The following is a 65,602-nucleotide window of genomic DNA, read 5'->3' on the forward strand; positions in this document are numbered from 1 at the left end:
TCTTTTTTTCCACAGATCAATTTAAAACTTCAAATTCAAAACTCTGCACCAAAGCTCATTTGCTTTACTGTTGGCATGTTTCAGATGCATTCGCTTAAATATCCTTCAAATGATTGTAACAACCTTCTCTTGCCTTGACGTAATATTCAAATCAGCAGAAATCAAATTATTTGACATATCCCTGTATAAACTGAAAGCTTTCCTGTACTGCCTTTCTACAAATGTGGGTTTGAATCTTACATTGTTGCATGCTATTTTGAAGAACACCTCTAAATGATGAAGGAAATGATGTAGAGAAAGAATTGGACATGATCCATGTCTATGTGACAAAACCATTGTATTATATCAAATTAAACTAGTTCCTTTTGGAACGCAAGGGTGTTTTAGAACACACAATGTTTCCTTCTCTGTTGTTTTCTCTGTCGTTTGCTGTGGGATGTTGTTTAGGATGTGCGTTTCTGATATAGGGGAGACCGGGGCTAGTTGTCACATGTACATATCTCTCAAAGTAGGATTATTTCTGTTTCTGTATACACAAAAAGAGACCCAAGATAGTTTACTGAACACCATAGAGGGGGCATGTTGTCACACTGTATGGAGTAAGTTGTCACAATGAAACCTACAATTAAACAGACACTTATGGCCTATTATTCAACAAAATTTTCAAGTATAACAACTAAACATTGTAATAATAAATTGTATACAATTGTGTATTAAAACATGCATTAAACATGACCACTTTCCCTGATATTATGAAAAATATTCTTGCCCTTAAAACATTAAACCTTTCAGACAAAATCTTAATTATAACCTTTATTACTGTGGTTTTACTATGGAAATTAGTTTATTCAAGAAATATTACAAAAAAATTATTCACAGGAATTATTTGATTTTTGGACTCTTTTTGATCTAGGTGTTTAAAACTAACATACAAAATCACGGGCAGGGAAAACAAACATTAGTGTATTTGGACTTTTTGATAACTTGTGACAAATTGCCCCTGTATGCAGGTTCTAGTGGAGTTTAAACTCCATCAGACACTTTATGATGACCAGAATAGATGAAAACCTTCACAGTCATTAATGCTTTGGTTTAACTTTTTTTTGTTGTTAAAAAAAGTGTTATGGGTAAAAATGTTAAAAAACGAAATAATGACCAAAATCATACCAATGAAGAAAAAAAAACGTCCAAATCAGTGAGCTTTCTGAGATCTGGCTAGGTAATCTAGTCAACACATGCAGACATCTGGTTAATTTGTCTCTGTTTTAAGTCACATTCTGGGCATTCTTGAGCAGTAAAGGGTTCATTTGCACACACAGATGGGGGAGAGGGGTTTTCAGCATTCCCTATCACAAAGGTGCCAAATCAAAGTGACTTCTGTTGCGGCCAGTGGGATATACACAGCTGGGGGTCCATTCACATTGAGCTCCAGTGGAGCGTAACTGTTGTCTGTTATTTACACAGGCAATTACGAGACAACATGACTGTGAACTTGATGGGAGAAGGTCAGACCACTGTTCCCATGAATGGCCCAACTATTTACTGACAACTGTAAAATCTGAAGACTCTCCAATCATTTGTCTTTCCTTTAAGTGCTTCCTCGACACCGTAGAAACAATGGCCATCTTAAATTTGCATCCTGAATGCTATTACATTAACATTTGAATAAATGCAAAACGCTTAGGTTCTACACACTGCGTTAGATTTAACATTAGCCATTTGCTTACCTTCACACATCTGTTAAAACGAACTAAGGGTGCTTGACAAGGTATTAAATGGAATTTTTGCTATGAAGGCATGAACAAAACACAGCACAAGATTTTGATTTGCAGAGTTATTCATGTTTATTAATATTTCACATGCTGGTCTTCATAGAACTGTGCACTGTATAAGCATTATATACATTTGGTTCATGTTTTGAAACTATAGGGATTAAGATTTCGACTGATATTAGCAGTGCCATTCTCTGCAAGAAAACATGACTTAGTGTCTCAGTCTCAGGGAATAGTGTTGGCAAATTTTGCAACTAGAATTTATGATTTCAACATAAGGCATCAATTCCCCCTAAAACAAAATACCAATAAAGCAACAACAAAATGTAAACAAATGACAGTTTCACCAAGTAACAAATAGTTGTCATTGTGCTGTTCAAAGAATTTCCTGTAGCTTTTGAATTAAAATCTTTAAATAAATGTGCAAGGGCAAAGTTTGGTCATGAGAAGTCTTTGCATCCAGAGCCAAAAAAAATTTCACTTTTATTAGATATATCACAACGAGAGAATTCTGCTGTGACCATAAGTCTCTTTAAAATCTTAAAGGTTGGTTTCGGTGCAGCATCATGTGCGTTCGCTCCAGTGTTTTCAAATAAAGTACAATGGAAACCCATGGAAGGCCCATGTCCCTATTGCTTTTTGGGATATCTGTTAAAAACCTTCAGATGACGCAAATGTCCTTGTAAAGTCTCAGGTCTCATTCCGGATACTATATTGAGTTCTTTTGCATTTTGCCTTCTTTACTCTCTCTTGATGTTGCTTAGCAGTGCATCAGTCCCACTGTGAGCGGGCTGACTGGCCCGGCTCTTCCTGCTCTGATGGGTCTTCACATGCTTGGAGAGATGATCGCTCCGCATAAACCTCTTCCCACACTGCTGACAGCCGAAGCGTTTCTCCCCGGTGTGCGTGCGGAGATGCCTCTGCAGCTCATCTGAGCGTGTGAAGCTCTTCCCGCAGAAGAGCCAGTTGCAGATGAAGGGACGCTCACCAGCGTGCCAGCGCAGGTGCGCCTTCAGGTGAGAGGTTTTTTTGTAAACCTTGCCACAATCTGGAATGTGACAAATGTGCAGTCTTTTCTTCCCGAACTCTAGAGCAGCACCTCCGTTTCCCGAGGACTGGCAGTTGGGGCATTTGCACCTGCGACAGCGACGAGTGGAGCTCAACAGACCCTTTGAGGTACCCTGCAGAAGTGCAGCAATTTGAGGCTGGTGGCCCAAAACCAGCTGCCGTCCCAAAGAGAAGGGGTGACTGGAGGGTGCGCTGCTACTCTGAGGGAGACTCCACCACTGCTGGCCGTCCTCAACGTGCCCGCCGGGCAGGTGAGGTCTTCCTGAAGCGTTTTGAAGGAAGCCGGGAAAGTTCTGACCCACAGCGTTGTGCTGCGCGTAGTACGCCGCGTTCCCCTGCGTCTGGGAGGAGAGCATCTTTACTGGAGACAGCTCGAACGAGTAGGCGGACGGGGGCTCGGCCGGAGGTGTGAGGGGCAGCTCGTGGTGGTGATGGTGGTGATGATGGTGGTGATGGGCGTGCGAGCCCAGGGTGGGCTGCATGTGGCCGGGGAACTGCATTTTAGGCATGGTGAAGGTCATCTGGTGAGCGCTCAAGCTGGAGTTAGGGGCCACGTCATTGCTCCAGAGCTGAAACATGCTGGAAGCGGAGCCCACAGGACCCTCGTAAGGGAGCTGTGACCCCTCCTGCCAAGCCTGACTGCATGTGGTGGCCAAAAAAGAAAGGGTGTTAGGACCGCTCTCTGGAGAGGAGCTGGGAGTACGATCCTAGAGGGGAGAAAACAAATAATTGTAACTAAATCAACCTTCATACTTGCATTCAGAATCACTGTACAAATAAGAAAATAAGTTTAATTGCTGCCTTATTTGTATTTATTGTTATTTTGGATAATTATGAAATTTTAAAGAAACTTTATATAGTAAAGATTATAGTAATTGTATAATATGCAAATAATAAAAACTGAAAATAGAGTTTTTATTCTATTTAATAATGGAATAGTGCAGCAATTAAACTTATGTTAATACATTTTTAAAAAAGAAAAAAGAAAGAAAGAAAGAAAGAAAGAAAGAAAGAAAGAAAGAAAGAAAGAAAGAAAGAAAGAGAAAGAAAGGAACCAAAAATAAAGTTATGCAGGAAACAAAAATTCTAAGTTGGAGATGTGATTGTGCCAAAGTCTCTCCATGTTCTCGAAAAATGCACGATAAAATAAATTAAAGTGCAGTACCTGTAAGAAATTGTGCAGGAAATTGTCCGCTCTGGATAAGGTTAACGCAGCCATGTGTGCACTGGATCTTCAAAATATCCACACCTGCGTAAACGCGCGGCGCGCAGTGCGTAACCGAGCCAAAGTCAGAGGGCGAGGAGGCGCGTAAAGATCCTGCTCGGATTGACCCCGCTACACAGTCAGGTTACCGGTGCATGAGTTTAGATATAGTGCTCATCAATAATCCCTCGATTCTCTCTTGCTATTCCTGTCCTTTATCGGCTGTAAGAGTCGTTGGCCACTCCGCGCTCTTGCTGCTGGTTTACTGGGTCGCTTTTTAAAAAGCAGCGGCTTTCAAACCAAGACTCGTCCTTTTGAAGTGCGACTGAAGGGCCTGTCGCAATAAGTCCTGAGGATCATTTCAAAGGCGCTCGAATAGCATCTTCTCTTTATAGGGAAAAGATCCTCTCGACGGGGTCTCTTAAGTATGTATCAGGAGGGCCAGTGAATGGAGGAGAGATGCTGTGGGGGAATATTGGGGAGGGCAATCTCTGGGAGATTAGGAAGAGGGGTGTGTATTATAACCTTCATTTTATTCTAATTTAATTTTGCCAAATGTTAACCTGAGAGAGATCCTTTCCTTTTACACGTTGTTGGCGAGAAGAGTCTAAAATGAAAAAGTTTGTTTAGCATGTAACTGATATTTACAAGTTTAACACTCGTTCTTTTGTCATAAATTAAGAACGAAACGAACCCACTTGCTTGTTACAATCATTAAAACAACTTTAATAATGCCAACACAATTTTCCATTTATTTAACTTATCACATTAATTTCTATTTGAGTTTTCCCCCCCATCAAGTGCAACGAGCCATATATATATATATATATATATATATATATATATATATATATATATACACACACACACACATATATATATATATATATATATATATATATGCCTATATATAATTTTTTTTTAATTAAGGCATCAGTTAAAAATTAAATATTCTATTTTAGCTGACTGCAAAGTAGCCTACAGTTGATGTGCATCAAATGTGACATTTTTCTAACAATTTATTTGGAATTAATATCATGAAATAATGTTTGCATATAATGCTAAAATGTTTTTAGTGATTCAAAGTGACTAAAACTTTTATAAGTATTTTATGCAGATTAGTTCAACTGTATTTGATCTTTCGTTCTGGTGAGCACCACTAACTGTTAATCTGTCTTTAGGAGCTGTTCAAATATTAGTTGTCAACTGATCTTTCTGTGAAAATGGCGTATTAAGACGCCAAATTATGTTTGAAGACGATCGAATTGGGCTATTATTCTCGTCCCGTTAATAAAAGAGAATGAAGAAGCTACACCAGGACCAGGTAATCAGAAACCAACTTGTAAAAGTTTCAAACAAGACAAGTAAAATAAATGTCCATGCGCACTAGCTCGCACTCTTAAGTGATATTATAAATAAAGAGCCCTGCGTGACATTTTCACACTCCGGGTTCAAGTTAAGGGCGTCATCACATTTAAAGGGATTAAATGCAGAGCATCCAAAGTTCATCTAACACTTTGAGTCTTTCTCTAAAAGAATTTACATTGAAGTCGGAAAGCCATTTAACATCTTAATACATAGAAAATCCTCAATGCTTTGTGTTGCCTCTCACCTCTAGTCGCATAACAATCGACCATTGTCCCAGCAGATGCATATACCACAGCGATTGAGAAATGAGATGACACGTAGGAAACGTGCTAAACTTATACAAATGCGTCGACTTGTAATCAGTCCAAATGAAAAATTTGTTTGAATTTAGTTAATGTTATTCAATGAGAAATTAATGATATATAATTTCTCATATATATAATCTCATATACATATATATATATATGAGATTATATATACGAGAAATGATATATCATTAATTTCTATATAATGATATATATTATATATATATAAAGATAGATAGATAGATAGATAGATAGATAGATAGATAGATAGATAGATAGATAGATAGATCATTTGACTGACTGCTGACTGAGTTCATTAAAATAATAACAAATTAATAAATAACATGTATCCAACAACATCCTCTCTCCAAAATTAACCTGTGAAATTATTGCTCTGTGTAAAAATCACATTAGAGAGACTGAATTTTAAACACAACATAATAAGCAGCAGCACATCCCTGCACTGTATGGGGGGCAATTAAGGGGTGTAATACTAATAAAACAAAATAACAGTCAAAAAAAAGGGTGAAAAGGTAGAGGACGGAGGTATAACACATCAAATATTTGGTCGCTTTAGGTAGGGGAGGCTGCTTCCGTCTCCTTTTGCTTGCTTTATTACGGAGCAGAAGTTGTTAATTACCCAGATTCTTATTTCCTGTCCCCTAAATCCCCCCCTCCTTCCCCCCACCCACCCCCACTCCTCTCACTGCCTCCCAGATGAGTGTCTTTGAAGTGCAAAGTACGCTCTCCTCACTTTGAACTGTGCAAACAATGCTCCAGTGGTTGTGCTTACCTTCCCCATGTTACCTCATTTAAATAGACCTGGATACGGCTTATGCCATTTTCAAGGGAAAACTCATTTCCAAAGCAAGCACAGATCCCAGCCTTCATTAGGCAGATGTAGAGGTGGCAGGAGAACTGCTGTTAGGTGGCCTGAGCGCAGTCGCTTTACTGCAGCCTTTCAGACATTCATTTGGGCTCCTACATTTATATGGTTTAAACTGAAATTAAATGATTTTACATTATGGTTTGAATTGAATTTTTAAAAAAGACAAAATGGGATTTATATACCTTACTAATTTACTACTTTTATTATTTATAACAAACTTAATCTGAGATTACTTAATGAATTTATATATTATTTATTATTTGTATAATATTCTGAATATTGTAAAATTAACACACACACACACACACACACACACACACACACACATATATATATGCAGTACTGTGCAAAAGTCTTAAGCACGTTAGTCTTAAGCACGTTTATATCTTACGGAAATACCAGTTTACATCTCCAAACATTCCTTTTGCCATTAATTGTAATAATCCAATGAGATTTTTGTATGCAACAGCCGGTATGATCCACACGGAGATCTGATCTCACCATCATCGAGTCCATCTTTGATTACTGATCATACCGGCTGTTGCCAGACTCCTTGTGCATACAAAAATCTCACTGGATTATTACAATTAATGGTAAAATGAATGTTTGGAAATGTAAACTAATATTTCCTACCGACACTACAGCAAAAGATATAAATAACTGGCTTAAAAAACATTTTTTGAAGGTGAAAATAACGTGCCTAAGACTTTTGCACAGTAGTCTGTACATGTGGACAAAATGGATTGAATATAGTGATATAATGTTTATATCAGTTTTATAACTATTTAATAGCTAATATTTTCTCCCCACAACATTTATAATATTTTTAGTTTTAAATATTATTCTAAATAGTGGTCGTACATGGTAATAAATTGGCAAGACTAATTTTGTCCCTTTTAAGTGTCAATTTAAAAATAATTTCACATTCTAATTCTAATTTACCATAGAGAATATCTTTTTATGCATATAGCATTTGGATTTAATTTTAATTCTACAATCTAATTTTACAAATTTAGTATTGATCCAGACAGCAAGAGTTTTACTTTTCTCCATCACAAATGCAAAATCCATTCATTCAAAGATCAATGTCCTCATAAAATGACCCAAACAATGGCAGGCATGTTGTCAAGCTGTTTTTTAGCATGTCTGGAGGCCAGTTTAAGAGTCTCAGATCACTAAATTGTCCCAGCTGTCTTGACCATCTGCACTCCAAACAGCCAGCCGCAAGCTTTTGTACTGTTGGCCATCTCCAAAAGCCAGTTTACAGCCCCACATGGACTAAATGACTCAAACCCCCCAACTTGACAAATGTGGTATAATGGATGAGACAGAGTGCATGTAAAAACCTGCTGCCCCCTCCCATCTTTCCAGCTAAAACACTAATCAATGCAATCAGGAACAGCACTGTTCATAACGACCACAACAGAGTCAAGGAATGCTGATAGTTCAGGATGCTGAGCTTTAGGTCTGGCTTACTAATGCTGATGAATTTGCACAAATATTTGATTCATTTCCCATAAGCTGTCATTTAAGTCTCAAATAAGCATTTTTAACTGTAATGCCCAATAAAAATGAAAAAGATTCTTGAGGCATTGGAGGTTCCTGGCAGAATCACTATCCTCTTTTTAAGGCCTCTCAAATATCCTATATTTGTAGTCAAGGAACTTAAATAAGGGTTCTGAATATGATAATCAGATTAACCACAAAATGTGTCAGAAGCATTTTTCCCCCGATAGTGCATTACCAGCCGATCAGGGGATAACAATTTTGAATTTAAGTTTGTCTTTACATTTAAAAGTATAGTTTAATGTACTTAAAATTGAAAGATTGAGAAATCTTAAAATATGAAAGTATGAAATTCACATAAGCCACTGCGAATGAAAGAAATTGTCATAAATGCATGCATGCGCATGAAATCTTTTCAGCAATTGTCCATTTGCATTTATGTGAAATGGAATTCCGTCATTGGTGTGTGAAAATAAAAAAAAGAGGCAAAAATCTACTTGTCAGAGAAACTTTTATCATTACTAGGGGCACTTGAAGTTTGTTTGCATTTTGTTTTTCAGTACTCTTAACAACTTCAGAAGTCAGATCACAGGAGCCTGTGATCAAAGCAGTTTTCGGTTAGTTCAGGAAACACAGGAGCTATACCACATGCTTTGATATTCTACATCAATATTTCAATTCAACAATCGCTTGACATGCGCCTGCACTCCCTGAGACGAAAGGAAAGAGTGAAATGGAGGGGGTACTGGAACTGTATATAAAACGAGAGTGAAGACTTTACAGCAAGGAACAACTCCCTTCCTCAGCCTTGGTCTGCTTCGTCTGTCATTTAAATACACACTGACTGCTTAATCCCAGAGCAACAATGGATGGGAAACCAGAGCGATTCAGGTCTTTGACCCACACAAAGTCATGTGACAAGCTCTGAAAGTTGCCATCTGAAAGAAATTTGCTCAGTCTTCGAGCTTTGAAGACTACTTCAGAACTTTGAACTTTCACATATTGAAAAGACATCCTGTTTGAAGAGCAGACATTCAACCTCAAGCACTTTCATTGGAAGACAGACCTTTTCATATACACTACCGTTCAAAAGTCTGTGGTCAGTATGATTTGTTTTTGAAAGAAATTAATACTTTTGTTCAGGATGGATGCATTAAATAGATCAAACTTGAGAGTAGTCATTTACAGTGCTATAAAAGATTTGAGCACACATAAATTAATCCTGATGGTTTCCGCAAAAATATTAAGCAGCAAAACTGTTTTCAGCATGATAATAATAATAATATATGATAATTAATAACAAGAAGAAATGTTTTTTGTTTCTGTGACCCTGAAGACCGTAGAAATGATGCTGAAAATTCAGCTTTGCTATCTCAGGAATACATTTAAAATGTATCACAATAGAAAATGCCTGAACTTGTGTGATAAATTGACTTGTATTTCAGAATGTCTTACTGTGTATATTTCTCTTTCTGTTTGTTTATTTATAGCTTTAATTTTTTTGATCCGAAATCAATTTTTTTCAGTGTGGATTTTAGACTCATCATACTTTTATTACTTTACTCTGACACTTATTAAAATGCACTGAACTCACACACAGCAGATGTTGGTGTGTGCGTGTACCATACCTGAAATTTAAAATGAATGATTACTAATTTACAGAGTGAGGGGGAAATTGTTTATTTATGGATCATGTCATTTAAAACCCTTAAAGACTAAAGACTAATTCCCCAACATAGCTGTCAGTCTAAGGCAACATAATATAAATAATATACAAGCCCGGCTGAAAACAAAAGGAAAGAACAGGCGTATTATCAATCAAATACGGCTCATAACATGCAAATACACACTGAAAACAGAAGAAAATAAATAGTTAGAACACCTGACAATGTCGAGTTAATGTGGGTATTGTGCAGCACATGGACCCCAGCCAATTTCCTTAGAAGCTCAGAATTACAGTGAGACATGTAGAGAGTTTGTCAAGCTTTGACGGCTGTGTTCTAATTACACGTATGATGTACCTCCATTTGATTACATGGTAGAAAGCTTTACTCTGTGGAAATCACTAATATACTAACAGAATTCTTGTAGAATGTTATCTTAGCAATACATTATATTCCTGCCAAATCAGAAATAACTTATATTTAGTTAGAGACATTTCAAAGGGACTGATACATACATTTCTTTTATTTATAAGAAGATGAAGTGAAAAAAAAGAGAAAACTATCATGTTTAACCACAAAATCAAAACCATTTTTACCATTCCTGGTGCAAAACATTACGTTTGGTTAGATTGGTTCTACATTCTGAGCTGCGGCCTTGAATTTGTGTTGAGATGTGATCTTGATCTCTGTAAAATTCCCCTGAAGTTATCAAATTTTCATAAACAAGTATTGCTTTTTTGGAAAATTATATTTACCCATAATTTCTCCCCTCACAACTCCATATGGAACAATAGGGCTATAGTTATTAATTGGAAATCTCTGTTAAAAACTGATTGGTATAGTAAAGGCATTATTTTTATTCATGATTTATTAGATGATAATGGATATTTCTTATCTCATTATGATTTCATTAATAAATATAGAGTTAGAATTACAATTAAAGGTTATGATAAGGTATGCAATGCTATCCCACTGGATTGCTAAGAATAATCCAAAGTAGTTTTTTTGATCCTTTATCTAGACCTGCAGTATCCCTTCCCTGTTTAAAATTATGTAATGTAGACCTCTTAGACAGTAAGTGTAATAACAAACTTATTTACAAAGAACTCAAACGTATTATCACTGATGATTATCAGTGCTATTTTTTGGGAGATGTTGAAACCTCAGTGAAGGATAAAGCTTTTACCTGCTATATGGCATACCCAGTTGCTCCGAAGGTCAAGGAGACTCATTACAAAATTATGTTTAAGGTTTACCCAGTAAATGATATAATGCAGAAACGATTTCATTTCGAGGTGGAATCTTGTGGCTTTTGTTCTTCTGGTCCTGAAACACTCGATCACCTATTCTTTTACTGTCAGATTACTTCGAAATTTTGGTTTGATATACATAGCTGGCTGTCAGGAGAAATTGAGACAATTCCTCCTATAGCCCTACAAGATGTGCTCTTTTTTAAGTGTGATTTAAACTTACCCTTCATTGATGTTGTAAATTTTGTTTTATTGATGGGTAAATATCATATCCATACTTGTAAATGGAAAAAATGAAAGCCCTCCTTTAATATATTTCTATGTGATTTTACTCAAATGTTTCAGAGCTTCAAATACTTCAAAAAACTTAATAGAAAGTTTGAAACTTTATGTCTTTCTTTATCAAAATATTTACTTTTTTAGTATTTTCATTCCTTTCATGTATATTGGCTTTGTGCTTGCATGTCTTCACCCTTGCTCCTTCCTTTTTTTTCTTTTTTTTTTTAAAAATTCAAACTCTGTATTTACCTATATGGAAGTGTCTTACAGTGTTGTTTGTTCCCTGGGTTCCCTTTCGTAGTCACTCCGAGTTACGTCGGATGACGACGAATGGGGGTTTCGCCTAGAAAGCCAATCATCTTCGTGTATTATAAAACGAGCCAATGGCGATGAAATGCCATGGGTCTGCGGAATTTGCATAGCGTAACTCCGCCCCACCTCGTGGGTATAAAAGGAGGACGCTCAGCAACATGCAGATATGTTTTCGCTTCGGAGCCAAGAGCTTCTCTTCACTCAACAAGCCAATCCTGACTTCATCTTCTGTGACGAGCGAACTCTCCGGTGTTGGTGTGACGGCGGTACCCAGCGAGTTCACATTGCCTGCGATCTGAGCAGTGATCTGCCAGTCTGTGTGTTTCTCCCTGGTCGCCTCAGCATCGCTGAGTTTTTTCTCTAAAAGAGCTGCACGTGGCACGTCTTTTTAAAGATGTCTCGCCCGTGTTCTTCTGGGTGCGGTCGTTTCCTGTCTTCCTTTGATGGGCACAATCGCTGCTTTGCGTGTTTGGGCTTAGAGCACGCTAAAGCAGCGCTTGTGGATGACTCATGTTCCTTCTGTGGGAACATGGCCATCGCAACACTGAGGTCTAGACTCAATGATCTCATTCGGGAGAGAGTCCCCTCATCCACACCCCGATCTACATCCTCCACGAGAGGCTGTACTTCGGCTGGTGGACAGGGTGATCTGAGGGTTACGGTGTGGGACAATCCGACGATGCGTCCTCGGACCACTCCCCCCTCTACAGTGTTGCAACCCGCGAGTGCCGCGGTGATTCTACCGGGTTCATCCTTCGATGCCCCGCGTGTTTCATTCGGCGCTCCAGAGGAAGACTCGATGTCGATCGCGGCATCACAAGGCGGGCAAGAGTCATCGGGAAGTGACGATGCGGCTGCGTTGCCTCCTTCTGGAGCTCCAGCGTTGCCCGTATCAGATCCCGAGATGACGGCCATGCTCTCCCGGGCCGCCGCGAGCATCGGGCTTGAGTGGAACCCTCCGCCCTGCCCTGAGCGCTCGCGGTTGGATGATTGGTTTTTGGGTGCGGCTGCCGCCTCACGGCCACAGCCAACCCCAATGCCATTCTTCCCGGAGGTGCATGAGGAGTTGACGAAATCATGGAAGGCTCCCTTGACCTCCCGTGTACGTTCGTCAGCTTTCTCCGCTTTTCCTCCCCTCGATGGGGCAGCCGCCCATGGGTACACTGGGATTCCCCCGGTTGAACGCTCTGTTGCCATGCAACTATGTCCTCAGAGTGCTTCATCTCGTGGTAATCCTAAGCACCCGTCCAAGGCCTGTAGATTCTCGTCCACCTTAGTGGCGAGGTCTCACAGAGCTGCAGGACAGGCGGCTGCCGCTCTGCATGCGATGAGCACCTTGCAGGTCTACCAGGCCCAGCTGCTCAGAGATATGCACGAGGCGGGGACTGACCCAGGGCTCTTCAATGAGCTGCGTGCCGCCACTGACCTCGCTCTCCGAGTGACGAAAGTGGCCTCACGCTCCCTGGGTCAGGTGATGGCCACCTCTGTGGTCCAGGAGCGTCACTTATGGCTGAACCTGGCTGATATGCGGGACGCCGAGCGTACCCGTCTGCTCGACGCCCCCATATCCCAGGCCGGCCTCTTCGGCGGAGCGGTTGAGGACTTTGCCCAGCAGTTCTCAACCGCACAGAAGCAGTCTGAGGCGATTAAACATATTCTGCCCCGACGGCCTGCTGCTGCCAAAAAAAGACCACCCAGCCGTCGGTACAGACACCTCAGACTGCTCGCCGCCGAGGGCGCCCTCCTGTGGCTCCCTCCCCTCCCGCACGGCCCCAGCAGCAGCCTTCACCCGGGCCGCGTCGTGGAGGAGGCCGCAGGAAGGCGCCACAGCCCTCTCCAGCCCCGCGCCCCGCTAAACGCCAGGCTAAGCGGCGCTCCTGAGACGGGCTGCTCAGTGATGGTGTCGGTTTTTTCCCAGGAGGTGGTTGCAGGCCCCCTCCTTCCCCCGGCGGAATCTTTTGTTCTCCCGCTGCCCACCCACGGGTGGGCAGTACCCTATTATGGTCAAAGAAAGAATCAATACACCCATCACTGAGCACACAGAGCCGGTTGACAGTGCGCGACGCCCCCGGGCCTAGCCGCTCTCATCCCCCTCTGTCACAGAGTTCTCGGACCGCAGTGTGTGCCGCCTCCGGGCCTCGCCACTCCCGTCCCCCTCTGTCCCGGAGGGTGCGGGCGACAGTGTGTGCCGTCTCCGGACCTCACCACTCTCGTCCCCCTCTATCGCCAGACCCCTGGCAGAGCAGACCCCCGTGGAACGCTGGTCCTTCCCTGGTCTCCTCTGTCAGGACGCGGAGCATGACCGCGCCCCCGCTCCGGGCCGCTTTGCCACCCTCGCCTGGGCTGGTCACTCCGCTTCGCTGCCCCTCCGGGGGGACGCCTGTGGTTCGTATGACCCCGCTGGTTCAGTATCTGACAGCTTGGTTGGAGCTTCCCAGCCTTTCTCGCTGGGTCGCCAGAACTATCAGGCTCGGCTATGCGATTCAGTTCGCACGGTCTCCTCCCCGCTTCAGGGGAGTTCGCTTCACTATGGTCGGTGGCAATGCCCCTATCATGAGAGCGGAGGTTGCTACCCTGCTGGCGAAGGGTGCAATCGAGACTGTCCCTCCAGCCGAGATGAGGTCAGGGTTTTACAGCCCGTACTTCATTGTCCCCAAGAAATCCGGTGGGTTACGGCCGATCCTGGATCTGCGCGTCTTGAACCGCTCCCTTCACAGGCTGCCGTTCAAGATGCTCACGGCCAAACGCATTTTCGAATGTGTGCGGCCACGGGATTGGTTTGCAGCCATAGACCTGAAGGACGCCTACTTTCATGTCTCCATCTTACCTCGACACAGACCGTTCCTACGGTTTGCTTTCGAGGGGCAGGCATACCAGTACGCGGTTCTCCCCTTCGGGCTAGCCCTGTCTCCTCGCGTCTTCACGAAGATCGTCGAGGCTGCCCTTGTTCCCCTTCGGGAACACGGGGTTCGCATCCTGAACTATCTCGACGACTGGCTGATCCTAGCTCACTCTCGAGACCAGGTTTGCGAACACAGGGATCTTGTGCTTCGGCACCTAGCCCGTCTGGGCCTTCGGGTCAACTGGGAGAAGAGCAAACTCTGCCCCGTGCAGAGGATCTCTTTTCTCGGTATGGAGATCGACTCGGTCGCCATGTCCGCGCAGCTTACGAGCGAGCGCGCACACTCGCTGCTGACTTGCCTTCGACAGTTCGATGGCAAGAGTGCGGTCCCACTGAAATTGTTTCAGAGGCTCCTGGGGCATATGGCATCCGCAGCCGCAGCAACGCCGCTCGGATTGCTTCATATGAGACCGCTTCAGCTGTGGCTTCGCGATCGAGTCCCGAGGTGGGCATGGCATCACGGCACGTTCCGAGTCCCAGTGACTCCGACCTGCCGTCAGTCCTTCACTCCGTGGAGGAACCTCAGCTTTCTACGGGCCGGAGTTCCCCTAGAACGAGTTTCCAGGCATGTTGTTGTCTCCACAGATGCCTCTTCCACGGGTTGGGGCGCCATGTGCAACGGACATGCTGCCGCGGGCTCCTGGACAGGACCCCAGCGCCTTTTGCACGTCAATTGCCTCGAGTTGCTGGCAGTACGCCTTGCCCTGCACCGTTTCCTCACGTTGCTCAGGGGTCAACACGTACTAGTCCGTTCAGACAATACCGCGACTGTAGCGTACATCAACCGTCAGGGTGGTCTACGCTCCCGCCGTATGTCGCAACTCGCACGCCACCTCCTCTTATGGAGTCAGAAGCACCTGAGGTCCCTTCGTGCTATCTACATTCCGGGAGATCGGAACTTTGCAGCCGACGAGCTGTCACGGTTTCGGCCCATCTCCGGCGAATGGAGACTCCATCCCCAGTCGGTTCAGCTGATTTGGGACCAGTTCGGGGACGCACAGATAGATCTGTTTGCCTCTCACGACTCGACCCATTGCGCCCTGTTCTATTCCCTGACCGAGGGCTCTCTCGGCACGGATGCACTGGCGCACAGCTGGCCGCGGGGCCTACGCAAGTATGCGTTTCCCCCAGTGAGCCTTCTCGCACAGACCTTGTGCAAGATCAAGGAGGACGAGGAGCAGCTCATTCTGGTTGCGCCGTATTGGCCCACCCGGACCTGGTTCTCCGAACTGGTGCTCCTCGCGACAGCACCTCCTTGGCCAATTCCTCTGAGGAAGGATCTCCTTTCTCAGAGACGGGGCACCCTTTGGCACCCTCGACCCGATCTTTGGAGGCTCCACGTGTGGCTCCTGGACGGGACGAGGCAGGTTTGAGTACCCTGCCACCAGCGGTGGCGGCTACCATCACTTCCGCTAGAGCATCGTCCACGAGACATGTCTATGCGTTGAAGTGGAACCTCTTCGTCAACTGGTGCTCTTCTCGTCGAGAAGACCCCAGGAAATGCTCGATCTCTGTCGTGCTTTCCTTCCTGCAAGAGGGGTTGGAGCGAAGGCTGTCTCCCTCCACCCTGAAGGTGTATGTGTAGGGGACCTGCACGCATTCTCCGTTGACGAAGCGTGCCTGGAATTCGGGCCCGGTCACTCTCACGTGATCCTGAGACCCCGGCCTGGATATGTGCCCAAGGTTCCCACCACTCCCTTCCGGGACCAGGTGATGAACCTGCAAGCGCTGCCCCGGGAGGAGGCAGACCCAGCCTTGGCACTGCTCTGTCCAGTACGCGCTCTCCGCGCTTACGTAGACAGAACGCAGTGTTTCAGGACCTCAGACCAGCTCTTTGTCTGTTATGGTGGGAGACTGAAGGGAAAGGCTCTCTCAAAGCAGAGGTTGTCTCACTGGATAGTGGACGCCATTGCCGACCGTGCCCCCTTGGTGTGACAGCCCACTCCACCCGGGGTGTGGCTTCCTCTTGGGCTCTAGCGCATGGCGCCTCGCTGGCAGACATTTGTAGAGCTGCAGGCTGGGCGACACCCAACACATTCGCCAGATTCTATAATCTCCGAGTGGAGCCTGTGTCCTCTCGTGTACTCGCTTCAGTCAGCTAGTACTGGACCCGCTCAGGTGTCTTCGCTTGCTCGCCTTTCCACTCCACGGACTGGATACGTGCGATTATTCCTCAGGTGAGCCTTCCTCTCTGAAGCCCTGAGTTCCTCCAGCACTGTTGATGCTGGCGCCAGTGTCTATTGCCTGGGCGTCGGCTAGGTGCCTCCGTGTGCATGGTTCCTCCCTGAGTAACCCCCACATGTGTATTTCCACTGTAAGCCTCCTTGAGCATGTGTCTTTCCCTTGGCAAGCCATCTTGCCCTCCTGGAGTTGAAAGTTGCCACCCTTCGGGCTGGTCACTCCAGTGTTCCTCCATATGTAGCCCTCCGGCCATATGTGTATCTTAAGTCCTCCCTACGGGTAGGCATGCTGCGGCATATCTCCTCTGAGATATGCTTCCCAGTGTACCTTGGTATTCCTGTGCTAAGTAGGACTCCTTCGTCTGTGCCAGTATCACGACAGGGGGATCAGACTTTTCGCAGGGCACTGGAAGACAGCTGTGAAGGTGGCGTGATTTCACGGGGACCCCCATTCGTCGTCATCCGACGTAACTCGGAGTGACTACGAAAGGGAACGTCTCGGTTACATATGTAACCCTCGTTCCCTGAGTAGGGAACGGAGACGTTACGTCTCCCTGCCACTTCCGCTGTACCGCTGGGTAGACGCCTGAGTTCAGTCTCGGCTCCTCAGCGAAGACATATCTGCATGTTGCTGAGCGTCCTCCTTTTATACCCACGAGGTGGGGCGGAGTTACGCTATGCAAATTCCGCAGACCCATGGCATTTCATCGCCATTGGCTCGTTTTATAATACACGAAGATGATTGGCTTTCTAGGCGAAACCCCCATTCGTCGTCATCCGACGTAACGTCTCCGTTCCCTACTCAGGGAACGAGGGTTACATATGTAACCGAGACGTTTGTTCTGTAAAAATAATAATAATAAAAAAAAAAACATTCTGAGCTTGAGCTATGCAGATCACAATTGTCCTTACATTTCAAGAAAAGCTGTTGAAATGGGTATGACGGTTGCTTCTGACAGTGAGGACAGGATTCACATGGAAGGCACAATGATGAGTGATGACCTCAGCATTTTAAGTCAAGAATGTGTTTCTTTAAAAGGATGCAGGTGCTTCTACAGGCCCATCAATATGAAAGTGCATGTGCAAACCCAGTAGATCTTAAAAGTTACTTAAAAGTGCTTAACATTCAGTATATTATAATTATTAATATTATGTAATATTATATATTATTAATAATTCACCCAAAATATTTTTTTTGTCTTTCATCACCCTCATGTTATTCCCAGTGTATATGGTCTTATTATTGTCCAATGAAACACACACACATGTTGTGTTTTCACATTTTATGGGGACTTTCTATAGACAATAATTTTTATACTATACAAACTGTATATTCTATCCCATTACACTAACCCTACCTCTAAACCTACACATCACAGAAATCTTTCTGCATTTTAACATTTTCAAAAAACACCACTTTTCTGATTTATAAGCTGTTTTCCTCATCAGGACCAAAATATGACATTTTGTCCCCATAATGTAGGGTTTACCTGGACACACTCAAACAATCCTTATTGGAGTATAAGTTTCACTATTAAAGGGATAGTTCACTAAAACTTTTTAATTCTGTCATCATTTACTCACCCTCATGTTGTTCCAAACTCCTATGACTGTCTTTTTGCTGTGGAACATGCACAGAAAAAGGTTTTTCGCATAGAATGTTGGTAACCACACATTTGGATTTCGGTAAGTTTCGGTTCCGATTGACTTCATTGTACACTCAGAAAAAAAGGTACAAAAGCAGTAACTGGGGTGGTACCCTTCAAAGTATTAGTACCTTAAATATACCTTATTAGTACCTTAAATAGTAAAAAGTAAAACCTTTTTAAAGGGTACCATCCCAGTGACAGCTTTTGTGCAATTTTTTTCGGAGTAAAAAAACCATAATGGAAGTTAATGTGACACGAAACATTTTGGGGACTATCCCTTTAGTGTAACTGTATGAAAACAACGATGTAAGATTAAGGGTCTCATTACTTAAACCCCTCTGTGCCCTTCCTCCACCCTGTATCCCGGGCCATTTGCAGCCTCCTTATCCAATGCATTAGTGATGAGCGAGTGGCAGAGCCCCTGACACAAGCAGCAGCTCTGCTCACAGATGTAGATTTATTTGTGTTTGCACACCTCCATCAGCAGCTGTTTGGCCCCCACGGTTAGCACAGCCCCCGTAATGCACGGAGAGATGTCATCCGGTAGCGAGCCATGCCAGGCAACGGCGGCGTGCTGTTGTGTGCTGTTTTACCAGGGGCGCTTTGAAGATGCCACCTTTTGACAGAGAGCTGCTTTTATCTAATCCTCATGCCGTAATTTGCACCCCCGTAACTTTAATTTATGTCTACTGATCAAATACCTGCCTTTTGAAAATGAGAAACTTAAGTATTTTTTTTCTTCTTCTGTTTTTTTCCTTCTCTTCTCAATGCAAAAAGAATTTCTAATGTTGCAGGTTGAAGGGGCGCACATTATGATGGAGAAGAACAGTGGATCAACTTTTCTTTGATCTATAGCTTAATTGAGTGTGCAGACATTATAAGACCAAACCGACTGTGATGGATCAATGACAAATTCATTCCTGATACAACTTTATAAAGCTAACTTAAGAAAGAACGGTCATTTTCATATGCAGTACATGGCTCCCACATTTTTTTGTACAATTTCCAATCGATTGTGATTTTAGAAAAGCATTTTTAATATACCCTTGCAAAGAATTTCTAGCGGATTAAATATTTTTGAGCTAAACATATCAAGAAAAAATTTTACTTTTTGTTTTTACGTTATATTCCATTATTTTTTTAATTTTATTTTTTTCCATAATTAAAAAAAAAAAAACCCTGAATGAATTTAATTTATATTTTTTCCTTTTTTCATTAGTCAATTTTCAGAGGTATTTTTTAAACCTTTAATTTGACCTTCTAACCATATAATGCTGTATAATGGCATCCACCTATGTCATATAATTCAAGTGAATCAATTAAATACATTAAGTATGGCAATTAATTAAAAAAAAAACATCCAATACAATAGTAATGGACAAAATGTCAATAAATAAATGTTTAAACAAGTTGTTGTGTGCACATCCCACCTTCTGGCAGGTGCAGGACAAAAAGGACCACTGAATTGAAAAGATTATAATGTCCGCAACACTGCTACTTACTCCCATATTTTAATAAAAAAGGCAACGTTTCGACCCTACTGGGTCTTCTTCAGGCAATTGGCAAAACACATTTGATACAGAGTTATATAGGCCTTACAATCTGACCCACCACGTGATTTCAATTAGCTTGATTGGGTCTAAACAAGCTAACCTCACTCATTAATTAATTAAGAGAACACTTGCATGGAAAAAACAATCAACATACACAAGAATCAATTCCATATGCACATAACTTCCTAAAATGTAGTCAGAAACATGCAATTAACTACCAAGAAACAGTGCATACTCACATGTCATATATATATAAATCCACAACCAAATACATAGGCTACATAAATACGCATTATATTATGACATATACATGACACAAAGCCATTCATTATAAGAATAATGAATAAATGAATAAATAAATAAATGTTTTCATAAAAAAATGAAATTGTGAAGGAAAGTAAAAGCAGTAGATGGATAGATGGATGACAGAATGATAGAACGATTGACAGTGATTATCAGTGACATTTTTGCCATGAGCCCTGGTTAATTTAATAAAATGAATTTAATGATTTTGAAATATAACAAACTAAGAAATGAAAAACTTCTGAGTCACCATGGGGATGCTACACTATGCATTTGTGAGAAAGTCCTTTCAAGACGTCTCGGTCTACTGTACGTTACGTCTATTGAGTTCACTTCACCGGCTGACGACAATCGGGCACGTCAGAGGCAGTTTTTCTCCTTGTCTTCTAAGATCTTTCCTTCCTCTTTCCCCACAACAGAACAGACGGCTCTAGTTTGCAAAACAAATGAACAAACAGATAACAGGAATGGAGTGATGAAAGAGTAAACAACATGCTCGATGCCCCACAACCATAATACTCTCTAAGTAGGTTATCCGCCATAACCCACTTTGATCGTTGCGTATATGAACGACGAACTCCGACCGTCCACTAAATCCAGGTAAGTCGAAATAATAAATAAATAAGTTACCCTCATTCGTAGGCTATACCCCAAACACTTCATTATGAAGAAACATGATATTTAGTCAATCTATTGATGTTGCCTAACTAATTGTAAAGCAGGGACTCAAAGCAGATGCTGTATTTCAAAGCACTTGTGAGCAACTAGACAGGTTATGATTTATGCTAAGATGCGTGGCTTCAAAGCGCTGAATGAGGCTTCTAAACAAATTGAACAAGTCAAGCACTATTCACCCAGGACTGAGAGAGTACCGAGCGCATGTAGATCAGAGGCGAGCGCCTGCCGCTTGTAATATCCCTCAATGGAAGCACAAGTCCGCTGGGAAAAGCCAGCAGATAGTGGTTAACACTGGGCTGTGTGCACGGGCATGGGAATTCGGTGCCAACGCTGCTGTAACACCTGTGCTGAGCATCCAAACTTCACTCATGTCTGGAGCATGATCAGGCAGGTGGTGGGGGGGCTGGCAGACCCTCCCTGGAGACTTGACACCTTTTCTGCACAGTACCGTTATTTAGGTGCGAACAGATAGAAACACACGGTCTGTGTCAACAATCTGATGCAATATCAGTAAACATTGATAATTATTTATGAAGCGCCGGCTTACTGTATTGGGATAGCTGTTAAAAGGCTTGTGGAATATGCTCAGTGCACGTGTCCTCTGGATATGTCAGCTTGTGAGTAATGAGCCTTGAAAACTCAAGTTAGTTGGCAACGGGTTTTGACAAAGGTGGAAATGCAGACTCTTCTGCACAGGCCCCTAACAGAAAAAATGATGTGTGATATATCAGTACAAAATAACTAGACATAGACATCTAGTTTAATGTCTATAAACTAGACATAATATAATATAATTATAATATAATATAATAGACCAAAACAATTTATGTTTTGAATTTTTTTTGTTGACTTTTGTGGCACTTATGTGTACACACATAATGTGTACACTTATGTGTGTGTTTTTTTTTTTATGTACAATCAAAGAAACCACAGCAATGAAGGGGTTAACTGAATAATAAATAATAATTGTAATAAATTGTATGGATTAATTAATTTATTGTATTGTGAAAATGGAAACAAATTAATCATAGTAATTGCATAAATATTACTTGATTCCATTCCCTCAAAATACAAAATATTAAATAAAAAAATATTATTGATCAAAAATATATTACATTGATTTTACTGTAAAAACGTTACATTTGAGGTGTTCGGACACTTTTGACCAGGAGGAGTATGAGAGTGACCCCACCAGAGGGTTAATTATAAAAATATTATACATACATATTCAGGATAGCTGGACTAATATTTTCTAGTCATCATAAAACATAATGTGACAGGTTCATGCATCTCTCTCTCACTCAAAAAAAATAAAAAAAATAAAAGAATTAAAAAATTTTCCTTCTCCTTTCTCCCCATTTGATGCAACCTAAATTGGTGCCGAATAAACAAATTGCTAAATTTTTAATTAACTTCATAACATCTGCACTTCAGCTTTGAGAGAGCAGGGAGATTTCCTTTTAACCTATTCCAGCACATTTGCACACCAAGGTAAATCTTGATGCTGGCACTTTTACAGAGAGGAAGAAGAAAAAAATTAAAAATGGAAATGAAATCGTACTTGTGTGTGTAGATCAAAGACACAGAATTATTCAACTTTTTGCCATTGCTTGATCTACAAAAATAAAAGAAATGAAAGTGGGGAAACGCAGAGATGGATGGATCGGTCTAGGTTGGATGTCGTCTGTTTATTTATCATAGGTCTACTGCTTTTACTCTCCATCACACTTTTGTTGTAAATATCTGTCCGGTTGATTTTCATATACAAGTAGATAATCCAGATGACCAAGATAACATTTCAACATCAAAACCAAATCTGCATCCTTGTTCATGTGGATGGAAATCTATATTTGTCATTTGCTAAATTAAGCATTTAAAGACTAAAGATAAACCAATTTTGTTCATTTTCAGTATGTGGAAATATTCTGAAGTATTTTTTGCTGCAATATTCCTAGTTAAATTATAATATTTTGTGTTTTAGTATTACTACTTTAAACACTTTAAGTATTGTAATGTTGGATTTGGAATGTGTAGGTTTTAAATCGACTCTGCAATATTTCTATTAACCAAGATGTTTTTGATTCATAGAAAAACGCAATTCTCAGAGGAAACATATTTCAACTGTCTGTATTGCAAGTCATTGTCCAGCAGAGAGCAGTGCTGAGTCATTCCTGAACCAGTGAGTCTATGCAGCACGCGGTTCACATGGCAATATTCACAATCTTAGTCTCACATAATAAATGGACTGAGTTTGGTTTGCACAGACTTCATAAAACTGAACTGTAGAATGACAGATAGGCTACACTATATTTGCCTTCATGTAGCAGAATAAGCATGCCTGAAATGTGAGCGGTCATGCCACCAACCCCCCCTGCACACCTGCTCTGATGTGTATGGGTCCAGAACAGAACAGCTTCTTCAACAACTCTCTCTTTGATGAGACACACAATGCCAGCTCTGTATGCCAGTCATCACCTGTCTACCTGTGAGGAACAAGGACACTAATGGGATGCCTTGGACCTAAACAGCAGGACAATACAGGGAAGATGTCTGCTGAGCCTGTATGGTGGGTTGTGATTGAAATAAATTAATTCACACCTGATGAAGTGAGGTTGTCCTGTATAAATTTCTCCGCTAGGGGACAGTCTTAAAATCATTAAGTCTTCAATTATATGAATAATATTTCATGATAGTCTTTAGGCCTTTGTACACCATTCAAAAGTAGGTGAGTACAACGTAACCTACGTTGCACTACGTAACGCTGGGCTAGTTGTAACACACTTGTTTAAATACTTCCACACATGCCAGCATGACGAAACTTGGTATATTTACTAGTTGCCATATCAACACTATATAGAGAAAAAATTGCACCAAAATTCTGAAATCTTTGTAAGATATCACTGAACATTTATTTAACTATAGCAAAAGTACATTTCTTACTTAAGTTAATTTTTCATCTCTATTTTTTGTGTTTATTTCAAATTAGACAAATCTGATATTATTTTAATCTCCAATCTGTTGTTGAACGGTTGATATAGTTCTTTAATGCTTCGCTAACTAGCAGAAGACACTAGCAGGGTTTAGATCCCAGTTGTGAAGTTGGGGCATGTTGTAATACTGTTGAAATGTGCCCCTATTAGAAATATGCTATTATATTCTATACTTTTATGAATTCTATTGAGAAAACATGAGAAACATGTAAATAAAGAATGAAATAAAGAGTCAATGTTCAGAAATTATTAATTATTATTTTGTTTTGAACTATGCTGTATAGCTGTGTTTTCCGGTGTGTTGGTTGTCAAACTCAAAAATTTGTTTATTTTTAATTATTAAAAAATCCCATTATTTTATATGAAAAAGTTAATAATTGTATTTTATTAAGAACATATTTTGGTTTGACTTGTATAATTTTTTTATTAGATCAGATAGCATTTTAAGCTTTCATATGGTGATGTTACAATGTGCCCCTAACATGTTACAAAGTACCCCACCAATGGGGCATGTTGTCACATTTCACTTCCATTCTTTCGGGGTAAATCAAGAAAAAAGTATACACTGTATAAATAAAACAAAACCACATAATTTTACTAGACGTGGGAAATTAATGTGGGAAAAAATAAATACTCTAAACCCTAAGTAGATTTACACAAACTGAGAAAGTCAAAAAGCGTTACGTTGTGCCCCGCTCTCCCCTATGGGGTCAGCAAGCTTTTTAAAAAGAAATTAATACTTTTATTCAGCAAGGATGCATTCAATTGAACAAAATGTACAGTAAAGACTTTTACACTGCTAAAAAAAAAAATGCTGTTCTTGTAAACTTTCTACTAATTAAATATTCCTAAAATCACGTTTTAAAGGTACAATATGTAGGATTTTTGCAGTAAAATATCCAAAAACCACTAGGCAAATGTTATATATTTTGTTTAGTTGATTACTTACAATATCCCAAATGTTTCAAACTATTTGTAAATCGTGAGAAAATTGCGATTTTAACCAAGGAAACGGGGCGTGAGCAGGGGTGAGGAGTCGCCAGTCAATGGCGTCAAATCCACATTACCCTTGGTTTCCGCCAGGTTTGACCTCGCACTGCCATAGTAACCATGATGGCGACGGACGTTGACAACTGGGTTATGCCCGTTATGCCTCGGCAGAACGCTCACGCTGTTGTTGTTTTGTTCAAACATTATGGACCATGGCAAGCAGACTTTGAGACAAAAAGAGGACTAAAACGATCAACATCTTCATCAACATCCGCGACTAACTTTGACTTGACAGAGTGTTGCATGTACTTTATTAGACAGGTGAGCAAATGTACATAAAACAAATCAATGTTATTTAGTTCAACATGATGAAATGTTGGAATACGATCTGTATGTTATTCTAATGTTGATCTAGCTTAACGTACTTAGTCTCATACAGCCAACACACAAACTAACAACATTAAACACACTCAAATGCTGTTTAGTGTGATAGTGTAACTGTTACAGCAAGTGAAACAGCGCTGCATTACCTCAAGTGTAATTCGTCTAATAAACTGACCTGTGTGAGTATTAATTCAGCACTTGCGTGTAGTTCGGTAGAATGAAATGTCCTTATTCCTTTATATCCGTGAGACTCGCGTTGTGTGAGGCGCTGGTATACGTCTAGCAATCGCGCCCTGCTTCATACCACAGTCATGTTAAAAACATCAATGTATTCACTCATCTATAAAAGATCCATCAGCTTGACGATAAGATCCATAATTCAGCTTAATGTGGAATATACGTCATCAATATACGCCTTTGTTATTGTAATAGGTTAGCGACCCCTGGTGGCGAAAAATCCTGCATATTGTACCTTTAACAAAAACGCAGCACCACCAATTTCCATTGTGATAATAATTAGAAATGTTTTTTAAAGGGATAATTCAGTTCACCCAAAAGTGAAAATTACCAAATGGTTTACTCACCCTAAACACAATCATCAGCGTTATGTTAAAAAAAGTCCTGGCTGTTCAAAGTTTTATAATGGCAGTGAATGGACATAACAGCGATGCGTTTGTGTAAGAAAAATATCCATAAAACTTAAACTAAAATAACAAAAGGCTTCCGTCAGACGGGCGTACATTGATTTACGGCGAAAAAGTAACCCTTGACCTGACGCATGACGCATTGACGAACACGGAAGCCAGAGGATAGAGCAAAACAAAACACCAGTCGTTTGCCAACCGCCAATACAACCATAAGAAGAAGATGTCTAAACTGAGAAATTTTAATGAGAAATTTCAATATAAGAAACAGGAGCTTGAGTTTGTTGCCCAGCCTTATTTATTTTAACCGGGCGTGCCGTCCGGGGGCCGCGTCTCAGTGGGCGGTGTGGGCCCTGGGATCTGCGCGCGGGGGCGGATGGGTACGGCCGCCGCTCGGAGCCGGAGTGAACAGTGTTCCGGCCGGTCACTAACAGGGGCACCCGCCCCTGTCGGTGATTGGTTGGAGCACTTTGTTTTGGTTTTGAGTGGTGGTTGTGCGCATTTGTTTTTGTGTGCGGGTCTCGGGGCCTGCGCTGCCTGCGGAGGCGCGGTTTTTGGGCGGCGTGCTTGTGGGGCGGGCGGCTGGCGGATCGTTGGGAGGGATTGGACATTTGTTTTTGGGCCTGAAATCACTGATACAACCTTTAAGTTGTTTTGATTGATACTGTGAAGCAGCTTTGATACAATCTGTATTGTGAAAAGCGCTATATAAATATATTTGACTTGACTTGAACCGCGAGAAGCATCAAAGCTCAGGGCAGGCTAAGGTTACTCCTAACTTACATCGCGTTAGGGGTTAAGTTAGGCTACTCTTTTGTTAGGCCGTCTGCCAGAAGCTAGTAATTTAGTTTTAAATATGGATATTTTTCTTACAAAAACCCATCGCTTTGCTTCAAAAGGCCTTTATTAACCCCCTGGAGTCATATGGATTACTTTTATGATGGATGGATGGATGCACTTTTTTGGACTTCAAAGTCAGGACCTCCATTCACATTATGAAGCTTGGAAAAACAATGATATTTTTGATACTGTCTTGAGGGTGAGTAGGCTAAATCATGGGATAATTTTCAGTTTTGGGTTAACCATCCCTTTAAGCACCACATCATATTAGAATGATTTCTGAAGGATAATCGTGACTTATGAGACACTGAAGCAGGGCTTAAAAAATCGGTTCACTCCGAGCAGAATCCGTATTATAACTTTTATGTTTGTGGGGACGAAAACGCCGTGTGGACGGACGGCCAAAACGGAGAGAAAAAAATACGTTTTTAAACGAAACCGTATTAGTGTGGACAAGACCATCTAGTCTGTGTGTAACACTTCATTTTTTATAACTCAAGATTTTGGCCAAATGTATTTTAAACGACAGGAAAAACGCCTGATGAAAATGCTGAATTTACTGCCAGAGAAGCGGCCGTTAATAACTGACAAAACACAAATTTCTTACTGGTGAAAAACCTCGTAACTAATTTTGAGCTTGATTCTGGGAAAATGTTATCAATATAACGACACACGCAAGTGCCATGCCACAATACTAACTTGTTTATTTTTTCCCTGGTTCTAACACTAACCTGCAATTTTCGTGGATTTTGAAACACACTCCACGCTGGATATCACCTGGCTGCTATTTATTTTCAGAATATTATAACGGTTGGTGACAAAAACTCCCGAGATCCAATAATGCCAGCGACTTCTGAGCGCGGGTATTTCACTCACGTTGAATGCGTCAACATCACATTTTGCATAGACAGGCCTACTTAGGCTACTATTTGAATTCATGATTGACTGCCAAATAAAAATATTAAACAGTGCAATAAAATGAAAATTGAATGGTAAACTTGAAATCGATTTTTTTAACGTTATACTGTTAAAATTAGTTTCTGGTTAGTTCGTAGTTGGTTCGGAAAACTGCAACGAAGACTGGAGTAACGTTGAAGGGTTACTAAACCCCTGGTCAGAGCCTGACTCCACCCACTGGCAATATTTGAAAAATGCTGGAAAAGTGGGCAGAGCCCAGCGGAGGGGGGCGTGCACCTTAGATGCATCTCTTTGAATGGAACCTGCCTCACCGGCAACCGCTACGTCACGAACCACCGCAAACATCCAATAGGAAAATACAACTGCAGTAGCCACCGTTCAACCTGAAGAGGGCAGCACTCAGACGTTTTTATACCATATATTGTAGAATTAAAACATTTTAAAACCAAATGTAAAAAAATTTACTGGAATCAATGAACAGCATTTATGAAGCTCCATTCTAACAGATCATTAACTAAAAAAAGTTGTTTTAGTGTTTAGATACCCTTTAATGCTGAAAATTCAGCTTCTCCATGACAGTAACACAAATATAATAACATAGAAAACACTATGGTGAGTATGAGACTTCTTTCAAAAATACTCAGACACAAAAAAATAACAGACCAAACTTTTGAATGGCAGTTTAATGGTAGGCTACTTGCAAATTTTATACTATTTGATTTACACATTACACACACACACACACACACACACACACACACACACACACACACACGCACACACACACACACACACACACACACACACACACACACACACACACACACACACACACACACACACACACACACACACACACACACACACACACACACACAGTATGTATACATGTATATGTATACACTGTCCCCTGTTGCAACTGCCCCCAGGCTCCCCTATAACCCATATGTTTACAGTTTGAGAACAATTAAAGCGTTTATTTGGGAGGTGATTTTTGTAGGCCCAAAATGGAGTTCAATGGTCTAAACGGATTAATACTGTAAAACGACAATCAAATTATACTGAAATGAGAGGAATAGAAAATAAAGAGAAAAAAAGTAAAACCTAAAAAACAAAACAGAATTGCTATGTGCAATAAAAACTGTGTTTGACATAATAATGACAATGATAAGAGCAAGTGAAACAAGGTAGATTTATAGACTCACTTTCACACAACAGTCACTTCCTCCACCTATCATAATTAATATTTCATCTACATAGACCCCCTTGACCATTTGTTTAATTTATCATCACTAGTTATGCTCATTTAAAACTGGTGATGTTTGTTTTCTATGATGATATTTCAGTTTCATTCACCTCTTTTTAATCATCCATCGCCATGCTTTAAAAAAAGCATCGTATCCTCAGCAAAGCGGAAGGGGTGAGTCTCCAAGCACTTGGCTTTGTCTGCCTTTTGGCTCAGGCCATCAGATAACAGTCTGGACAATGGCCCTCCATTCTGCGGCACAGGTCTTAAATGACCAGGAAGTGGCCATGAGCGGTCCCGTTGGTCGTATCCCGTGGGTCCGCTCAGCCCTGACGGGGCCTGGATCAGAATGAATGGCAGGAGAGCATGTGGGAGGAAATAAGAGGCCGGTGGCCACCCAGCTGGAGCCATGACTGCCCTTTGATGCCGAAAACAGAAGGGTGAAGGTGAAGTGTGGGTGCAGGGAGAGCAGGAGGACCACTTATTGGGTCCTGTTGAGCATCTTGTATGTTTTGGCCCCATATAGGACACAGACAGGGAAACATGTTAATTCATAATCACATCTTCTGAATATGGCAGATCTTTCTTTGGGTCTCTTCCTCCCCAGTCTCAGCATTTTAACACAACTCATCACATCCTCGTTCTTACTGATTGTAGAAAGCCTTATCATTGCAATATCATGAATTAAATTTGCACTCAAAAAACAAGAATCAAGGCCCACCAAAATATGTACTTTATTTGGTCATCTGAATGAAACTGTGATTCAAGTATCACAAACAAATCACAGAAAAAATATTAATGCATAAGTTTATAAAACAAATTAATAAATTAATATTATTTTAAATTAATATGAATATTATCCATATAAATATATTTTAGGAATTGTATGTACTTAATTTAAATAAAGAAATCTAACTTTTGAATCTTATATTAAAACTTATATTTTTATATTTTAATAATAATAAAACATTTGTTATTTATATATATATATATATATATATATATATATATATGTATATATATGTATATATAAATAAATGATTATATGTGGAATCATAATGCAGTGATCATTAATTATAACACGGTGACATTCATATGATTAATTCAGGGTGACTGTATATATGACCCTAAATGACACAATGTATGAGTGTGAGACAAGTACTGTAAGTTCCTCCACTGCCTCTCGCAAAACTGACCACGTCAGTGTTTCACTCTTAGAACACTTTTTTGTTTTTGTCATTTGTTTCGTAAAACTGCGCATCTAAGCAATACTGTAAGAACTCACTGTTTCATTATCGCTAATCATTATCTAAACCAAAACCATTACTGGTTAACCATGAACATGGCATTTTGACCATCTCAACGACATTTGGCATAAACAAATGAAACCAGTCTGACAGAGTGGCCTAGAAATCACTGATGTCAGCTCTCTTCTAGAGCCAAGAGTCCTTCAGGATCTGTGTACTTACTTAACATGAGTGTGTGTGTGTGTGTGTGTGTGTGTGTGTGTGTGTGTGTGTGTGTGTGTGTGTGTGTGTGTCGGTGTGTGTGTGTGTGTGTGTGAGAGAGAGAGAGAGAGAGAGAGAGAGAGAGAGAGAGAGAGAGAGAGAGAGAGAGAGAGAGAGAGAGAGAGCTGACCTGGGTCCACCCAAGACTGCTCTCTGGCACCAAATTTGTCATCAATCTCCTGAGATCCTCAGGGGTCGTATAAAGAGGGAATATAGAATTTGAGGATCACATGGGTGGAGAACACAGTGCTGGAGCTGTGGACAATGCAAAGAAAATGTCACAATGTAGTTCAAGGTTGTGTCCCAACAGGGCATTAGAGCAGCACAATGCTAAAAGTAAAGGCTGGGAACAGTAATTCCCCATAGCACAATCCACTGCTACACTAATACTTTTGAAGTCATCTTACCATAAATGTGGAGAAGATTCTGCATGTTGGCTATAATATCGATCAAATATAGTATAGAGGAGAGTGAGATTAGAGGTCAAGGTGTGTCTGCTCGGGTTTATCCTCCACAGAACAGAAGGTCACTGCATGTCCTTCCACTCCCCTTCCTCTCCTGCTGCTGTTCAGACGCCGGTCACACTCCTGTTTTCCCAATGAAAAGACAAGTTGCATGGTTCAAAACAATTTAAACTTTGCAAGCGTTTTACTGTGCTGCTTTTTCTGAGTCAGCACTCAGTGACCCCAAACCATCTGTTTTTGTAATCAGTTTTTTTCTGGCTTATTATTAACTTAAATATATATTTTGCAGATGCTTCTGTTAAAAAAAAAAACATAATTAAAAAATATGACACAGAGGTATAAAAAAATGAATAATATATATATAATTAATAAAATATATTATATATATATATATATATATATATATATACACACACTGTATATTTCAAAATATGGAAATAATAATACAAAATATATATACTAATTAAAAAACATTTATGTAATATATTTTTATATAAATTAAATCATTTATTTATTGCCATTTATTAGCAAACAAACATTGCATCCATTACCTTTTTTTTGCAGATGTTGATTATGGATACATAAAATTATTTTAAAATCTCTGCCTATCTCTATCCATCCATCAATGTTTGCATATATCCATTTATGTATGTATATATGGAATGCTTGCATATAAGTAATAATACAATGAAATTACCAAACATTACATGTATTATATAACTTTTAACAAAACAATTTAGGTTGTAACATTCACAAACACAACATACAACACACAAGATAAAATGTTACAAGAGTGGGGTAATAGCATATTCTCTGGTATTGATGTCCAGTACTACACAGCTAAGATGATCATGTAGTAAAACAGTATGGAGAGACCGCAATGGGTGATAAAGTAAAAAAGAGAACTAATCCTTACACATTATAACGTATGCTTTTAATGTGGAGACGCACTCGTGATAGAACAGGAAGGGAGAGGTGGTGGGATGGCGACAGAAAGACAGGTTCAGCACCCGTCTCGCTGTCGAGGTCAGAGTAAAGGACATACTAGTGAGGGGAAGATGAAGTAGCCCATAAAAAGATAAGGAACAATAAGAGTAACTATAGAATTTTCACAAATTATTAGGACACCCCTCCCAAAACAAGAACAGCACGATGAAGCAGACAACAATAGCCGAGGACCACAACACACTCTCAGCGTGAGGGGGGCATGGAGGTTAACAAGATATTGTTCTAATGCAATAATTGCATATACAACTAGGGAAATTATACCACAGAAGGATTTGGAGCCAAAGAAAACTAACTTTGTCTCTCCCTTATGCATGTACTTTCATATGAAATGCTTTATTTTATACAATACAAACTATGCAATGAGTTCACAAAAATTCATCTTTCTGGAACAGCACTGTTTACTTTTGCACTTTTCCTTATTAATTTGTACATTAATCAGCCTCATGAACAAATTGTGATATGCTCCAAAAAAGAATTAGAAATTCCTAATTCCAAATGCTTTCATCATTCAGCTGTTTGCAGCATTACAGGACTATTGGGCAGTCAGTGGGGAAATATGCCCAAGACCGAAATATGTGCTTTATTAACTACTCTAGAGCAGACTGACATCCAGATTAGCTGTAAACACACTCCAGCGAAGGGAATCAGTTAGTCACTCTTGTTTATATTGCCTTTGTTCTGGTTTAGCATAACCTGTCTTTTCTTGGAGTGCTCAGGCTTCATCTTGCTTTTGAGGGGGGAGAGGAGTTCAAGACTCCATATCCTCTTCCATTCAGCGCATTGTTCCTTTCACCGCTGATTAATATCTTGTTTAAACAGTCACCAGACGCAACACGCCATCAGCGTGTCCATAAATTCTCCTGAACTGATGAACACAATAGCTGCATTCCTTAACAAAAAAACTCCACATATCAGAGCATATCTACAGAGACCTGGAGATTCTTGGAATATGGGATCAAAACAACAGTACACAAAACCACTTCACATTTTGAAATGTAACCAATGGTGAAGATATCCCCTCTGGATGGCTTTTGCAATACCGCCATAGTGACAAAAAAAAAATTCTTGTCTAATGCTGAGATAAAAGGTTTGTGTAATGTGGGAACAATCTGTTAAAGAATGTATGAGAAATTAGTAATAAAGTTCATGCACTTTAACCACATTTTCCTCAATCAGAGAAAGCATATCTGATGTGATGGACTGACCTTTCATTTTGAAATACGTAAAACAGCATTTTTTTTCTATTAAATAATTATATCTTCTAAATTTTCTCGTCTACATTTCTCTTATTCATAATGAATTCTCATTCTGACCTCTCATTCTGTCAAATAAGCATTGTTATTTTAGAATCATTGATATACTATTATAATTGTTGTTAATATTTTCAATTAGATTTTCTTTTTATATTTTCTGTTTTCATTTTAATGTTAGTTTTATTTGTTTGTGTTTGTCATTTTTATTAGTTTCTTTTTTAACGTAATATGTCTATATTTAATTTCAGTACTTCAATTTAAACTAAACAAAAATAAAAAATATTGCTGAAATTATAAGTAACATACGTTTTTTATATTCAACTTCAAAAATAAATGCTGAAATACGTTTTTATATTCATTTTACTTTAATTTTTTTCATGCATAGTTAATGATAATAATAACCCTGTTCAGAAGTCATACTGAGATAAATAAGAACTACAACAGTATCGCCTCAACCAAAAGTTTGCAGTGTGGCAGCGGCTGCCCAGTCTGACCCAGCCGCAGGTGTGTGGCATCTGCACGAACCAAATGAAGAGGTTCATTCATGCGTCCTAATACTGGGCTATTACCAAAACAACTGTTCCATTTATATTGTATCACTCTTTGTTTTATGGGTTGGACATTTTGTCAGATTACAATCTCAGGCACCCGTGACATTGTCTAGAGGTACAAACGTCAATGGTTTTGTTGGCTGAGCCAGCGCTGAAGTGATCTCCACCACGTTCACACTAAAACTGCAGGCTCACCCATTTTTCATTGAATTTTATCAACGCAAGTTACTTTTCAGACAAAAGAAAAAACTTGACAAATGAAGAACATGCAACTGATATAAGATTTTCTTGAATTAAATATTTTTGTTTAAAGGGTTATATAGCATACTTGGTCTCTAGGCTACTCAATAGGTGATGTTCCACTTCTATAATCCAAAAATGTCATCCCAAATTGACATTTGCTTCCTCAATACTATATGTTAAGGGAATATAACGTACACTCACCAGAATCATATTGCAGTTTGATCAGCGAGGCAAAGAAAACATATATCATTACACTTCAGAAGGCAGCTTTGGTTCCTCAAAGTCCACGAAGACACCAAAGGCAGGGAGAAATCGACCCCCTCCCGGAAATGACTACCTCTAATAATCGGTAATAGTTGTGGTTTGAGGTTTCACCTTCACCCTGTAAACAATAGTACTTTGATCATCATGCAGATGTCTCACAGAGCTATACATTGTACGCTTTCTATAGGCCATGATTCCTCATGTCATAGCCACAAAGAAAGAGTCTATTTTGAAGGGTTACGGGCCATGATGGGAAGGAGGGACTGAGAGCTGGTCTATGTGTTTAAGATGAGAGTGTTCATGTCATTGTTTGCTTTGTAAAAAGCCTTTAGCAGTAGGACCTGGAAGATTGCAAGATATTAAACACGGAGGTTTGTCAAGTATTAAGCTCCACAGTAGCATTTTTTTTTGTGCCGTACGACTTTGACTTTATAAAAAAAAAATAATAAAAAAAAAAAACCCTGCTGTTCAATTGGCTCCACTTGACAGGAAAATACAATTGTTCCTGATGTCAAATTCGAGCGACTCCTACTATAAATGACGGGCTGGGCACTTGTTTGGAGCAGTTCAACTCTGAAGATTTTTTACCTTGCTCTCGGAAGAACACGGTAGGAGGAGATGAGCGCATCAGTGGCTGTGTATAGAAACATATACACAGAGGATCGCTTCAGACAGACGTATGGCACGGAAGCGCAGCCTGGGAGAGAGCGGCTCCGCGACAGACTGGCGCAGAGATGCAGCTGCTCTCAGGTGGAGTGTGTTCACCTGCTCAAGAAGAGACTGCCCGTGTGCAGCTGGCTGCCCAAATACAAGCTCAAAAAATGGCTGTTAGGAGATATCATAGCGGGACTGACTGTTGGAATAGTACACATTCCCCAAGGTAAAAATAAACCTTAATTAATAAGTTGTTTCTAGCTGTAGTAGGCTAACATAATAGCAAGAGAAAGAAAAGGTTAGAGAATAAGAAAAATATTATTTAAATAATAAGCTAAAATCATTTACAACATTACATAACATGATGAATTATTTAACAAACATTTTTGTTGCGGTAGGCTACGGCTTTAATGAGATAAACGTTGTTTTTGTTGAAAAAAAACTATTGCTAGACTGTTAGACTACTTGATATAAACATCAGAAAGTTTATATATAGGCCTATATATATATATATATATATATATATATATATATATATAATATATATATACATATATATAATTTACAAATTTGGTTTAAAGTATTTGGCAAGTTCTTGGAAATGTAGGCTAAATCTCTGTATTCATACCCCCCCCCCCCCCCCCCCAAAAAATAATAATAAAATAAATAAATAAATACATATCCTAAATAAATAAAGTCTTAACCATTGAATAAAAAGTGTTAAAATAATTTATTTGTAACTTGAATGCACCTGAGAACACAATTTAATAACTACTAAAAAGTGTGTATGTGTGTGTGTGTGTGTGTGTGTATTTTTTTTAGATCATTTTGAGTAAAAAATATCGTGACGTTTTCTTATGTTTACTCCATTAGCAATTTCGCACTGAACAAAACTTTACCTGAAAAGGTTAAAATACGTGATAAAAAAACGTTACTTGTCACATGACACTGACAGTAATATGGCGTCCTGCAAGTTGTCAGCTAATAAAAGCTTTGTTACAAGTTTACGGTGAGTTTGATTTGGTGTATAAAAATACATAGCATGATTACCTATAGATTGCTGAAAATTACCTACAGATTCCTGAACAGATTGCTGAAAGGTACAGATTACCTACAGATTGCTGAAAATAATTCAGAAATGTACATGTTCATCATAGAAAATGCATTAGCCTATTTAATTTATTGTACTTTAATTTAATAAATGAATTGAATATGAATCATGTCTTGACCCATATTCAAGAAAACATAAACATTTCTTTTTTTCGTTGTTGTTAGGAATGGCCTTTGCTTTGTTGACATCGGTGGCTCCTGTCTATGGTCTTTACACATCCTTCTTCCCTGTGGTTCTCTATATGCTCTTCGGCACTGGTCACCACGTTTCCACAGGTAAAAGACAGATCATTTACCAGAGTTTGGCTTTGTGAAAAAACAATTTAATCCGCAACCATGTTTAACCAGTCAATGTTTAATCAAGAAAATGAAATGCCATAATCCAAGGGTTTGACTTTTGCAGGTACCTTTGCTGTGTTGAGTCTGATGACTGGCTCGGTGGTGGAGCAACTGGTTCCCATCCCGCTTGCTCTGAATTCCAGTAGCCCAGAGGCTGCAGAGTTTGAGGCCCAGAGAATTGGGGTGGCATCAGCTGTAGCATTTCTTTCAGGCATAATGATGGTAAACAACATCTGCTCAACTTAAACATATAGCACTCTGTTTAAACACAGAATTATGAGATTTATGTTACTTGTTTTTACTGTCCCAGCTATGCATGTGCGGCCTCCAGTTGGGTTTCCTTTCCACTTACCTCTCAGAACCGATTGTTAAGGCATTCACAAGTGCAGCCGCCTTCCATGTGACCGTCTCACAGCTGCAAAGCATGTTGGGATTACGACTACCCCGATATGCTGGTGCCTTCTCTCTTTTTAAGGTCAGAAATGGCATAACACAGACTGTTTTTTCCTTTTCTGGTTACTAGTGTATTCTAGTAACAACGGAAGCAGTATCACTGAATATGACTGAGCACAAATGAATCAGGCATATTGAGTTATCAGCCATCCCAATACCAGTGAATATACAGTGATTTTATTATTTAACCTATCTCACAAAAAAATATGTTTTTATGTATGTCTCCTAGCTCATATATGTGTGTGCAAATATCTTGTGAAGGATTAGAAGGGTAACTAACTAGTAATGACTCAAGTGTTACTACATTCTTCTAAAGGAATTACTAATTATTTGGATCCGTATTCTAAAGTCAAGATCATGGTAACTAACTGGTAATGACTCAAGTGTTACTACATACTTCTAAAGGAATTACTAATTATTTTAAGCTTTTGAGGTTTTTGATGAAGTTTAAAATAGTAATTCCCACAGAAGTATGTAGTAACACTTTAGTCATTGCTAGTTAGTTGCCATGATCAGGTGCGTCATGCAAGCGAACATTCTGGGGGGGCACAATCTGAGACGTTGCAATTGTTTTCTGACGGGTGATACGGATCATGTTAGGAGGGGTCAGGGGGTTTCTCCCCCTGAAAATTTTTAAATTCTGGCTGCTAAACATACCATTTCAATGCAGTTTGGGAGGGACAGAAATACCTTAACGGAGCTAGCAGCAACCCTCCTCTATCTGAGGACTAAGTTAAAGTATTAAGTTTATGTAAAAGACAGGTTGATGAAAGAACTGTAAGCTCAAATTCAAAAGCTTTTGAAGTCTACTTCATTAAAGCATGTTTACACACACACTTACTGTACACTTAGGCCTACTACACATGATTTTAAAAACAGTACCATTACAGTTTTTATGTTATGATTTTAAATTGGTATGTGATCTAAGAACTATCTCACATTAAAGGTACATAAAGGTGCTAAGGTCTGACTTTGTGGTGCTTTGAAATTAAGTTATTTTAATATTAATATGTGATGAAGGACTTTGAAAGAAGTTTGACAGATTTCAGTGCTGAATAAGGTTAACTACCCCGTTTATTTGAAAATGGTTAATCAACCGTGAATAACAGTCTATGGGAGAAACATCAAGTCGATGCCTTGATAACGTTAGGTTGGATTTTGCACTTAGCCTACAACACATTTAACATCCTCGTTTCTATGAAACTGAAAACAATTGAACCAGCGGGAGACTTTGATACAAGACAAAAGAGAACAGATGTTTCAAAACCGATCAGATAACGTTACTATGGCTTATTGGCTTTGTAAGGTTAGACTAGGCTAGCTATCGATAACGTTACACTGACACAACTTAAGTTAATGCTCTGAATTCGCAGCTAATATCAAATCCATAACTTTTTGATCAAGTAAAAATTTCCAGGTCAACCACAAATAATCCCACTACCTTTTAATTTCATCCGATAACTAATTCAATGCAGATTTGTTGCTTTGCCCACTTACCACTTCAAGACCATCTGTAAAACATTGCCAGATCAACGTGCGAGACGAGTGAGTTGCTTGAACATACACAGCAAAGATTCTAGAGCGCCACGCGCTTAATATTGTGTTACTCATTTGTTCCTGTGTAGTTATTGATTAACGAAGGAACCGTATTCTAAAGTGTTACCGTTTTTTCCTTTTCTGGTTACTAGTGTAATAATTCTAGTAACAACTGAAGCAGTATCACTGAATATGACTGAGCACAAATGAATCAGGCATGTCAGAGGTTCCCTTTAAACCCACAGACTCTGGCTTCAGTGATGGAGAATGTGCCCCACACTAATTTGGCTGAGCTGGTGATATCACTGCTCTGCCTGGCTGTTCTGGTGCCAGTTAAAGAGGTCAACTCACGCTTTCGGGAGCGTCTGCGAACTCCCATCCCTATAGAGATCATCACTGTGAGTCTGCACTTCACAACAGGCATTTGAAAAGATTTAAAGTGACTCACAGACATAAATAAGTAAATTAACTTTTGTACAAATATTTACCATTCGTCAGCCAACTAGTCCAGTATAATGAGAGTTTCATCATCAACCATATTTTCTACTGTGGTCTGCATTGTGAAAAATAATCTTCCATTCTGTTGTGGCTCCTGTAGGTAATAATTGCAACAGGAATTACATATGCCTTTTCTCTGGATTCCAAGTATGACATTCAGATAGTTGGACATATTCCAGCAGGGTAATATATTCTCGTATGTAGTACATTATATTCATCAATAGTAATGGTATATACACTACCGTTCAAAGGTTTAGGATCTGTAATATTTTTTAAATGTTTCATGCTCAGCAAGGCTGCATTAATTTGATCAAAATATAGTAATATTGTTAAATATTATTACAATTTAAAATAGCTGTTTTCTATTTTAATATATTTTAAAATGTAATTTATTCCTGTTAGGGTAAAGCTGATTTTTCAGTAGCCATAATTTCAGTCTTCAGAAATTATTCTTACAGTTTATGCTGATTTGGTGCTCAAATAACATTTCTTATTATCAGTGTTAAAAACAGTTTTGAAAACTGTGATGCAATTTTTCTTTTATGAATAGAAAATTCTGAGGAACAGCATCTATTTTAAATAGACATATTTTGTAACAACGTAAAAGACTCTACTGTCAATTTTAATCAATTTAATGCATCCATGTATTTAATTATATTTAACGTGCAATTTACATACAACCTGCAGTTTAACTATAATGTCACAATTTTATATTAGGTGTCTTTAACTACTATGTACCTGCATAAAAATAAAATAAATTGATAGGTACAATGTACTTATTGTGTTGATGTAGTATTGCAAAACACTTGTGCTGCTTTTGAGGTGGGATACAGGTAAGTTTAGGGACATGTTTGGTGGTATGGGTAGGTTTAAGGGTGGGTTAAGGTGTAAGAGAAGGGTCAACAGTACAATTAATTATAGATAATGCTGGTATTTTTTAAATATAAGTACAGTGTTAAAAATTGTATGAACTCAATAAGTGCATTGTATCAAATTATGAATTCAAATGTTAGAACACAGTAGTTAAATAACACTTAATATAAAGTGGGACCAACTATAATTTAAAGCTAAAAGTTCACTATTTTTTCAGCTTCCCTAAGCCACGGCTGCCTGCTTTGGAGACAGTTCCAGAAATTGCTGGTGACACAGTTGCTATCACCCTTGTTGCCTACGCTGTGTCTGTTTCTCTGGCCATGATTTATGCAGATAAACATGGATACTCCATTGATCCAAACCAGGTAAATACTATATTTATAATCAAAGTTATAAAAAGTTTTGATTGGTGGAACTGGAGCATGGTGCAAGTTAAGCCATGGTTATAGGTTTGTAAATACTGGATGGCATAATTAAATAACTGTACACAAAATATTGATTCGACTGAGTTTTAATATTGAATTAGCTCACCAAATGCAAAACTTCAACAAAGAAAAAACGATCTGGGAATAATTTACTGCTGGATGGTGCGATTGACTAATCAGAATCAAGTATTCCACGGAGCCGTGTAATATCAAAAGATAATGTTCTTGTTGTTGTAGGAGCTTCTGGCACATGGGATCTCCAACACTGTGTCATCTTTCTTCACCTGCTTCCCCAATTCAGCTACACTGGCCACCACCAACATACTGGAGAGTGCTGGAGCTCACACACAGGTACTGGTTTGTTTGAGATCACCTCTACTGTTCACTGTTCAGCCACTTTAATCCATGTAAAAATTGTTTGTTTTTTTAAATGCAATGTTATGTTGCGAAGGTCATGTTGAGATAACGAAAATTTTACTGTAGTATTTTCACTTCTGGAAGTTAAGTTAATGATTTTCTTTACAAGTTTTGTCTTGTTTGTCGAACGTAGTAGAGTAGTTAGATACAATAAAACCCTTTTTCTTCAACAGCTCGCTGGATTGTTCACAAGTCTGGTCGTTCTTATTGTACTTCTGCTGATAGGACCTCTATTTTACTTCCTACCCAAGGTAAGAGTCCCTTCCCAGCTAACAGGAAACATTTTCAGAACTTTGGCTAATTTTCTAGCAAGGTTTTCTCAAAGTTTTCAACAAACATTCTTCCAGTTACATTAATAGAATGTTTATTCATATTTATCTGGGCTGCGTTTCCCAAAATCATCGTAAGCCTAAGAAGTTCGTAAAAACGATCGTATGACTCATCTAAATATTACGGTCTGTTTCCCAAAAGCATCGTAACTTAAGTAGCACTGGGAAATCATCGTAGATCTACGAGTGCTCTGGAGTAATCGTAAATCCCCAAGTGCATCGTAAGAAGTTATGAGGTCACCTGCAGGACAACCGGCAGATTACACCTTTAACTTTATTCAAGTGCAATGCGATTATAATATAAAGTTTTGCACTTTTATTACTCGTTTTTTGTTTAAATGAATTTATAAATAAAATAATTAAAAGGGTAGAAAACAAAAACAAAACAAATAATTTAATCTAATAATTTGTATCGTAATTAAATGAATGAACAAAAAAATTAATAAAAGATGTAATATGCTTCAAAGACTGGGGAAATATAGGCATGAACTAAAAAAATCTGCCAACGACTTGCTGACATGCACGAAAACTAGCCATGTAGCCTGTTTCTTGGTTGGCCATCATGTGGTCCCATGCCATCTTTGTCCTTCTCCTCCACCTCTTCATCCTCCTCCCTGTTAAGAAAGGACACGCTCATATGTCCTGACTACAACTACAAACATTCTCAATAGCAGATTAAACTGATAGAACAACTCAGGTTAAGTTACCCCTACTCCTCCATGGATGTCAATACCACCACAAATGCCATCTGAAGCACTTGTGCCAAGTAGTGACAAGGCCCTTTCTTCCTCTAATGTGAGAAGGGGGAATCATTGGTCCCAACACCTGTTTTATTAAATGTTGTCCTCTAACAGTGCCCTTTTCCTTTTAGCAAGGCTGGCAAAGTCCTGACCTCCTTCCCTTAACTTTTAACGCCCCTAGTTGCAGTCATTTGTGTAGCAATATCCTCCCAGATTTTTTGTTTTGGTTTATTTTTATGACTGCCCTTAAACCTGCTGAACATAATATGTTTGTATAGCTCCACCTCCACTAAACTAATAATAATCTCCTCTTCTTGAAAAATGTATTTTCTTAATTTTTTTGGTTCAGCCATTTTGCTGGTGTCTCAACCCGTAGGTTTGTGCTTTTATAGATTAATGGCCTCATAGAAAATGCACATCAGATGAAAACAATTGGGCTAAACATTTCAAAATACAATTGTGTGCTACAATTACGAGCCATTCTACATGGTGACATTTCAGCACTTGACATACGGACAGCGATTCTTAAGTAGCACTTAAAGCACAGCTGCGCACGATGGTGCTAAGTGCCTTTTTGTGAAACGCACATGAAATTAACACGAACGTTCGTAAAGTTGCTCGTAGAAAATGCTCGTAAGTGCTAAGAGCCATCATTATCTGGAATCGCAGCCCTGGTCTTTAATAATGCTCTCAATATTTTAGCACTAAAGAGTACATCATTCATGGAATGTTATTTCTGAAACATTTTAGTTGGATATTTGTCTAACGTTTTTTTTTTTTTTTTACCACTTGTTTCAAAATGTTCAACATTCAAAAATTAACGTTCCCATAATGTTTAAAATGATTGAAAATTCCCTTAATGTCTTTGCTAACCTTGTCACAAACAAGATTTTTTTTAAAACATTTAAAAAATTGGACATTTTGACCGTCCTGAGATAACTTAATTATTTATCTTGATCTTAAACTTGATCATTATCAAAAAGTTCTTAGAACATATGTTGTTTTGTTAGCTATGGTTTACCAATGACACATTTTCAATAAATTTAAGTTGCATAATGTGACAAATTTCAGAATGTATTTATTGGGATATTTCTTTAGAGTAATATTGTTTTATGGTTCATAGACATTACATAGTTACAAAACAAATAGGGTACATTTTGAATTCATGTTCTCTTTAAGGAATTATCAATATAACCAACAACATGCCTCTCCTTTCTCTCCATCCAGGCAGTGCTTGCTTGTATAAACGTAACCAGCCTGAGACAGATGTTTCTGCTGTTTCAGGATCTTCCTGACCTTTGGAGAGTCAGCAAAATCGATTTTGTATGTCTTTACCACTTCTTGTTCCCAGAAAAGTGCTATATATCTTTAATTTGACATTGAGTCCATCTGATCAATTTTAATTCTTGTTATATGTCTGAGCAGATGGTGTGGCTTGTGACCTGGCTGTCAGTAGTTGTGCTAAATGTTGACCTGGGCCTGGCCATTGGGGTGGTCTTCTCCATGATGACAGTTATCTGTCGCACACAGAGGTATTCTTAGAGCATTATATACTCATTTTGTTCAGATTAAACTTTATATATAGGATAAAATGCTGACACTTCCCATTATGGGCATATTGTCACTTTTTGAGATATTTAGTATAAATTAGAGCAGGGTATCCCAACTTCAGGGTCATGACTTCCACTAGGGGTTACTAGTGCTCTCTTAGGCTCTTGATTTTAGAGGAAATGATTATGATTTCAACATGGACTGTAAAAAAAGGTGGATGACAGGTTTCCACTTCCTTCCAATCCACTGTATAAAAATGGAGCCAAAATATCCCAGAAATGGCCGTTTACATAGTGCGCTGATTACGTCATTTTGAGCCCGAGGCTGGCCAGTAGTGCCGCCCATGGAGCCAACCATCCTCCTGCAGATTCAGGGGCCGTTTTTCCCTTTGAGTTTTGGCCTTTCATTTACACGACAACAGCGTTTTGGGGGCCTGAAATTGCAAACTTTTAAAAAAAGTTTTTGCAAGTTTTTGAAAACGATACCATTATCTCTGTGTAAACTACAAAAAAGCGAATTTGTGAAAACTGTGACGTCATGTTTATTTTTTAGTATATCGTTGACATGTAAACCTACCCTCAATCGCAAGCGAAGCTGTCAATTGTTACTTGTTACGTTACACCCCGTTTTATCACATGGTTTATGGTTTACAATGATTAATGAGCTACAGTAAACTGCAGCCAGCCACTTTTCATGACATGTGCAGCACACTTGTGTTGTGTTTTTGAAATACCTATAGGGTATTTACTTTTTATATTTACTATTCCCTACATTGCTCCACAAATATAGTCCACTTGTAGGAGTGAATGAAAACGAGTGAATGTTTGGAAAATGGATGGATGGAATTCAGCTGCGGGCGCCTTCTTTATGGAGCTCACAATATGACAACATTTTTTCATTTGAATTGTGTCAATTTGAATTATTGACAAGTGTAATCTAACAAAATTGAATATTATGTGGATTTTTAAATAGTTCTGAATATGATTTCTTTAAACGAATATTGAACAATTAAAATTTAACGAATTGTAATGTTTTTATGGCTTAATTTTATAGACATGCATTTTCAAACAGCTGTTTTTTGTTTTGTTCTGAATTCTTAAACTGCAAATATCCGGTTTTAAAAATTACAGAATCAAGTTTTCAAGATGAAGAAGAAATTCGGAACTTCAAATTCAGTTTTCTAAAATTCAGATCGTACAGAAAGTAGGTCACAGATCATCCACAGGGAAGAGTAGAGGATCTCAGAAAAGACGAACGGAGCATTTTGGCCAATTACAGAGCTGCACTGCAGTAGTTTTCTGCCACTACCGTGGTGGTGGTTCAAGAGAATCCGTGTATCATTCGTTCAGTCGTTTTTAATATTTTTCTCATCAAACAACCAGGCTAACCAATGGCTCGACACAACCCGTACCGGGGAACAGCCTAGACAGGGCTTTCTTCTGTGTAGATATAAATTCACCAACGCTTTGCATCAGCTGGGTAGACTATGACAGGGTAAATGATGGCAGTCACAGCCTACCATGGTCGCCCAGCAAATAAAATAAATAAATAATAAATTAAGATATAAATCAATATAATTAGTAATAAAAAAATTTTTTTTAAACACTAATACAAAAAGGATAGAATAATGCATTGACTTGGGTATATAATAGGCCTAACGTTCATGAACCGTCATCGAGACTGACTATCAGAGATATAAAAATACATACTCTTCTGAGTTTTATGATGTAGGCCTTGTGTTTTATTTTTATAAAAAATTATTATTATTTTATTATTATTAGCTCTGTAATTGGCCAAAATGCTCCGTTCGACTTTTCTGAGATCCTCTACTCTTCCCTGTGGATGACCTGTGACCAGGGCCGGATTAAGAATTCAGAGGCCCCTGGGCACAATGTCTTGTAGGCCCCCCTAAGGCAGGCCAAATGTATTGTTTGTCCAATTTTACTTTTGCATTGACAGTTTTACTGATTTAAAAGAAACTTTGTTTTTTGAGTAAAGTTCATAAATAATTGTTATTTCCCACAGGATTTTGTAAAACTTTTCAGGGGCAAGAAAATTTTGTACATTTTAAGGTTAAATGCATCAATCTGGTGCACTTTGATAGTTCAAAATGAAGAGCTTTAACCGGCTTCTACCCATGAACTGTGCACATTGAACAAAGAAAAAGCATTGACTTGTACCTGCACATTAAAGAGGGAACAAACATCTTTTTAGTTATGATATAGTCTCAGTCTCAGCCTATAAATGTACTGTATAAAGGAAAATTAATATTTCAAAAGTATATTTTACTTACACTATGGTATAGGAAATTTACAAATACTTTTGTCCTAATTTCTTCACTTGCAAGAAATAAACCTTTGAGCTTTTATTTAGGAGAAAACACCAAATCACCATGCTGATCGCGTGAGCAAAGAGCGCACTTTTCTTTAAAGGGACATTAAGTAAGAACTACTCCCATCTATCGGTGAAATTGTATTTTGCATTCAAACTAATTGTGCTCTCCAGCGCCTCGCGTTTTCAAATGCGTGTTGCATCTACGGTAGCCGTTATGTACCAAAAAGCTATGACAGGATGTCTTCTAATAGCACTTCGTCGAGTTTTCCTTCTGGTGAACAGGTTTGTTATTTCAAACAAACTTCAAATTGACACAACGAACAAACGAATGTTACAGTATTTAGTAATGAGTGTCAAAAACATGAACTAGTGTAATTAGTAGTTATGCCTTGTTTACTTGTTATATTTTTTTGAAGTATGTGCATTGTTAGATATCATCAGATGATACAACAGTAGGGAGAAGAAGTAGAGGTAGAGGAATAGGACGAGGAAGAGGAGGAGAATGAGAGTCAATACAACGACAACAAAGATGCCCGACAGCTACAAGAGCTACATACAGAATTTATGCGTCTGTAGGCTATTATTCAATGTGAGGTCACAGTATAAATGATAAATAACAGAAAATATCAGATAACATAAAAATTGAAGTAGACTTAGCTATGCAAACAATGCAAGAACAATCATATGCTCTATTAAAATATAGTTGTATCGAATTTCTAGCTTACAAAAGTAAACTTACAAATGTTTTTTAGCGCCTTCTCACTTTACTCAATAGTTGCTATTCATCAAAGAGCCTGTTTAACTTTTAACTGTAAATGTTATTCTGTCTATATAATAAAGTAAACAACCAAGCTATTAAAAAAACTTGTAATTAAGACTGTAACATTGACTTACCTGTCGAGGAGAAAGCAGGACTTCAGCGTCTCTTTTGAATTCTTTCTCCTGCATTAGCTCTTTCCACCGGGAAAAAGCAATCCCGACATTTACTCGTGTTTTTTGTATCCTCCGGTCACGTTTCCTTTTACGATCATTTTTGGTCTGTTTTGGCGAAGAGGATTTCTTATCCAGTGGCTCGGCATAGGTATGGTCCGCCATTAAAAATGAAAATGACAAGTGCCTCTCATTGCTCTGCTCCTCCGTTTCTGCTTCTTTCAATTACGTCACGCTGGCTCTGAACGAAAACGCATTGTGGAAACGCGTTGGTGTACTTTTTGACCCTCTCTGCTATTATAGTTTTTCAAGATAGCGGAACTACATGGAAGTCTCCATGGACTTACCCGTCCCATTTAGAAATATAATAAATTCTTCGTTTACGAGGATAAATCAGATAATTGGCAGAGGTATTTGTACACCATTGGGGACATATTTATGAATAAAAATATTGATTTTAGATTATAAATTACCTAAAAAGTTACTTATAGTCCCTTTAAATCACGCAGCACAAACAGAATGCCTATAGGCGACTTAATTACAGTCTTGTGCTGTTTTATAAAGGCACAAAGCCGTATCAAGGTTTCGATTTTAGTTCGTTGGCAAAATATAACGCTAGAGACATTTATGGTATAGGTTATACATTTTACATCTCATATGAAAAGGGAGAAGAGATAGTTCGGCAAAAGGCGGATTCGAACTCGGGTCGAACGCGTCAAAAGCTGCTTTTAAGCCCCACACGCCCTACGACCTACGCCACTGTAGATTTTGGTAAATTTTGGAACAGGGGTCTTGTCATAGGAAGTAGATAGGTAATGCTGCTACTTCCGCCTGTACTCCGAATTCATGGATTTTCGGACTTTTGTGCTGCGTATGGATGTTCACACGAACGAAATCTGAACTAGGTAGAATGTTTTAAAAAAAAATAATCTTTTTTTTATTTTCTCTGGACTCAAGGGTAAATACATGTCTGACCATTGGAACGAACCAAAAAACTAGAAAATCGCATTCATGACGATTTATGGTGATTTTATTTCCGTTAGACCTTTGCCTACATTGACGCTTATGCATTAAAGAGGAGGGGCTGTTCAATGATGGCGGCTCTATTGACTCATTCATTCTAATGAACTGCCGTAGCCAAGGCGACATCTAGTGTGTATATTTCTAAGGGGCCCCTGGGCCCGTGCCCATAATGCCCATTGGGTAATCCGGGCCTGCCTGTGACCTACTTTCTGTACGATCTGAATTTTCCACGTTTTGAATTTTAGAAAAGTTCAGAATTTCTTCTTCATCTTGAAAACTTGAATCTGTATACAAAACTAGATATTTGCAGTCTAAGAATTCAGAACAAAAAAACAGCTGTTTGAAAATACATGTCTATAAAATTCAGCCATAAAACATTTCAATTCAATAAATTTCAAAAGTTCAATATTCGTTTAAAGAAATCAAATTCAGAAATTTATAAAATCCCCCATATCATTCAAATTTGTTAGATTACACATGTCAATAATTAAAATTTACACAATTAAAATTAAAATAATTTTGTCATATAATAAGCTCCATACTTCTTCTGACAAGAAGTTCATTCTCACAGAAGTTCAAAGACGCGGGAATTCATTTGCCATGTGTGCGACTCTCACGGTGCATTATGGGTTTTCTCTAGTTGAGCGTACATCAGTTGTAGTGCATTGTATAGGATTGAAGGAGTGCATTCGAGTACATCCACTATGGTTTCGGACACCACTACAAATGGCTGTCCTCTCAAATAGTGCCCTATTTAAGGGTATAGGTGGCGATTTTTTTTTTTTTTTGCCACTAAAACCTAATCCGTGCAAAAAACATAAAAAACATAAAAACTTTTTTTAGTGAAAAAAAAGATAAAAGGTTTTAAATGATTATATAATAAAACCAGACCAAACCATTCTATACGTGTCAGAAAATTTGTAGCATTTAAAAAAAACTAATTCTGATGCAAACACCATGCAACATATTGGAAGTGTGCAATGATTTTAGTTTGGCAAGCAATAAAATCACTTCTGAATATACTTGCTGTAGGAAAATAATGCACAGGATTCCCATTAAAGATGAACTGGCATGTAATTTTATACATTAAGGATAACCAAATTGTTTGTGGATGCAGGGTACTTCTGTGTAAATCAGATTTAATTACAAGTATGCTTAGATTTCAGAAGTGTTGTGAAACATATAGTATTTTAAAGTGATCCTCTGGGAGAAAGCTTGGAACCACTGAATTAGCGTATCATTCTGACCGTATAAAGATAACGATATTAGCAATCCAACTAGAGCAGCCCCAGTGAAACAAGATATTGAGTACATAATATAATTGAGATTGAAACGACCTAATTAGATTTGTGTATTTATCTGCTTTAATAATCATGTTTACTACATCCTTTAATTATGCTTTCCAAAGCTCAGGGGCTGTATAAAAACAGCAAACCAGTATCCCTTACAGACCCCTGTGTTCCAAAACAACCTTCCAAATTCACATTTAAGGAAAGGGGAGATAAAGTTGAGACAAAAAGATGTCCCTGAACTCACAGTAAACTTTCTGTTTTCAGGGCCAGCTGCTCTGTGTTGGGAAGAGCCGCCAACACGGAGATCTACAGATCCATCAACAACCATAATAAAGTGAGTCAACAGAGCCAGTCATATTAAGTTTCTTTTCTTATTACCACACATAATGTAATTTACTATGATTAGAATTGGGCCTTTTTTTGGAAATGCAATCGCTTGACCTTTGCTCGGCTGCATTTGTCTCAATCACATCTCTGTTGTGTAACTGATGATGTGGTTTTACCCCCTCCATCCCTCTGAATTGTAGTGCTATGAAGTTCCTGGTGTGAAGATCCTGACTTACAATGGGCCTATTTACTATGGCAACCGTAGCTTTTTCAAGGCCGATATGGCTCAGCTTCTAGGCCTCACGCCTGAGAGGATACGCAGCCGAGAGAAAGCCCTGAAGGCCAAAGAGAAGAGAGAGAGAGAGGCCATTAGCTCTGTAGTAAGACGATCAATCTATCAATTTAGATGTATAGTTTTTCTGGTTTTGTTTTTTGTATTATTTGTTCGCTTAAGCCTGAAAATGTCCACTAGCATTTTATTTAAAATAATTTATTACATTAAAAAATAGTTCTGAATGTTCATTAGCCATGTTCAGAGCAAATGCACATTCTGTTAATTGTTAATGTGCCAAGTCACCATGTGTCATATTATGTTAGTTATGTAATTAGAATAATGAACTATATTAATTGCTGGAAGAACGCGACAGAGCTCGTAATAAAATGAGGATAAACATTGGGTTGAATTTGAAATGTCATGTGTATTTGAGTTGTCATATGTATCCGCACAGTCACGCAGAGCCGAAACACATCCAAAACAATGTTCTTCCACAAAAAACATGCAGTTTTATGCTAGAGGGGCCAAAAGTTACATAGTGTACCTTTTATATAATATTAAATATTATTAATGAATATTGGTGTCTCATACTGTTGCTGCGGTTTTATATTACCTGCATTTAACTTCTTTTAAAATCACTGTAATGCAAAAAAACTATAAAGCATTTATGACCTAAGACAGTAATCAGTAATGTATTATTATTTTGATGTGATATTTTGGAGATTTTCTTCTAACAACAACAAAATAACAGATTATGAAAAGAAAACATTTGATTGGATAACTTTTTTTTCTTCTTTTTTTCAAGGAACAAGGAGTTGCAGACAGTTCATTTTCTTCAAAGAATGACTTGTTCAGATCAGGTCCGTTCCCATTTTATATTTGGCAGCATCAAAAATCACATTAGAGAGTCTTTTATTTCAGACGAATCACACTTGTGGGTTTTTCTCAATTGTTTAACGCAGAGATGGCTGAGGGAGAAGTCCAGGCCGTGTTGATAGACTGCAGCAGTGTCATTTTTGTGGATGTTGCGGGAGCTCGGTTATTCATACAGGTGAGCTGGGCCGTATAGGTTTGTTTTGACACCAGTCGCATCCTCATTAATCGTGTCATATGCTCACGGTACTTATATCCTGTCACAGATGTGCATGGAGTGCCAGAAGATTGGGATAACGATATACCTGGCTAACTGCAATGGTGAGTTTCCAGGTATATACTTGGACAAACCTTACAAACTACTTCCTGAGTGTAATATTCTCTCCCTTCTGTAGAGAGTGTACTGAAGATTCTCACATCCAGTGGGCTCATGAAATACATGAATCCTCAGCATATCTTTGTTACAATCCATGATGCTGTGGTTTACATACAACAGCAAACAGTAAGATGCAAAGGCTTCTTCGTTTACGTAATTTCTTCAACAACAAAACAGCATATTTTGAGTGCTAAACTGGTGTGGCACAACTGCATTTCATTTAACATTGCATAATTTTGCTTGACAGGAGAAACCTCCTGAGAACAACACAACGGTATGGGTATGATTTATCTGACACTACCAAAGTATTGCAACATTTATGCGAACTGAGACTCAGAACTGGACCTGAAGAACAGTGGGTTACTACAAGTTTGTCGAGGAATGAGTCATTCAAGCATTTATTTGGACTCAACATGCTGTGATTTAGTCAGGGAACTCTATGGTGTCTAAGAGTACGTACCTGCAGTGGCTGTTTTGTTCATTACTTGCTAAAAGCCTGTCATACTAAGACAATTGTGAAAATTTGTTGTGATAAACATTTTAATTCTAATGAACTACTGGTAATGTTCGTTTAGAACAACACAAAGATGTGGTCTTTCTTTTCCATCTTGCACAGTTAAGAAAACTGGCCAACCAATAAGATTCATGTTTTTGGTCACATGGTCAGAGCAGATGCTGTTACATAAAACTAAGACTTGGTGGTGCTCTAGAAAAGATTACTTTGAACAGCGAAGGAACAATTTGGTACAGGCTCTCTTGCCTCTTTGTATTCTTATTTTACATGTTGCTTGATGTCTGAATCTGAACGGATGATTGAAGACATGTATCATCACGACATGAACAGACAGTTAAGCAGTAGTTTGTTTATGGAGTGTTGCTGGGGTATTTCCACTTTATATATATATATATATATATATATATATATATATATATGTGTGTGTGTGTGTAACAATACCTACTGTCAGAAAGTGAAATTACATTGGGGTTGCTGTCTGTCAATGGGAGGAATCCATGCCCTAATTTGGAGTTCCCACCCCCATTTGAGGTTTTTATGCATTGGTTTAAACAGATCCCAAAATCGGGGTGTAAATCGGCCTTAACATGCACAAACATGATTAAGAGCAGTGCTAACAATATTGCTATTTCTGCAAACTCCATGTGTAGGCAAAAAGAGAGATAAATTATGGTTATTTTATCAATTATGTATGTCTAAATATTTTCAATTGATCAGAAGTGGCTGAATTAGTATTTTATTAATTATGAAGGCATACTTTCAGATCTTACATTGTTGCCATCTTTTACTTTTAGAGAATGCATAGTCCTAAATGCTTTGATAAAACCAATGCTTTAAAATGTAAGGGATATTGTGACAGTATTTTATATATACAGGTATATGCAATATTCACATTCTTGTCAAACTAACTTGTAATCATTACATTGTCATGTTCAAAGATATTAACAAGAGATCAAACCAAGAAATATTTTTTATATTTTGCATAAAAGTGTTCTCCTTCACTGGACAATTTGTGTTTCTTTTCAATATCATTTTAAAGGGTGAACTTAATATAAATTATATATTTTTTTATAAATATATAAAAAATAAGATTAAAGTTAATTTTATATATCCTGCTCTACTCAGACAGAATTCCCTCTTTAAACAGGTTTGGATCAAAGTTTGGCCATAGTACTGTATACACTCTTTACATTTAATAATGACTGTTGTAAAAGTTATCAATTTAAAGTTAAATATTGCCAGGGAACTACTACTGCTTACCTCATTATAACATGTTACCTTGACCCTTAAAAAAATACAGTTCAAACACAGACTCTTAAACTCTCAAATAATTTTTCTGTTTATTGTTTGATGTCTGCATTTTTCCTGGCGTATTTCAAGACGACTCTCAGGAGATCCCCAGTTTTCTCTTTAAAGCTCAAGAAATACTACACTAATTGGCTGGATGGAAAGCAGCTCACATTACTGGTGCACAAGACTGCCCAGTTGCCACTGTTGGCATCTCTCAGCCACACTAGTGGTTGGTGTAATACAAACGACTTAAAATAATTATTATATTTAATGATAATGTGATTCAATGGCTTTTCTTTGATTTATGAAGAATTTCAAAGAGAGACAAAACCAAGGCTTTAAAAATGTGAGGGATATTGTGACAGTAGATTTTAATGCTCATGATATGTATATAAGGAAATTATTAGGTATATAAGGAAAATTTCAATTACATGCTATAATTGAAAAATATTTTGAGTGTTTTATTCAGTATATATATATATATACTGAATAAAACACTCAAAATATTTTTCAATTATAGCATGTGGTTCTACAGAAAGAAAAAAAAACAGGAAAAAAAAAACGGAGACTTGGGAAAGTTGTCACAAAAGGGATTTTTTCCTGGCCCATATTGGTGGAAATGTTCAGCTTTTCTGTACTTTAAAAAAAAAATGTATTATTAAAAATAAAAAACCTACATGAGAAATACCAATAAGGGGTAGATAACAAACTCAAAATTTGCAAGCTCAATCATTTCCATTTCCTTTTAAGTTAATGGAAGTCCTGATGAGTTGCCGCCATCTTATGGCTTGAAAAGGAAATGACCACACTTTAGTAACAGCAACTTCGAAATACATCAGAAAAAAACTAAACAAATATTTATTTATTTATTTATTTTGGGGCAAAAATTATTTCCAAAATACAGCTAATTGGGGAAGATGTCCCCCTTCAGAACAATGGGTCTCATTCACGAAGATGCATCGCAAAAACGTTTTCACGAACAAATCATGATTCACCAAAAACTTTGAGAAGAACCTGGCTGCAGCCTGCAGATGCTTCTCATTGGTTAGTGGCAAAGTGATGACGTCGATCGAGGTGGGGCCGCACCTGGCGCGGGGCTGCACGTCTCTACCCATAGACATAATAAATACATGTATTTACTGGGTGCTTCTCAATATCCCTCCTCGTCTCCTCGTTCCTCTGTCCTCCATCCTATGACCCGGAAACCGATCGAGCTCAGCCATCTTGAAGGACATCTCAGTTCTCTAATTGCACCGCGAGGAGTCGAGGATCGAGGAGAGAGGAGGCTTCCAGAGGAATCATGAGCGAGGATACACAGGTGCATCCTATGCGGAAGAGTTTTATCGACTAAACGTGACGCGCGTATACATTCTCCTCCCCCTTCACATCGATCACAATGTTTTAATGTATACTTTACCTTTTGTGGTGTTCATAGTTAACCACAAGGTGGCAGTGTAATGCTTAAGTGTTGAAGTGCTACTGAGAAAGAATAAGAAGGGTGTGTGAGGGGTTCAGTAAGACTGGTTGGACATGTGTTGAATAAAAAGACTCGAAGGAATTACTCTGATCTTGTGCTTCATACTATAGAACACTACAAATTGGCGACGATGGTTTCTGTGCCTACGCCTGCATCTTTTCTGCCATGCAGTGGAGAGCCTGCGATTCCTTTTGTTACCTGGCGGAAAATGTTTGAAAATTACTTGCTTGCTATTAATGCTACAGGATACTCATGGCCTGATGCCAGGAAACGTGCTATTCTACTACAGGCTGTTTTACACGTTGCCTAATACTGGAACTACATTTGCAGAGGCAATGACAGTATTGGAGGATCATTTTGTTCCGAAGGTGAATGTTGTGGTTGCTCGACATCGCTTTCGCCAGCGTTCTCAACGTGCTGACGAGACCATTTCACAGTTCCTGTCTGCTTTGCGGGAATTATCTTCATCATGTGCTTATGGTGAACTGGAGAGTGAAATGTTGCGCGATCAGCTGGTTGAACGATCGTATGCCCCAGCAGTGCGAGACAGACTCCTGCTGGAACCAACACTGACCCTGGACAGCTATTGTTATTGCGTGCCAGGTGGAACAAGCGCTCTCGAATTCTGACATGCTCATGGCACAAAGTTCATTTCAGGCCGTGGCTTCTAAATCCTTTCATCGGAAGAAGCGTGCTGAACACTCTAACAGAGCAAAACCTGTGGCTGATACTACACGGCGGTTGAGTCGCGCGTGTTACCGTTGCGGAGCTACAAATCATCTGGCTAATGCTGCCGATTGCCCAGCAGCTCGAGCCAAATGCCTTACTTGTGGTAAGACCGGACATTTTTCTAAAGTTTGCCGATCTTCTAAGGAGGTTCGGGAAGTGGTCCCTGAAGTGGTCGTTCTTTTGACCGAAACCGTGAATACTTCTACAGACAAACTTTTATGCAATGTTCATGTTATGACGCCAAATGGTGCTTCCGTTGAGACTGAATTAGTCGTGGACACGGGCTCTTCGGTTTCAATCCTGCCTGCGGTCGTGTACAAACGACACTTCGGATTTTTCTCTTACCGCTCCTAAAGTAAAACTGGTCACGTACTTGAAAGAAGATATTCCTGTGCTAGGATGCTTTCATGCGGACGTCTCACTGAATAAAAAGGTAACTACTGCTTGTTTTTACGTTGTGAAAGGTGGCTCTGCTTTGATGGGCATGGACTTAATTCGAGCTTTGAACTGTTCTTTTCATTTTGGTACTGTTACTGCGCCTGACGAACTACATGCAGTTGTTGGAGAAACTATTCCTGCTCCAGTTACTTCTGTGGGGAGCGTGAAAGGGTTTGTTCATAAGCCTACAGTTAAACCTGACGCTACTCCAGTTCGACAGAAGCTTCGTCGACTTCCATTCTCTGTGCGACAAGCTGTTTCTGCAGAACTGGACTCGTTGTTGCAAAATGGCATTATTGAGAAAATCGATTCTTCCCCGTGGATTTCACCTATTGTTGTCACCACGAAGAAAGGAGGTAAAATACGTCTCTGTGTTGATCTGCGAGAGCCAAACAAGGCCCTGATTGTTGACAGCCATCCTCTGCCGCATATAGATGAACTTTTGAGTGAACTAAGCGGCTCATCAGTGTTCACTACAATTGATTTAGCGGCTGCTTACCATCAGCTTACCTTACACGAGGACTGCCGGGACATCACAGCTTTTATTACGCATGATGGTCTCTTTAGGTACTGCCGGGTTCCGTACGGCCTTGCTTCCGCACCATCGGCATTTCAAAAAATGATGGAAACGGTCCTGAAAGGCATACATGGGGTAAGGAACTACCTGGATGATATCATAGTGTATGGTCTCACCCAGGAAAGTCACGATACGACGCTGCGCTCAGTCATGCAGCGCTTGTCAGACGCAGGACTACAACTGAACCGGGAAAAGTGTACGTTCAGCCAGTCGTCCTTAAAGTTCCTTGGACACGTTGTTTCCAAACATGGAATTTTCCCAGATGAGGAACACAAGTCTGCGATCATTGAGGCTCCTGCGCCGCACGATGTTGCTTCCTTGCGCTCATTTCTGGGACTGATTTCATGGTACAGCAAGTTTTTGCCGAACTTTGCTTCTGTTGCTGAGCCGTTGCGTGCGCTACTTAGTGATACATCAGATATTAAGCTTGCCTGGAGTGTGTCTGCTGAACGTAGCTTCAAAGAGCTGAAAGACCTGCTTTCTGTAAGTCAAGTGCTTGCTTTGTTTGACCCGTCCCTTCCCACTATAGTGTCGACTGACGCTTCTGACTATGGCCTGGGTGGGGTTTTGACACAAATACACCCAGACCGTGTTGAAAGGACTGTAGCGTTTGCTTCTAGAACCCTTACTGCAGCCGAAAGGAAATACTCTACGGTCGAGAAGGAGGCGTTGGCTTGTGTCTGGGCCGTAGAAAAGTGGCGGCCGTATCTGTGGGGTTGACACTTTACGCTCAGAACTGAGCATTCTGCGCTCACTACACTGTTGGCAACCAAAGGAATTGGCCGGGCCGGTATGCGGGTCGCCCGGTGGTCGGCATGTTTGCTTTGCTACAGATATGATGTCATCTACCGACCTGGACATCTTAATTGTGCTGCAGATTGTCTGTCCAGGCTGCCACTACCGACAGGAAATGATAGTGCTGTGGAACCAAAAATGGTTGCTTTCGTTACTGGGCTGTCTACATTGTCTGCTGAGGATTTCATAGCTGCTTCGGAAGCCTGTCCAGAGTTAACCCTGCCGCGCTTGCGATTCGGGCAAGCCTGGCCGAAAAAATCCTGTGACCTGGATCCTGTTCTGGTGCCCTTCTTTCGTATTCGTGATGAACTGTGTGTGGATGGTGTGCTAGTGAGGAGAGGCGAACATCGTGTTCTTGTTCCTTCTACATTGCGCTGTAAAATGATAAGCCTGGCACATGAGTCACACTAAGGAATTGTTCAAACGAAACAGCGGCTGCGTGAATTATTCTGGTGGCCTCAGATGGATGCTCACGTGCAGTCAGCTGTTTCTTCCTGCTTAACATGCCAACTGAATGACAAATCGGCTAAAACAGCTCCGGCTCCTCTTCAGCCTGTCAGTCTGCCGTCTGGGCCATGGCAGAAACTAGCGATCGATATCGTTGGACCATTTGAGAGAGGACCTTCTGGCTGTCGTTTTGCCATTTGTCTGTTGGACTATCATAGTAAGTGGCCTGAGGTAGCGTTTTCTCCAAATGTCACTGCTGAGGTGGTCACATCATTCCTCCAATCAGTGTTCAGTAGAGAGGGAAATCCCCAGTGTGTTGTGACTGACAACGGGCCTCAATTCACCTCCAGTGTGGTTGCAGCTTTCTTAGAGGAGAGAGGAATAAGTCACATGCGTAGCGTGTATTATCCACAAGGCAATGGAGCTGTGGAGCGGTGGAATAGAGTCCTGAAAGAATGCATCCTTTCTGCGGAACAGATGGGGAAACCATGGAAACATGCAGTGACTGAGTTCTTGCAAAGCTACAGAGCTACTCCACACAGTACTACAGCCGTTTCACCTTCTGAGCTTCTTCATCATCGCAAAATGCGTACAAAGCTGAATGTTTTTCCTGTTGGCCCCAAAAGTGACAAATGTGCTCAAGTGAAAGAGACTGTGAGTAACAAACAGCTCAAGAGTAAAAAGTACACTGACAAAAGACGTGGTGCCAAGTACCACACTTTCAAACCAGGAGACCAGGTGAGAGTGAAACAACCTGGGCATGTGAGAAAGGGTGGTTCTCAGTTCTCACCACCCCTGAGCATTGAGCAGCAAATCGGAAAGAGTACCTTTGTGTTGAGTGACAAAAAGAAATGGAATGTTTCTAAATTAACTCGCTTTACAGGTCCTGTTACCACTCAGAATGAGAGCTTGCAACCACCAGGGACATTTAATCTTACGAAGAGTAGTAGAGTGCGTAGAATGCCAGCGTGGTTGAAGGAATATGACTTACAGTGAAGTGAAACTGACATGTATAAAAAAAACATTAAAAAAAACATGCATCCTGTTGTGGATATGTTGTGAACAGTTATAGCCTAGTTACGTAAATAACTGTGCATTAGAATTAGTAAAACAATGTCAATTACATTGGTAAAGTTGTTGTAAAGTTAATAACAGTACACAGTAATGTAATGTGATTTTGTTAATTTAAACAAACAAAAGGTTTGGTTCTGAAACTAATCTGTCACATGAAGAATCTTTCAAGTAAGAGGGGAATGTGGTGTTTATAGTTAACCACAAGGTGGCAGTGTAATGCTTAAGTGTTGAAGTGCTACTGAGAAAGAATAAGAAGGGTGTGTGAGGGTTTTTTTTTATTTTTTATTTTTTATTGCAATATTAACCAACAGAACAAGTCGATACATATAAGAAATAAAAACAATCTTTCAAAACAAAACAGAAATTATGGTTCAGAATACATTAGGAGAGGAAATGTGAGAGAAATTTAAAGGAGAGAAAAAAAAAATTAAGAGAAGAGGGCACAAAAAGAAAAGAAAAAAGCATTATTGGAGAATATTAAACATGGCACAAATTCTGGATGTTTTCATTGCTTTCTTGTTAACAGAAGTTGAAATTGTATTTAAATACATCTTCAAATCTTCTTTGAAAAAGCTGAAGTGGGGTTTACTTTTCATATATTTACATTTATGTATATGAAACTTTCCAATATATAAAAGAAGGTTTATACAAAAACGTGCATTAATTAGATTATTGTCTTTGATATAAAACCCAAAAAGAATGTGTCTATATGAGAAAGAAAAGTTACAAAAAACCTTTTGGACAATCAGAGCATCAATATTATTCCAGAAAGACCGAGTAAAAAGACATTCCCAAAACAAATGATCAACAGTTTCAGAGGAGGCTTCACAGAAAGAGCAGGAAGTATCAATATCACTTCTAAATTTCTTTAAAAAGTGTTTAACTGGATAAAATCTTTGAATAATTTTATAGGATATTTCTTTAACTTTATTTGTTAGAAAGAATTTCTGAGGAAGTGACCAAACATATGACCATTTAATATCATCAAAAAGGTTATTCCAATAAGAAATGGAGGAAGGAATTGAAGTAACAGGGTCCAAAAATAATGACCTTATTTTATAATTGGATTTATGCATTGAAAAACAAATAGAACCAACCACAGTAGATTCAGGACTAGGGGGATAAACAGAGGTCACTGTAGAACTACTATTGTTCCTAAACAGCATACAGATTCCCAAAGAGATGGCCTTGAAAACTATATTAAATTCTTTACTAGATACTGGGAATTGGTATCCTGAAACAAAATCTGAATAATTAAATAAATTACCTTCATTATCAAATAGCTGGTTTACTAACATCACTCCATTATTGAACCAGTTTTCAAGAAATAAAAATTTCCTCTTATGTAGAATATTACAGTTGTTCCAAATTAAAAAATTGTGTGGCGAGAAATTATGCTTGTAAATAAGTCTCCAAGCCATAAGCATCTGCTGATGATAATTGGAAAGTTTGACAGGAAGTTTACTAACTGAATAATTGCACATTAAAAGAAAATGTATACCTAATTGAGAAAAGATATATCTTGGAATTATACTCCAAATAGAAGATTGATTGTGAAGGAAACGTTTAAGCCAATTAATTTTTAAGGTATTGTTAAGAGAATCAAAATCAATGAAATTTAAGCCACCTTTATTATAAGAATTCAAAATAACTGATTTTCTAATATAATGAGTTTTATTTTTCCAAAGAAATTTGAGCAACATTACATCAATCAACTTGCAAGTAGATTTATCCACAAATAAAGACTGAGCAGCATAGGATAAGCGGGAAATCCCTTCTGCTTTAGTAAGCAGAGTTCTGCCTTTCAAAGATTGATCTCTTAACAACCAAAAGTTAATTTTTTTTTGTGTTTTCTCCACAACTGAACTAAAATTAATCTTACATCTTAGTTTAGTATCTTTTATTATTTTTATTCCTAAATAGGTGACACTTTCTTTGATGGGAATGTTTGAGATAGAGGTTGCAGCACATTTTTTAATCGGTAGTAGTTCGCATTTATTAACATTAAGCAAAAGGCCAGATGCATTAGAGAAAGACTGAAGAGAGGTTAAAGCAATTGGGATCTGAGAGACATCTCTTAGAAACAATGCTGTATCATCTGCCAGTTGGCTAATAAACAAATCCGTACCAGCAATAGAAATTCCCTTCACAGGGCTCTCTTTAATATGTAAATTTAAAAATTGTGTAGCTATTAGAAAAAGATATGGGGAAATGGGGCAACCTTGTCTTACACCACGCTTTAAAAAAAACCTAGGAGAGGTGCCATTATTGAGTCGGATAGAGCTATTACCATTACAGTAAAGCATTTTAATACATTTGCAAAAAAAATTACCGAAACCCAATCTGTGCAGGGCTTGTGGGTGTGTGAGGGGTTCAGTAAGACTGGTTGGACATGTGTTGAATAAAAAGACTCGAAGGAATTACTCAGATCTTGTGCTTCATACTATAAAACACTACACCTTTGCAGTTTATATAAACCACACATTACACATATTTCAACAGGGTATCTTGCTTTTATTATTATTTATTATGAATTTCTTAAATAAACAAACTTCAACAACATAAGGGCAGATGCTTTGAGCGCTGCTGATGACGCTGTGAAGTGACGCTCGAATGATCAAGTATTCCAATGTATAAAAAAAGCTTTCATTCGATTCCTCCGTCCTCATTTTCTTTCCTTGCGTCCTTCCCTCAAAACCTACAGGGGGTGGAGCTGAGACGCTAGGAAAGGAAACGAGGATGCACAAATAAGAAATGAGAAGCACCCATTATGTCTGTCTCTACCCGCCAACATCTCTTTTCATTGGTTACTGACGTGAACTCATGACGTCGATTCTAGCATGTTTTTATTTCCGCTGTTCATCTCTGCATTGAGGGTGCTTCTCAATATCCCTCCTCGTCTCCTCGCTCCTCTGTCCTCCATCCTATGACCCGGAAACAAATCAAGCACAGCCATCTTGAAGGACATCTCAATTCTCTAATTGCACCGCCAGGAGTCGAGGAACGAGAAGTGAGGAGGCTTTCAGAGGAGTCATGAGCGAGGATACACAGGTGTATCCTATGCGGAACTGTTCCATTGACTAAACGTGACGCACGTATACATTCTCCTCCCCCTTCACATCGGTCACAATCTTTTTAAATTATAGTTAACCTATGCAGTTTATATAAACCACACATCTCACATATTTCAAAAGGGGATCTTACTTTATTATTATTCATTATGAATTTCTTAAATAAACAAACTTCAACAACATAAGGGCAGATGCTTTGAGCGCTGCTGATGACGCTGTGAAGTGACGCTCGAATGATCAAGTATTCCAATGTATAAAAAAAGCTTTCATTCGATTCCTCCGTCCTCATTTTCTTTCCTTGCGTCCTTCCCTCAAAACCTACAGGGGGAGGAGCTGAGGCGCTAGGAAAGGAAGCGAGGAAAGGAAACGAGAATGCACAAATAAGAAATGAGAAGCACCCGGTGAGTAGCCTACAGGCAAGCTACTCTTCTTTTCTCTCATTTTATTTAAAATTTTTAATTCTGAAGTGGAGTTTAGTGTGATGATAAAATGAAGTGATGTAAAAATAAGATTGTGTACTCACCATATCGCACAAATAACTAGGGCAGCGTTTCCCAAAAGCATCGTAGGTGTGTGTGTGTGTGTGTGTTTAGATTAGGATATATAGTGTTAAAACAAGGCCCTTAAAAAGAAATACAGTGGCAAAACTGAACCAAGGAAATAGGATTTAAGAGTTAATAGTAACAATATACAAAGTTATATTGTAGGACTTTTTTTCTATGAATAAATTAATTAAATGTAAACTATTTTGATATTATTGTTATTAATAAGTATACATTTATTTAATTGAACATGAAACTACATTCAATAGTAATACAAATTCAACAAAACTCATTGGAAAGTAGGTCTTGTTTTATATATTGCATACTGTTACTTATACTTATGCTGCTGTACAGTGCACTGTCCAATCCTTCTGCTGGAGGGCCACTGTCCTGTAGAGTTTAGCCCCAACCCCAGTTAAACACACTTGAACCAGCCAATCAAGGTCTTACAAGACATACTAGAAGCTTCCCGGCAGGTGTGTGGAGTCAAGCTGGATCTAAACTCTGCAGGACAGTGGCCCTCCAGGAGCGACTTTGGACACCCCTGCACTAGAGTAATAAAATAATAAAACATTTTATGCTAATTCTGATGCTCTATACTTCCTTCTCTTTGCAGATCCTTGGCATTGTCATCCCCATTTATATTCCCTGGGTACCACTTTTGCGATTTTACTTTATATTATTTTTGTGGTAACACTTTACAATAAGGTTCATTAGTTAACTTTATTTAATGCATTAACTAATATGAACTAACGATGAGGAATACATTTGTTACAGTATTAGTTAATCTTTGTTAACGTTAGTTAATAAAAATACAGCTGTTCATTGTTTGTTCATGTTAGTTCACAGTGCATTAACTAATGTTAACAAATACAACCTTTGATTTTAATAATGTATTAGTAAATATTGAAGTTAATATTAACTAAGATTAATAAATGCTGTAAAAGTATTGTTCATTCTTAGTTCATGTTAACTAAGGTAGTTAACTAATGAACCTTATTGTAAATTGTTACCAATTTTGTTTTCCTGTGTTACTTATTCTCTAACTTTTCATAATTTTAAGGCCGTAAATAGGCTTTCGTTTCTCAAATAGTGTGATAAATGTCTTAATTTTAGTTTGCATAGGTCTTAAATTAAGGAAAGACGAGGTGTATTCACCCTGCTGAGGAGGATGTGATAAAGCCTGGATTGGAGCGAATGCACGTTCCTCTCTCCACTCTAAGCATTTTGTAATCGCTTCGCTTTTGGTCCACTCCGGGTTTTCAAATCCCGCGCACGGAAAAACTGCTCCGTGTTCACTTTTGGAGAAGTGCATGTCAGGCTACAGCTGGTTTGCTGCGGTCCGAATTCGAGCGCGTTTGTTCCCGGAGCCCCCCGCAGCGTTGGTCTTGTTTCACACTCAACTTGGCGCATGCTAGAAAACAGAACGCGGGTCAATATTGACCGTTTCTCAATACCAAGTAACCTACGCAAACTTCGGACTTGCGTCCTTGGTAGTTCAGACTTTGCCAAGTTCGACTCAGGAGAAAGAACTCCCGAGGACGAGAGGACGCGAGTCCGGTTATTCTGCAAATGGAACACCGCGTTCTTGATCGCGTCACTCAGCTCGCTCTGCTACTCCGGTTATGTCTTTATGTATATTTTAGGCAACAATAAAACGAAATATGGTATAAAATACAACTCTGCCTCTTTTCATCAACAATAAAACGAAATGTATATAAAACACCTCTTTTCGTTATAAATGAACATATTATCATAAACATATTGGCCACACAAATGTGGTTCAGGGAACGCACATTGATTATCTTCACTGCATATATTTATAACAACACGAAATATAAAACACAACCCTGCTGCTTTTTGTTTTCATTTTAAAAATATGAAACATTGATCATTAAAACTGACATTTAACAAACAGAGACAGGGTTGTATCGTTTTATTTTATTATACATGTACACATACAGTGAAGAGAATTCATAGTAAAATATATATAAATAATATTTTATATATTTTAGAATATATAACATTACACAACCCTGTCTCTTTTTGTTAAATGTCAGTTTTAATGATCAATAATATCCAGTATAAAAGTATAAGTAGCCTAATAGGTAGGCTATAAGAAGCTATACAATGAGAAATAAAGCAAACAATTCAGTCAAACATTAACATTGTAGCCTATTAGAGAGCTGACTAAAGTTAAATAGCCTAAATATATAAAGTTATGAAACTTCACTTTGCCCTCAGCCAAAACGATTTGCCATGGAAAAAACTATATATTAATATAGCATGTTTGGTCTTATAAAATAAATAAAAACATTCACTGAAAAGTTAGATGGTTGATTATTTGTCAAGCTAAGTAATTATTTTTCATAGATTAAAATAGCTTTTAAAATACACAAACTGGCAATATTAAAGCGGTTTAAAACATCTCCCCTTAAAACGCTATTGGTCTCGACAATTTAAATAAAGTTAAAGGAATATGACTTGACCTGAAAAAAAGTTCAGTCAGAAGAATTTTTTTCACTTTAATCCCTGATTACAGTAGTAAGTGCCCATTCTGCCAGTACACCAGCATGCCACAGCTGATGTATTACCACATCAAAAATCAAGTTTCATAACTTTATATATTTAGGCTATTTAACTTTAGTCAGCTCTCTAATAGGCTACAATGTTAATGTTTGACTGAATTGTTTGCTTTATTTCTCATTGTATAGCTTCTTATAGCCTACCTAGGCTACTTATACTTTTATAGCCTACTGGATATTATTGATCATTAAAACTGACATTTAACAAAAAGAGACAGGGTTGTGTAATATATATTCTGACAAACAGGGTTATATATTCTAAAATATATAAAATATTATTTATATATATTTTACTATGCATTCTCTTCACTGTATGTGTGTATAATAAAATAAAACGATACAACCCTGTCTCTGTTTGTTAAATGTCAGTTTTAATGATCAATGTTTCATATTTTTAAAATGAAAACAAAAAGCAGCAGGGTTGTGTTTTATATTTCGTGTTGTAATAAATATATGCAGTGAAGATAATCAATGTGAGTTGCCTGAACCACATTTGTGTGGCCAATATGTTTATGATAATATGTTCATTTATAACGAAAAGAGGTGTTTTATATACATTTCGTTTTATTGTTGATGAAAAGAGTCAGAGTTGTATTTTATACCATATTTCGTTTTATTGTTGCCTAAAATATACATAAAGACATAACCGGAGTAGCAGAGCGAGCTGAGTGACGCGATCAAGAACGCGGTGTTCCATTTGCAGAATAACCGGACTCGCGTCCTCTCGTCCTCGGGAGTTCGTTCTCCTGAGTCGAACTTGGCAAGTCTGAACTACCAAGGACGCAAGTCCGAAGTTTGCGTAGGTTAGGCTACTTGGTATTGAGAAACGGCCAATATTGACCCGCGTTCTTTTTTCTAGCATGCGCCAAGTTGAGTGTGAAACAAGACCAACACTGCGGGGGGCTCCGGGAACAAACGCGCTCGAATTCGGACCGCAGCAAACCAGCTGTAGCCTGACATGCACTTCTCCAAAAGTGAACACGGAGCAGTTTTTCCGTGCGCGGGATTTGAAAACCTGAGTGGACCAAAAGCGAAGCGATTACAAAATGCTTAGAGTGGAGAGAGGAACGTGCATTCGCTCCAATCCAGGCTTTATCACATCCTCCTCAGCAGGGTGAATACACCTCGTCTTTCCTTAATTTAAGACCTATGCAAACTAAAATTAAGACATTTATCACACTATTTGAGAAACGAAAGCCTATTTACGGCCTTAAAATTATGAAAAGTGAATTTAAGGCATGGACAGACGGGAACCCTGCAATTGACGGAAATCCGTCATAGACTCGCTGCAATTAACGGAAATCCGTCGAAGCGACGGAGAGCTTTAATCCCTGTCGACGTCATCACTTTGCCACTAACCTATGAGACGCGTTATGGGCAACCCCAACCCAGGTGCAGCCCCGCCCCGATCTGCAGGCTGCAGCCAGGTGTAGTTGAAAACTTTCGTACTAAAATATATCATAAATGTACGAAACAAATGTAGGAAACTGAAACCACACGTAAAATAAATAGAAACATTAGGCT

General features: G+C 38.9%; 3 protein-coding genes and 2 long non-coding RNA genes across 8 annotated transcripts in view; 2 read left to right on the forward strand and 3 right to left on the reverse strand.

Annotated features, from left to right (window-relative positions):
* arhgef25a (Rho guanine nucleotide exchange factor (GEF) 25a) overlaps nt 1–393 on the forward strand; it is a 105,337-nt gene extending 104,944 nt beyond the window's left edge. For all 4 annotated transcript variants that reach the window (XM_077219093.1, XM_077219095.1, XM_077219096.1 and 1 more), the window contains one exon: nt 1–393. This exon is cut by the window's left edge and continues 1,571 nt beyond it. The gene's annotated coding sequence lies outside the window, so the exon portion shown is untranslated.
* A 2,079-nt stretch (nt 394–2,472) lies between these two features.
* sp5l (Sp5 transcription factor-like) lies at nt 2,473–4,177 on the reverse strand. The gene is made up of 2 exons (XM_077218086.1): nt 4,006–4,177; nt 2,473–3,547 (listed from the first exon to the last, which is right to left on the reverse strand). The coding sequence occupies exons 1-2, from the start codon at nt 4,057–4,059 to the stop codon at nt 2,513–2,515; spliced, it is 1,089 nt and encodes a 362-aa protein (XP_077074201.1). The 5' UTR covers nt 4,060–4,177; the 3' UTR covers nt 2,473–2,512.
* A 16,198-nt stretch (nt 4,178–20,375) lies between these two features.
* LOC143725742 (uncharacterized) lies at nt 20,376–27,574 on the reverse strand. Its single transcript, XR_013198323.1, has 5 exons — nt 27,462–27,574; nt 23,262–23,365; nt 21,430–21,582; nt 21,059–21,319; nt 20,376–20,634 (listed from the first exon to the last, which is right to left on the reverse strand). It is a non-coding gene; the product is annotated as an uncharacterized LOC143725742 (long non-coding RNA).
* Nucleotides 27,575–28,590: 1,016 nt separating this feature from the next.
* Nucleotides 28,591–31,049, reverse strand: LOC143725717 (uncharacterized). Its single transcript, XR_013198314.1, has 3 exons — nt 30,810–31,049; nt 30,533–30,657; nt 28,591–29,396 (listed from the first exon to the last, which is right to left on the reverse strand). It is a non-coding gene; the product is annotated as an uncharacterized LOC143725717 (long non-coding RNA).
* A 3,623-nt stretch (nt 31,050–34,672) lies between these two features.
* slc26a10 (solute carrier family 26 member 10) lies at nt 34,673–51,093 on the forward strand. Its single transcript, XM_077219097.1, has 18 exons — nt 34,673–35,065; nt 36,115–36,225; nt 36,353–36,510; nt 36,599–36,763; nt 38,523–38,675; nt 38,876–38,958; nt 39,866–40,013; nt 40,311–40,424; nt 40,664–40,741; nt 42,787–42,882; nt 42,985–43,091; nt 48,954–49,023; nt 49,217–49,396; nt 50,096–50,150; nt 50,253–50,341; nt 50,430–50,484; nt 50,559–50,665; nt 50,787–51,093. Exons 1-18 carry the CDS (start codon nt 34,804–34,806, stop codon nt 50,823–50,825), a joined length of 2,070 nt encoding a protein of 689 aa, XP_077075212.1. The 5' UTR covers nt 34,673–34,803; the 3' UTR covers nt 50,826–51,093.
* Nucleotides 51,094–65,602: the final 14,509 nt, after the last annotated feature.

This window comes from Siphateles boraxobius, unplaced genomic scaffold (genome assembly GCF_051911475.1).
Source record: "Siphateles boraxobius isolate OS27281-9 unplaced genomic scaffold, OSU_SipBor_1 77, whole genome shotgun sequence".
In the NCBI taxonomy this organism is placed as follows: domain Eukaryota; kingdom Metazoa; phylum Chordata; class Actinopteri; order Cypriniformes; family Leuciscidae; genus Siphateles; species Siphateles boraxobius.

Bases quoted from the DNA above. Each gene is read 5' to 3' on its own strand.
- sp5l (XM_077218086.1), bottom strand. From the start codon at position 4,059: ATGGCTGCGTTAACCTTATCCAGAGCGGACAATTTCCTGCACAATTTC. The intron at 3,548-4,005 runs GTACTGCACTTT...TCTCCCCTCTAG, and splicing joins TCCTGCACAATTTCTTACAG to GATCGTACTCCCAGCTCCTC.
- slc26a10 (XM_077219097.1), top strand. From the start codon at position 34,804: ATGAGCGCATCAGTGGCTGTGTATAGAAACATATACACAGAGGATCGC. The intron at 35,066-36,114 runs GTAAAAATAAAC...CGTTGTTGTTAG, and splicing joins AATAGTACACATTCCCCAAG to GAATGGCCTTTGCTTTGTTG. The intron at 50,151-50,252 runs GTCCGTTCCCAT...TGTTTAACGCAG, and splicing joins GAATGACTTGTTCAGATCAG to AGATGGCTGAGGGAGAAGTC.